The sequence below is a fragment of the Ursus arctos genome, unplaced genomic scaffold, assembly GCF_023065955.2.
Source record: "Ursus arctos isolate Adak ecotype North America unplaced genomic scaffold, UrsArc2.0 scaffold_1, whole genome shotgun sequence".
Lineage (NCBI taxonomy): Eukaryota > Metazoa > Chordata > Mammalia > Carnivora > Ursidae > Ursus > Ursus arctos.
The window spans coordinates 29,082,234-29,154,322 of NW_026622763.1; the positions used below are offsets into that span (position 1 = coordinate 29,082,234).

At 37.0% G+C, this 72,089-nt stretch overlaps 1 pseudogene; it reads left to right on the forward strand.

Moving 5' to 3' along the window:
* Positions 1-11,613: 11,613 nt before the first annotated feature.
* Positions 11,614-38,580, forward strand: LOC113263356 (ganglioside-induced differentiation-associated protein 2-like; annotated as a pseudogene).
* Positions 38,581-72,089: the final 33,509 nt, after the last annotated feature.

The window sequence follows — 72,089 nt, forward strand, 5'->3', positions numbered from 1 at the left end:
TGCAGGGACAAACGGGTTGTTTGCTGAGGGTTTGGCTGGGGCGTTAGGTTAAGACAGCACGGAGAATGAAAACGTCCTCTCACCCTCAGCGATTCCAAGAGCATTGTATAAATCGAGCACACGTTTCGTTCTAGGATGGATGGCTAATAATCCACACACACCACCACCCCCAGTAAAACGGAAGTGCCGCGGATACGCCCCCTGTAACAAATCTCAAGCCGATTTCCCGTGGCAGTTTAATCTTTGTTGTTTTGTTACTGTTGTTTTTGTTGTTTTGTTACAAACTTGAAGAAGGAGCTTCATGAAGACCTTGTTTAACCTCTCCGTTCCCACAGCTACTGTCACCATACAAAAACCTCCTCGGTTTAACCGCTCTGGTCACTTTGTCCGCTTTCTCACCTCTGCTCACTCCAGTCGGGCTTTGGTCCTAACCACGGCCCCATCAAGGCGCAATTATCAGGAAACCGGTGATTGCCACGTTGCTAAACCAGTGGTCTCCTCCGCTGGTATTTGTTACTTAATCTTCGAGCAGCATTGAATACAGACCCGGCCCTTATTTCTTTTCTTGGGTGTAATAATCCCACATTCTCTTGATTTCCTTATCATTCTACCAGCTACTCCTCCTTCAGCCTTCTTTACTGGTTTCTTTTCTTCTGCTTAACAGCTGTAGGTTGGAATGCTCCCCACCTTCCATCCCTGGGTGACTGAGTCCAACGCGAAGGTGTTAAATACCCTTTTGCTGTGCCTGAGATTTACAGATCTAAATTTTTTGCCCCCACCTCCCATCATGATCTTGAGAAAGTTGAGAAGTGGCTTTCATTCTAGCTTTGTCACTAACGTGCTCTGGCACCTGATTTAAGTCAGATCACTTCCCCTAACTTCTACTTTCTTTTTCTGTACAATGAGGTTGTTGAACTATTTGATCTCTAAGGGCTCTTCAAGCTCTAAAATTCTATGACTAGGAGTCTAAGCTTTGTATAAAGCAGGACAATCAGATCTAAGAGTATGAACTGTATCCCCAGTCCTCCTATTAAACAAATTGTTATCTTCCTGTGCAACTGAGAATTGAAATATATTGTATCATACAAATTTCTAATGCAAGTACTTTGTGAAAATTACTAATTTGATAGAACAATTATGCTTGTAATGTAAAATTATTAAGTACAGCCATATTGCTTATAACTGTACATGGAACTTATATTGTTGCAATAAAGTGTGTTTAAATTCCATTACGTAACCTTATTGTATTCTTTAATAGCATTCACAATTTAGATAGGGGAAAAAAAAAAGAAGTAAGCAGTCAAAAAGAGAATGATTGTGGCTACTGTAAATTCTATTGTGATGCTTAAAAAGGATAACTAGTGAGTTTTTCACAACCACCTTTAAATTTTCTTTATGGCTGGCATTACAAAATTGTGTTTATGATAAGCATGGCAACTAGCAGAAGCAGGATTAGGGCTGAGTCACTTCAAAACATATGGAATAAGATAATCCACAGAGAACTTATGCTCTGAGATATGATTTCTGCTTCATAAGTGGGACTTTCATATTTTTGTTTTGCATGGTACTTACAGTCTTCTAGAAATACGTTCTTCAGTTTTAGAAACCATATGAGAACTTATATTTATGCGATGGAGCTAAATATGAGGAAGGAAAAGACTTTTAAAAGTGACATGAACAGATAATCCAGAATAAATGGGTGTATGTGTTTCCTACCGAAAACTGTAACAGTAGGTGAGTTAAGGATGTAGAAGCTGTTCATTTAATATAGGAGAAAATATGTCCAAATGATATGCTAATTGACCAAAGTGTTATTAAACGCACAGATCTAGGGTGCATTGTTCATTTGAGTGGTAACAAACTACGGCTTTAAAGAAAGAAACAAACCAGAGCTTTAAAAAGATGGAATGAATTAAAAAAACCACATAACTCTGCTGAAATATCACAACTTTCTTCTTTGACGATGACCATGTGACCTCAGTTTGATTTTTCTCATCATCGAAATTCTTGTATTCCTTTAAAACACAGAATTCCATAGTCTTCCTATGGCACAAGTAAAGAAAGGGAATACCTCAGTTTCAGCTCATTTTTAGTTTTATGCTTTATATGGAGAAAAACATGTGAAAGACAATTTGATTAGACATTATGTCAAATGTTTATAATAATTACAATCAAGGTTACTGCAGCAAAGAATAATAAACCTGTTGCCTAGTCAATCAATAAAAATGATAATAAATACTCATATGGCTCAAACCACATCTATAATGTAAATCTCTGATACTTGATATTTTTTGGAGACTCATAATTTTAATGAATGCTAACCTAGTCACTTGAACTACATAATACCCACACGTATTTTCCTTTCTTCTGTTGGTCCCTTGCGATGAACCTTCAAAACAACTACAAATGCTCTGCCATGAAAATGTTTTGACAAGTGTGTAAATCTCGGATCCAGCAAAAGGCTTATTTATTGGCGGTGTGAATAAGGTGTAAAAATGAGTCACAAGGAGCTTTCGGTTGTCCGTGTCAGTTCACTTTGATTCAATATGGTCAACTCCCTCGCCAGGATGATTTATTTCCAAATCTCTTTATCCAGAGCAAGCGTATGGAGAACCATAAGCCCTCTGCCCAGGAGCCGGGAGCTATGTCTCTCCATCACACACCTGGTTTTTTTGTGAGGGTGTCCTTAAATTGTAGAGTTGCTCCAGATCCTCCTATCGTCAATGTTATTCCAAAATTCTGAAGAAGTGAATGTTGCCACCCTGTCACTTGGGAAGGCATCTCTTCGTCCTTGTGGGAAATGTGAGAACAGTTATTGCGTAGATTTCCTCTTTTACTAACACGGTACTTTCCTATTGCTGATCCTCCAGTCTAGAAATGTGACTCTGTGATGCTCTGCAGAAAGCCATCGGTCTCACATTGTACCTCAGACTACCTTTTCAGATGAACATTATCAGTTCCCAGTCGCTCATGAGGTTCAGCCACCTTGTCTAATTGGTTGTGTCTAGAATGCGGCACATCCTCTCTCCATCCCAGGTGATGGGGCTGAACTTAACGGCAGCTCTGTTTGGAAAACTCATGTCAGCCTGACAAGCTCATCCTCGTACTCTAAGCCTAAATGGTAGTTTCCCAACTACCTTCTTTCTCTTCTGTGGATCCCAAAACATTAGATACATTCTCTCTTTATGTTATTTAGATGTTGCATTAGGATCCTTTATTTGTATACGGACTTCCCTAACTGAACTGGGAACACAGTGTAAGATGAAGGGTCTTTTTTTTTTTTTTTTTAACCTTAGTGCCTCCATTGCCTGGAATATTGCCTGATTAAGTAGTAGGAGTTGGATATATTTGGCTTGTTATGAGGAAAGTTTGTGTATCTATTGACTAAAATGGGCATTTAGTAAATATTTTGTGCTATGAACTGAATTATGTTCACCAAATTCAATATGTTGAAGCCCTAACTCCCAGTGTGATGGTATTTGGAGGTGGGGCCTTTGGGAGGTAATTAGGTTTAGATGAGGTCTTGAGGGTGGGGTAGAATTGGTACCCTCCTAAGAAGAGACACCAGACAGCTTGCTCTCCTCTCTCTTCTTTACATGAGGACACAATTACATGAGGACACGTTATATGAGGACATGGCAGCAGTCTGCAAGCCATTAGAGAGCTCTCACCAGAGCCTGAAAGTTCTAGCACTCTGGTGGCAAATTCCCAGGCTCCAGAACTGTGAAAAAATAAACTTCTGTTGTTTAAGGCACCCACTCTATGATACTTTGTCATGGCAGCTTGATCATACCAATATATCGCCACATTTTTCTCTTAGAAAACGATCTCCTTATATTTTAATAAGCAAATTTACCTGTCAGGAAATATACAAAATTTCAAGTGGCGGTAAATTTGGAAACTCCACTGTTATTGTTGTTTTGAATTTGTTTGCTTGATTGTTTTGATTGTGTAATTAACACCATTCGCATCTACTTTTAATTTCTCTAATTATTTTTCTCTACTTTCATAGATTTTGTTGCTATAAACCTTCACTTGGGTAGAAAATATAATACAGAAAATAGTTATCCCCAAATTTTGCCAATATGGATTCAGCCATTAATGTTTTTTGGCATCAGTGTTGTATTTTGAGTGGGGGTCAGTTTTTCACAATTGAAGGAAAGGTTATTCCAAGTTTCTCTCTTGTTACTCATAAGGAAGTCAGTGGGGTTTACTGGGTGGTCCAATGTTATTTGCAATTGGAAACAAAATTTTTCCTATCTTCTATGGACTATGAACTTATGCCTGGAAGATGGGAGTTGATTTACCTTTATCATGTTCACTTTGTAGCACTGAAAATGTTATTAGTGGTCATAAAATTACCTAATTCTATCTGTGTAGATTATTTAATTAAATCACCCCCTGAGCCAGAAATTCTGCAGGTTAACTATATGCTGTGTGAGAAAATATTTCTTTTTATTTGGTCTGTATTTATTGCCCTTTAAATCCAATGAGGGTCCCTTTGCTCTCATATTCCACACTGCGGTGAGGAGGAGGGAATGATCAACTGTCATTTGACTCTGAAGGTCTGACTCAGCTCTTCACATGCAACTGGTCTCAGACTCATTTGTTTTGTATTTTAAAATACAGACTCTGTCTTCTCTCCACCTCCAGTTATTTTTAATATTTTCTTTACTTTCCCAATTATTGTTGGTATTATCTTCACTCTTTCCTAGTGATGCTACAGGTTTAAATAAATATATTCCCTAAAACATTGGGAAATAATCATCCAGGAAGGGAGGAATCCCTGGAGCTACGAAATAGACCCCGCACAGGAAGTGGACATGATACCCTGTTAATCACTTCAGCTGTGCCTGGAATGAGTCAGGGTGAACAGGTGGAATTAGTCAGGTGTTAGGATTTCCTGTTTGATTCCCAGATGGGTATTTCTCTAGATTCACTGCTGCATGGGCAGTGGGTTCTGTCAACTAGAGAATTCTTAACTAGAGCATGATAGGATATTTGTTTAAACTTTGTTCTCAAAAGTGATTAAACAGAAGTCAAGAGCACAGGGAAAGAATTACTAATTAGATTAAATAATTGTCCTTAAAAATCATTGAACATTTATATTTTTGACATATTGGTAAGCATTCATACTTGTAGGATTTTAGAGAAGGAAGATAGACTATATTCATTTGATACTATGACCAGTTTTTTAAAATATTATCCATGTTGGCCGACTCAGGATCCTATCCAGAGAATCCATGGATTATCTCAATGGCTTATATAAAAATATTAAAAGGGGGGTGCCTGGGTGGCTCAGTTGGTTAAGCATCTGCCTTCGGCTCAGGTCATGATCCCGGAGTCCTGGGACCGAGCCCTAAGTCAGGCTCCCTGCTCAGCAGGGAGACTGCTTCTCCCTCTGCCCCATGCCCCACTCATGCTCCCTCTCTCCCTCTCTCTTGCTCTCATTCTCATTCTCTCTCTCAAATAAGTAAATAAAATCTTTAAAAAAAATATTAGAAGGAAGAGAAAAATGATCACACTGAAGAAAATTCTGACAAATGAAAGAAACAATAACCTTAGCCTATGCCTGAAAAAAATACTTAATATGGCTTAGTAGCTAAAATCCCGTGCACTGGGGTCAAACTACCTGGGTTAAAAGCCAGGCCGTACATAATGTGTGATATTAGGCAAATTACTTAACCTTTCTGTTTCTCAGTTTTCTAATTTTAAATAATGTTGACTTTAATATTATTCACATTATAAGATATGGGTGTAAAAATATGTTAATATTAATGTTCTTAAAGTTCTATCTTGCATAGGCCAAAACCAATTTCTCATTCAAGTACCAAAAGATATTGCTTTTAAGGATGCAGAGTATGAATCTTTGAAGTATTGTACAAGTTAGCTATTGCTGCTTAATAAATATCTCAAAACATTACTGTCTCAATACAACAACCATTTGTTGTTTCTTACATGCTCTAGGTAGGCTGGAGATTGGTTCATCTCTGCAGGGATCTGCTGGGCTCCATGAGTCCCTCATGTATCTGTGGTCAGCTGTTTAGCAGTTTAGGGGTTGCTTGATATAGAAGTCTGTTAGCATGGATAATTGATCTCTGCCCTGCCTGTTCTCTCATCTTTCACATCTCCTGATGTAGCAGGCTTCCAAGGGAGTACATCGAAATTTACAAGCAGTTTTTTAGGCCTTTGCTTATATAAAGCCTGCTAACGTCTTTTTGACCAAAGTTTAGGGGCCAAGCACAGAACACCCCAAGATGGGCCACTTCGGCATGAACATTATTTTGAGTTAAAAGCAATACAACTTACCATGCTCAGGAAAAGTTCTTTATCTCCCCCTCAACTGCCTGCTTTTATCAAAAAGAGAGCTATTAACAGAAATTCCTCTTTACCTAAGAAACGTATCTACATAACAGGGAAAACGTTGATTTCCTAGCATCTCCTTTCACCTTCTTGCTAATGGTCTTTCTCCCCTTTGAATCCTCAGACCCCCACCCTTCTCCTTAGCACATATAAGCACCATGTTGCCTGTCTCTAGAATTTCTATGACTGTGTGGATTCCTTGTACTCACCCTATTAAATTTGATTTTCTCCTGTTAATCTGTTTTACATCAATTTGATTCTTAGTCCAGATAGAAGGACCTGGAAATGTAGGATAAATTCTTCCTCCCCAACAAAAGCAAATCACGTGTCTATGCCCCGATTCAACGAATAGGCAAATAGACCCCAGATCTTTTCAGAGGAAATGTAAAGGGCATGAATATAGGGATGGGTAAAGTATTCAGGTCATCAGTACTATCAGTCTACCACAGCTATGTACCCAATACCTATGTTTAAGAAGTACAATTCATTGCAATGATTCAATACTGCCCTTCAGTATCCCCCAAATTTAATTGTACTTCCTAGCCATGAACATTCATTCATCAAATCTGTTTGGAACTCTGAGAAACAAGGAAGAAAAGGAAAAACAAAGGAAAAATAATGAGAGATTGGAAAGAGTTGTAAGACAGGGTAGTGTTTTTCTTTTTGTTCAGAAGTAAAAGGGTGAAATTGCCTAGGAGAAAACAATTCCTCTCATATCACTTTTACACACCGTCATAATAATATATATACCAGAAGCACTAAACCCAATAAAAACATAACAGTCACTTAATCATTTACCAAGACTGGCTCTTTGCATTATCCCATCTCATTAAATTTTTCAAAATTGCTTTTAATAGTACCTTTGTGATTTAGAAAAGAGTCTGACTTCTGGTGTCTCAGATGGTCAGAGGGCCACTATACTGTATTTGGTTTACCAATTATACTAACAAGTGGATAAATGGAAGAGTGGATGGATGGTTTTGTGGGATTCTGGAATTGTTATTTAAGTCATTTATATTTGGTTTTACTCTGCTATTATATTTCTGATTTAAAATTCCAGGAGGCTGTGGTTTTGCTGGGTATTATTAGGATGGCTTACATTTAGTTTCAGTCTTTTCCCAGAATCTTTACTCACAGTTTCTTGCTTTATTCTACTTTTATTTTTTTAAGTTTTATATGTCTTCGGTTATTCTGATTTCACTCTCTAATTATACCTTTCCCAGTTGTGCTCAAGCTAAGAGTGTACCATCCTCTCTCCGCGGAATGTGTCAGACCTCCCCGTATTGACTATGAAACATCACCTACTCACACAAAAACAAGGAGGAATCCCTTGGATTCTCTTTGAGCTGCACCTACAAACATATTGAGCAGGATCATTTAGCAGCAGGTTTCAGCCTTTAACTCTCTCATTCTGAAGCAATAGCACCACATTTGGAAGATGAAGGGTTTAATTTCCAAAGACTTGCATGACTCCCAATCTTCTTAGTTTGGGATTTGCATGAAACGCTCCCTGTGACTTTGAATGTAAGTTTCAACAAAACTGAATTGTGCAAGTATAAAACATTTAGAGATGACAATAGACAAAGACATATTTATGGTAGGTTCTTATGAATTCATATGAATAGCTTTATGATAAGAAAGGCAGTGTTAAGGTAAAATTGAATTTTATAAAAAACCTCATTTTGAATAAACCCAAAACTCCTTGTTTGAAATTACATGTATATTTGTTACCTGGTGTCAAGGAAGACCAGTCCGAAAAAACTCAGCAACCACATTTGATTTTTGCATTCTTGGGTCCCCAATATTGAAATTTTGGGAAGCAAGAGTTTAGTTTTGAAACTAGTGTTCCAAATGAAATCTTTTCTGTCCTCATAAGAGTGTACATTTTTATGATACTGCGTTTTTATTGTAATGTGTTACAATTCTGTACTCTATAACATAGTAGTTTGCCCACTGAAAATAAGAGAAAATATTCTCATTCTAGGCTCAGCTAGAATGTGTTTAGAGATTATATTCAAACCTGGCACCCGCTTAGCACTAACAGTTTCCTTTCTTCATCTAAATTCTCCTGGGAGAAACGTAAATGGCAATGGATACAGCAGCAGTTGGAGCTAATGTACTGATGGCTGCGGGAACCGTTACAACAGTGAGCCCCTCAGCTAGAACATTCGATTCAAACACCATTTCTGGAGAAAAATGGGCATTTCATGGAAGACAATTATTAGACAGGAACTGGATTATATTCATGGTAAAACAAAGCAGAAAATATGCTAGTTAACTAGTGGTGTGTCTTTCCTTTAGAAAACTTGACACACTATAATAATGTGTGTGTGGTGTTTATGCTTAGAGTACACACAAGTGATACGTATTATATACATTTATAATCTCCCTGTGACTCCCTTTCCTCATCTGAAAAAAAGGGAAATTTAAAGTGCTTATCCCCCAATAAATAAATACATACATACATACATACATAAAAAGTGCTTATCCCCTAGAGTTATTGTGTAGATTAAATGTGTTATTACCTAAATTTGAGAAACTAACTCTTAAATTGAACAATGTCCACCAGTGTCTGGCATATAGTTAGTGTTCAACAAACATTTGCTATATTTTTTATTGTTAACATCATTATTCTATATATATATAATAAAATTAAGGTTCGATTCATAATTTTATAAATAGTTCAATTGATTCATTGATTGAGCTCTCTTAGGTATTAATTTCACTTAAAAATATTAAAACAAAATTTTATAAAGCAAAACATACCAAAACATAAATAGTTCCACATCTAGAAAAACGTGTACATAAAGGAAGATTCTCCCCCTTCACTCCTGCCATGTATGCATAATAATACCTAATTCATTGGGCTTTGAGTGTTTGGTTTGTTTGGTAATTAATCACTGTATTCTAGAGATACAGAAAACGTGTATTTTGACTCATTTCAAGTATGTTTTCATACCTGATATTGTGTAGGAATCCACATTCTCATTAAGTCCATTAAGAAGTTAATTATAAAATTAGCTATTTCACAATTGTTGCAGTTACCCCATTTTAAAAATAGTGTTTCAGAGGTGCCTGGGTGGCTCAGTATGTTAAGCATCTGACTCTTGATTTCTCCCCAGGTCATGATCTCTCAGGGTCCTGTGATCAAGCACAGCGTGGGACTCTGTGCTCAGCGGGAAGTCTGCTTTTCTCTCTTTCTCCCTCTCTCTCTCCTCTCTCCCTCTGCCCCTTCCCCCACTCTTGCTCTTTCTCTCTAATAAATAAATCTTTTAAATAAATAAATAAATAATAAACAAAGTGTATCAATTGTAATTCAATAAAGAACACCAAAAGTCCTATCGAATATCTGTTGACTACAAGAAACACCAACAGTAAAAGAGAAGGAAGCTCAGCAATTATCGGAAATGATGAGAGAAAAACTAAGACGACCACTATTCCGATAGAAATCAACCAGGAAAGGATTGTGATTTGGCCCCCTGTAGACTGATAATACAAAGGCGGCCGAGTAGAAACTGGGCTAGAATTCTTTGATACACCTGCAAAACACCAATGTTCTTCAGAGTAAACATCTTCTAGTGATATGTATGACAGGCAAAACCACAAAAACACAAATTCTCAAGTTACACTGTAACAGGAACCATTTTATTATCAACTGAAAAATCTGCCCTTTGAGATTTATGCCTATACTTATAGGCTTGCATTTGATGCTTTGCATTTGCCAAATATCTTCTTTAACTAGAATTCTCCCAGAAGTTGACAGAAGCTTAAATGTTTATATCATGAAGAGACCTAATATTATCATACTCAATATATTACGTAGATTTTTGTTAAAACTGCAGCTATAATTTGTTATATTCTTCCCTCTAGTCATCACTCTCATCAGTCCGTTTCAGTTTTTCTGTCCTTCTCTCCCACCTTAAGACACTGTAAGAAGCTTTCTCTATGAGACAATGGCCTCATCTCTTACATATGAGTAGAAGATGAAAAAATATGATTTTGTTTCTTACTGTATTTACTTAGAAGTGTGTACTAGTTACTATGGCTGCATAACAAATCACCCCACAACACTACTCTAAGACAATCACTTACACTCACAGTGAGAATTTGTACAGGTGAAGTAGGATGGCTTGTCTCTCTCTCTGCTCCGTGTTATCTGGTTCCTTAGCAGGAAAATTCAAAAACTGGGTGCTGGGGAAATCATCTGAAGGCTCACTCTCTCGTTCACGTAACTGATTGGAGTTCAGTGCTGGCCAGTGATTCGGGGGCTCATTTCCTATCTACGTAGGCATCTCTTAGGGTGTGTGAATTTGGGCTTCCTCACAACATAGTGATTGGATTCCAAGGATGAGCGTCTGGAGAAAGAAAGTAAGGTGGAGGCCAGATTGCTGTTTGGGACCTAATCTTGGAAGTCACAGAGCATCCTTGAGCTGCATTCTGTTTGTTAGGGCAATCACAAAGTCCTGCTCAATTTCAAGAGGAGAAGAAATAAATAATGTTTTCTGATAGAGAGAGCAAGATTCTAGAAAAAACACGTGGGATTAGAAATAACGCTGTGGACATTTTTCTGGAATACAATCTGCCATTGAGAATTTAAGATTTTTAGGGGAGATTTGCCAGTGAATAATTCTTCATGTGTAAACCAGATTCTTACTTTTTAGGAAGCTAGGTCCCAAGCAAGCCCCGCTTTCCTGATAGGTATACAGACCTTCACAAACATTAATTAAGTACTTATCAAGAATAACACATTGTGCTACATAATTTAGGAAATACAAAGAACTCACTGCTTAGTAAGGGGAAAAGTGAGTGAATTGGTATAAATTAAGTGTTGAATTTAGGTGAGAATGGGAAAGAGGAAGATTAACTGTATCTGGGAACCTGCGGGAAGTTTTATCCTGACTTGACTCCTGCTGCTTAGGTAGGACTGTTGTGGCAGAGAGAAAAAAGAATGTTAGTGCTAAAGAAAAGAACTTAAGGAAAAGTAGCAACGTGAGAAACAAAGGTATCTTCAGGTAACATTCATTGGGCTGAAATTGTAAGTAGAGAGGAAATACCAAAAAGACAACTAGAAGGTTTGAACTAGATCATGGAGGTCTTAACTCTCTAGAGACAAGGAAGTAATTAAAATTAGTTTTGAGAAGGAAAATGACAATTGAAATTATGCTTTGGGAAGGATCCTCTTATAGAACTATGTAGACAGGGGGAGACAGGAAATGATTGTCAGGCAATGGTAAATCTTGTCCAGTAGAAATGAGAGTCTGGAGTAAAATAGATCCGGAGGTCACTAAAAGAGGGTATAGGTGTGAGAAGTTTTTACAAAGTAGAGATGATGGGACAGTATGCATAACTGAATTTATGGACAAACGATTGTACGTGGATTATAATGAAGAGAAAACTCCCTATTTTAAAACCAAGGACACCTGGATTCTGGTAAGGGCAATAATAGTTAACAGAACAGGAAGCAGGAAGAGATTTGGAGAAATAAGATCATTTTTAGGTAAGTTGATTTTATAAGTTTCAGGTATCAATGCATAGTGTCCAGAAGATAAATGGAAATCTGGTGCTTAGAAAAGTCTGAACTAGAGGAAAAGCAGTATGAGTAGCAACCATGGGTATGGACGACGTTAGTAGGAAAAAGGGGAATCTGAGAAGAATCTAGTATTGAATCTTACTGGACTCACTTTGTAACATCAAGGGACATGAAGAGAAGGCAATAAACAAGCAGCTGAGGGGAGACCCAGAAACCACACAGACGGTGAGAGAAAAAGAGCACCTTTTCAACATTTGGGGAGTCGGCAATGTCAGCCTGGCAGAGATCATTCTATACAAGGAGGGAAATGTTCTCCTCAAATTGTATGTGGTTCCATGCCCCATTTTTCTCCCCCTGGAGCAATGGTCTTCCGCTAGGAATGATTTGCCTCTCCTTCCTAGGCCGTCGGGTACTATCTGGAGAGATATTTGATACTTACGACTGGGAGGGTGCTACTGGTACCTAGTGGGTAGAGGCAAGGGAAGCTGCTAAGCGTCCACAGAGCACATCCGCAACAAAAAATGACCTGCCCCGGGATGTTACTATCGTAGCCCCTCCTTCACGGTTTGCTTTCTGTGGTTTCAGTTACCTGTGGTCAACCGCGTGGAAGCAAAGGATCCTTTTTCTGATGTATTGTCAGAATGTCAACAGTATCCTAACGCTGCGTCACAGTGCCTACATCGTTGGCCTCGCTTCGCTTCATCACGCAGGCATTGTATCATCTCACATCATGACAAGAAGTAGAGTACAGTACCATGAGATATTTTGAGAGAGGAGAGCAAACACATTCACACAACGTTTATTACAGTGTATCGTTAGAGTTGTTCTGTTTTATTATTAGTTATTGTGGTTAATCCCTTACTGTGCGTTATTTAAAAAGTAAACTTTATCATAGGTATGAATGTATAGGAAAAACACAGTATCTATAAGCTTTAGTAATATCCATAGTCAGGCATCCCCTGGGTGTCTTCAAACATATCCCCCATGAATAAGGAGAGACTATTACAGGGTTCTAGATCCTGTTGAGCTCAGTTTACCATAAAAGTGAGGTTTCTATCCCTTTTCAATTTTCCAGCTCTCTCCAAATCAGGGAGAGTCCTCAGAATGCCAACATTTTTATGGTACCTCATAATTTTAAAAGTGGGCCCAACACTCATTTTTTCTTCATAGACTAAGTAGTAGCAACAAATCCTGTATGTTTCCAACACTAAATGTCAGGTCTATTTAAGAATCATGAACGGGGTTATATTTACCTTGTCTAATCCAATGTGGATTTTTCAGTGCACAGCTGGAAAGCCGGTCTGCTGTAGGTTTGTATGTTACAGGTTAATGTTCATTTTAAATGCATTAAAAAGTTACTTAAATTAAATACATCTTAAAGCCTATTTGCTAAGGTCCGTGAATGAAATATACAAAACTTAGCAAAATGTTTTTTTTTTTTCAAATCTACTCTCTAAGGCATTTATATTTTTAGAGTAGTCAAAAAAAAAAAAAAAAAAGATGTTTGTGGGAAAAATCCATTGTGGGAGAACCTGACATTCTGATAACAGCAATTTTTCCCCCAAATGCATATCTTAAAAATAATTTCTGACACATGTGGTTCTTCTCTCAACAGTGACCAATTTTTAAAGGGCGTAATATCACTTGTTTCATCTTCACATGAAGCAAACTTCTTAAATTTACTACCTACATGGTCAAATATCTTTCAGAGGATGTTGATTTATTTATGTAAAAAGCAAGATAATACAAAGTGGCACTGGGGAATTATTTCCCTTCTGCCCTGGGCCTTTGAATCATAGGCTACATCATGCTGCTCAGCTGTTGACTCTGGACAGAGTCCAGAACAGCACAGTACTGTGAAAGATGCCAAAAAGATACACCGCCCTATAGCAAATGAAGTAAGAGTTATCTTCTCTGCAAACACAAGAGGATAAGAGATGATTTGTATTGCAGTTGATATGCAGAACATTCATCTTTAATTTTCAGTGTAGGTCAGGGGCACTTTTAGTTCAAAGGATGGCATATTGCTCTCCTAGGAAGGGAAAGGAAGGAAGACACTTAGAAAACACTTATGCCCATCTTGGCTGACTGAATCCTAACATGTTTAAGCACACAATACCAATTTCTTCCTTTTCTTCATGACTTAGTCATCCTCGCAGAAAGAACCAAGGATTATCGCAAAGGAGAAGAACACAGATTCCTTCTACATGGCCATGTGGCGCACCAATAATCCACTGTCTAATGTCCTTTTAGTAGCATCCTGTGCATTGAGACTACACAGGTAATAAAATCGATGTGCTCTTCGTGTTCCGTGGTGAAAGCAGCAGTACGCTGGCACTTCCAGAACTTGTTCATGGTTTCGACAGCTAGTAGAGTTGTTGTTTGCTTTATTAGCTTCCCAGGGCTAGGGAAGTTGCCAGGTATTGCAGCTGTGCACAAGGATGGAGTCTTATTTTACAGGAGAGACATTCCATGGAATTTCATGGAAATTTCATAATGGAGAAATACTTGGCACTTTGGGAAGAAAGTATTTGTTTTTTATTTTCTTGGCAGAGCTCCTTCATGATAATAAAGTACCCAGAAAGCAGTGCCTATGTGGGTTTCAAGTCATTCTAGGTCTCAATACTTTGCAAGGTCATCACAGCCATTTTATTAAGATGTATGCTTCTCCCAAGTTTAGATGATCTGATCAGGAATAGTGAATAAACTGTTAAGCTCACTCTATTTTGAGTCGAATGAAGAGTAAAAAATCCAATGACTGGATTACCAAGTAAATCCAAGGAGCCCACAAACTATGCTTGAGCCATACTGGATTCATTTCTGAAGGATAAATTCTAGCATTTATTTTGGACCTGAAAAATAAATAATTTAATATAAAGTCAAACAAAAAAATAAGGAGAGATTTTGGGGGGTATTTATCCAGAATTAGTTGTATAAATATTCAGTGCAGAATAGAATAATGTTTTAGGAAGCTGTTATGATTGCTAGTGGGTATCGAGCCCAGTGAAGTTTAAGATGAAAAGTTTGTGATGTAAGAAATAACAATTTAGGAGAAATTGTAGGGGCCAAGGAACGGCCACCCCAAAATGGGGTGAACATTTGGCATGAACATTATTCTAAGTTAAGAATGATCCAAACCCAGCGGATTCAGAAAAAGCTCTTTACCTCCCCCTCAATTGCCTGCTTTTATCAGAAAGAAAGCTATTAACAGAGATTCCTCTTTACCTACGGAACTAATCTGCATAATAGAGCAACCTTTGTTTTCTGAACATCTCCTTTTACCTTCCTTAAGGGTCTTTCTCCCCTTTGTATCCTCAGGCCCTCATCCCTCTCCTTAGTTCATCTGAGCTTTGTGTTTTTGCCAGTCTGTCTTTGGAATTTCCATGCCTGTGTGTATTCCTCATATGTACAGTATTACATTTGATTTTCTCCTGTTAAGCTCTCTCATGTCAATTTGATTCTAAGTCCAGCTAGAAGGACCTTGAAGGGCAGAAGAAATTCCTCTTCCCCAACAAAATCTCTCTTGGAATTTTTGAATATGGTTTACTACTTGGGACTTAACATCCTTTTTGACCTTTATAAGCTGTGACATTAGACAAAAAATATGCCTCTGTATCTGAAACATCTTCACATTTTCGCTAAGATTTCATGCTCATGTCATATAAGGGAATAAGTTTATTCAGGCATTTGGCACATAAAATGAATTCAATAAATGGTAGCAAATATTAACTTTTTTCTTTATGGAATGCTGAGAAGAACAACATGGGCAAAGCTAATGCTGAATAAATCTTTTCCTACCCATGTTCATTACTAAATTAAATCCTACTCTGACTTCCATACCCATACTCCTCACTATTCCACACTGCCAAGTAAATTTTTAAAAAAATAGATTTGCTTTTGGGGGGATAAAATTGGTTACTCATAAATTGAGATATAAATTGTACATCCATCTGAAAACATAACATAGCCATAGTGTTGTTTTTCTTAACGCTAAGACACCTGTAAACTAATAGATACTTGCTGTGATATTGTGATTTATAATAAGACATATATATTGGTATTTGTCCCTAGTTACAGCACACAATTCCTAAAACCCTTGGAATTTCCTGAGTAATGAGAGCAACAAAGGTGCTTTTTATTATGCAAATGCGGTGAGTTTTGCACCTAAGGATGGACTTTGGTTGCCAGGATAACCTTGTGATATTTTTTAAGATTTTATTTATCTATTTAGAGAGAAGCCCTCTAGGTTCAATCAGTCGTCAATGGCCAATGATTTCATCAATAATATCTCTATAATGAGTTCTCCATAAAAAAACAAAAGATGAGATTTGGAGAGAGGAGGTGGAACCAGAACGATTCCACTTGACACCATGCTACCCCCAAACACCAGGGGGACAAAAGCTTCTTTGTTTGGGAACTTGCCCTATGTTATCTCTTCATCTGGCCTTTGATTTACATCCTTTAATATATTTTGTGATAAACCAATAATCTAGTGAGTAAACAGTTTCCTGAGTTCTGTGAGCAGCTCAGCAAATTGATCAAACTCAATGTGGGGCCATGGAAACCTCTGATCTATACTCGGTTGGTCAGAGCACAGGTAATAACCTGGGCTGGCAACTGGCATCTGAAGTGGAGAGGGGTCTTGTGGGACTGAGTCCTTAACGTGTGGAATCTGATGCTGTCTCTGGGGAGATAGTGTCCGAATCAAGGTGAATTTTAGAGCATCGGGTTGATGTCATAGCATTGCTTGGTAGTGTAGGAAAACCACACACACGCACACACGCACGCACACACACACTTGTGCGCACACACTAGAAAGTGGTACCAGAATATCATACTTGCAATACTTGCTAATGTTATTTAGGGCAACTTCAGAGGATCATTTTCAATATACTATTTTGCTGAAATTCTTGAAGTTGGAGTTAAAAAAAAAACTCAAGGTACCCGTGAGGAAGGTAGAGATGGAAAAGATGAAGAAAAACAAAGGGCAAAAATTTGAAGCAAACCAATGACAGACAGTAAACAAAGAAATCTCTATCTTTTTTGTATGTCCTTACTAAAAAATCCTGTTAACTACAGCTAATTTCAAAATTCTTTTTTTTAAAGATTTCTTTTATTTGAGAGAGAGAGAGAGAGAGAGAGAGAGAGAAAGCAGGGGGAGGAGCAGAGGGAGAGGGAGAGGGAAAGAATCCTAAGCAGACTCCCCACTGAGCCTGGAGCCCAATGTGGGACTCCATCTCAAGACCCTGAGATCATGACCTAAGCTGAAATCAAAAGTTGGATGCGTACCTGATGCTTAATGGATGTTTAACCCAAGTGCCCCTCAAGATCCTTATTTAAGAGCTATCCAGCAGGAGGAGATCTGGGAAAAATATAGTTGTAGCTTGTAGATTCCTGAAGACCACATTAAAGTCAGCAATTCTTCTCTGTCCTACCAGAAAACAGCATTCCCTAGTGGTCAAAGAGATAAGATCCAAAATTCTGTTGTAAAGCGGTTATTTAAAACGTAAAGATCATGTTCTCCTTCAGTGTAACTGCTATTCAGTATTGAAGTCTACTTTCTTCTCTATATTATACTCAACACTGAAGATAAAAAGATACATTACACAGAATTCTTACTCAAAGAATTCATGGTCTTTTCAGGGAGATGAAAACATCATCAGTTGGAGAAAATTGTATATACCGGGATCCCTGGGGTGAGGAGGAAGGCAGTCCAGCCTTTCAGGGCTACTTCCTTCCAAAGAGGTCAGAGTGGTAGAATAAAGTGCCCTTTTCCTGTGCTATCTGTGTGTCCAGAGCTGGGCAGGGCATGTAATAGAAAGGTCATCTGTGGAAGAAGTTGAGGCTGAGTATCTCAGTATGATGTTGAAAAAGGCAAAAATAGAGTCATATAAGCTATTCCTCTTTGGAGCCCCTTTATATCTCAGAAACATTACTAAACTTATAAAAAGGCAAATATACTTGGATCTCTACTGCAAGTCATGGATTTGTGGGCTAAACTTTGAACCAAGCCTTGACCAAGGACAGAATGATGCAGTCTATAGAGGCCTGTGGAATAGAGATGGACCTCCAATAGGGTAACACGACTCCATTGGCATACAATGTGCTCATAGCACTGACAGAAGAAACTAGAAATGTTAGTGGAGTTCAATAAAGACCAGGTAAGTGGGAAGGGGAAAGAAATCAAGGAAGGCTTCAGGGAGGAGGTACTACCTGAGAGGAATCTTAAAGATAAAACAGGAGTTTTTAAGGATAGATCAGGCATTCTAAGCAGAGAAGTAGGAAGGGGGAAAGAAATGGCCTGTGGTTATTAAGGTAGGTATGATGTATTTCCAACAGAGACAGCTGTGGAGATAAAAGTCAGATCATAAGAGATCTTATGTCTATTGTTAGGGAACTTGAATTTTATCTCTCAATCTGTAGGAAACACTGAAATCTTTTAAACAAGCGATTGATATGTTTTTAGAGTGGGGATGGGCTTGCAGTTCAGCCTACAAAACTTGTGTAAGCCATAGTATGCCTGAAGCCTAGGACTGGTGATGGTACATCAATCAAGGGCAGCAAACAGACATCACGATTTCAACAAATCTCATCATCCCCCAGAGGCCTTAATAAGTTCCTGTCATCAGAGCCATTCCAGCAGCTGTGTTGTGTAAACAATGTGTCTATGGCAAAATGTTTTGGAGTTCAATAGCAGTTTTCCCCACTCTGCAGTAGGGTAGGGGTATTTAAATGTACTGTTGTCCTTTCCCCAACATATTTTTGGTGGTGGAAATGGGAATAATTCCAGAAGCTTAAGACATGGCTACACCTAGTCAAGGGCTAATGGATTCAGAAAGTTCCAAATAAGGGTCTTGGAAGTGAGTTGTGAGAAAGCAGGCTTTTCTGCCAGTGGCTCCCCTGTCCATTCCCCAAAATGCTGAGTGTGATCGTCAAAAGATGAACTCTGTTCTCTCCTGCCTACTACTGTTGCCTGAAGCATCTTCACTGTTTTTTTTCCTAGGGTTACCTTTGTGCACATGTATATTTATATTTATTTCTATACGTTCCCTAGGAAAGTTGGGGAATTGATGAAGAGTTAAAAGCACATTATTTTTCTTTTTTTGTCATTTTCTATTTTCTCTCTTTTTACTTACAATTGGTTTTCTTAAAATTACAACATTATGGGGTGCCTGGGTGGCGCAGTAGTTAAGCGTCTGCCTTCGGCTCAGGGCGTGATCCCAGCGCTCTGGGATGGAGCCCCACGTCAGGCTCCTCCACTAGGAGCCTGCTTCTTCCTCTCCCACTCCCCCTGCTTGTGTTCCCTCTCTCGCTGGCTGTCTCTGCCAAATAAATAAATAAAAAATCTTTAAAAAAAACAATTACAACATTATATTCCAAAAGCTAACTAAAGTGTGTGTGTTGGGGGGACAGAGGATGGAGTTTTAGTTTTCTGGTGGATAGCAGGGCAGGGCCCCTGGAAAGAAATGGGGCTTGAGCAAAGGCAGTGGCTGACAAAGATGACTGGCTGGAGAGTGACGGGATGAGTGAGAAGCAGCGGACGTATTGACATGCCTCTCATTCAAACTTCCTTTCAGGCTCCTTGTCAGGACGCTTTTCCAAATATTGTGTCTATTTTGTTTTTGTATTCCTAGTTCTAGCACAGAGTTTATGGCATAGTTGCACTCAATAAATAAAAAAATGAGTGAAAAAACTTTCCTTTCACTATGATCTGAATGTTTGTGTCATCTCAAAATTCGTATGTTAAAGTACGAACCTCTAAGATGATGGCGTGCCTGTGAGAATGGCTTAGGTCGTGAGGATGGAGCCCCCACAAATGGGATCAGCGTTCTTTAAAAGAGACCCCAGATATCCTTCCCCTCATGTGAAAGCACTTGGTTATTATTGTTGTGCTGGGCTTTCAATTGAGGATGAATGGCAGAAATATGGAGCCAAATATAAGAGATTGGAAGAGAGATGTTGGTTATTTATTTCCCCACCGGATGTCTGGGACATCTGGCTGTCCATGGTTCCATCTCTCCTTGGAGTCCAGTAATACTCCCCCTTCCCTTCTCTCCTTCAGGCCTAGGATTAGCAGTGGCTTCCCCTTGTTCAAATGTAGCCAGCACCTCAAGCACCTTAGCTGGTTGCCTTCGTCCTGGTCTTTCTATTAAACTGCTCTCAGTTAAACTATTTTGAATATACTGTGTGTTTCTTTTTGGCATCCTGCTTGATAGAACAGGGGATTCTAAACCATGAGGAAAAAGAAGGGATATGTGACAGATCTTCAAAAAAGGACCTCAAATATAGGTAGAAAACCCTTCAAAAGGCCCACAGAAAAAAATCACCGTGATTGAATATAATGAACTACTTTCCTAATGAATATGACCAGCACATATCTTTAAGTCAGTCCATTTATACAAAATGAGTAGACTATCTTCCCAGCTGTCTGACATTATGCCCCTATTTTTAATTCCATGACCCAAGGAAGAGTAAAGGGAGTGCACCAGGTCTGGGGTGAGGGTGGGCGAGTTAGTACTTTCCAGCAGCTCCGCACAGCCGCTACCTGCAACACTAACTCTGAAAGCTTAGTTACGAAGCACAGGACCTGAGGAAACACAATCAATGCACACAAATCCCAGATGAAAGTGAGTGCTTCCTGATGGTTAGCAAACTTAAAGAGATAAAAGGAAGAATAGAAAAGAAAAACTCTAATAGCTCAAAATTGGCTTAATGCAAAATATTAACAGACCGCAAAATACATACTCTGATAGAATTGAGGCACTCTTTTTAAGCTTTTTGCACTTGGCTGCCAGTCAGCGCCCAGTCCACCCTGAGATATTTTGTGACCATTAACATCGGAAGCAAATTCAAGTCTTGATGTTCCCTTAAACCACTGAGGCTGAGGCACGGGGTCTGAGCTCAAAACTTGGAAATCAGAAAGATTTTCCATTCATTCTGGATATAAACAAAGCAGTTTAACTTGGTGAAAGTTGTATATTCCTAACTTAATATTCATTTCTCACATACTCAGACTCTAGAAAACACTGCTATTTTTATTTAGAACCAGACATATAGAGATTACCATTACTAATATCTGTAAAAACACAAACTGAAGAATGATCTAACCCCATGCATTTAAGGTACATCTCACCTTGTGACTAATCACATACACAAAGTGCGGTATTATTTTATGTAAATTTTGATTGTGATAATTTGACACAGTAAATTAATAAAATATTAATGGATTATCAATTCTGATAAAAAATTTGAAACAATGCAATTTTTATTTTATGTTTATTCCCATGAGAAAAATAATTTTGAATTATATGAGTTTCAAATTATGTGAAGTCTTCAAGAATGCATTCTGTGCATAAAATATGACTGCACCTGTCTTCCTTTGCAGGACAATTTATATTATCTTCTGTTATTAGTAGTGATAGGCAAGATGAATACATTTAAAAGGCATTTATCAACAAATTTCAGAGTACAAGGCACCACAAGAAATATAGAAGCTGCCCACATTCCAGTCACAGATTACAAGGGTTCAAATTCACTTAGTAAATTCACCTAAGTCATATTGAATGGCTGGAATAAATTAGATTGATAATTTTAAGGAAGCATCTTCAAAAACCTAAAGATTTTGTCCTGATTTGTAAAGATTTTGTTCAGGTCAAGTAAGACTAATTTGCTCAGATGTCTGAAGTGTAAGACTACTGAGACAAGACTGTTAGACTTGGGTGCAGTTGGGTGGGACTGTCAGCTGCCTCAAGGTCAACAGTTTGTTCTCAGATCACAGCCTGTACCATGAATGTGCCTCTGCGTCTAGGTCACTGAGTGTTTGGGTAGCGGGTCAATCACCAATTTGAGCAAGTTCTTAACTTACAGTTTATTCCAGAATAGTATTTGTCAATTTTTGTCTTTAGAAATTAATTCTCATTTTCCCAAAGAAATACTGCTACAAATTTTGAGAAACCTTCACAGTGGTCCACAGAGGTCTATTTAACCTATAATAGGCCCAATATTAATTGCACTGTGATTCACATTCGTAAGGGCTCACTTTTGCACATGGGTGAACACTAAGAATGAGAAAAGTACCTTACTATTCTCCAGTTTGCATCATCACCTATGTAGTACATGTAAAAAGATGTGAAATTTGGAGTTTCTGCTGAGAATCCAAGACTCCATAAGACGCTGTATTACAAAGGAGATTTTAGACCACAGGCAGAATTTCAAAATAAAAAACCTGTAGCTGACTCAGAAACTGTCACATCTAGTAAGGAGTAAAAGGGGGTCAAGAGAACAGATATTAGGGAAAATGTGTAGAGCATTTCTTTAGAGAATAGCTGATGTGATTTGAGCTCCATTCCATATCTACCCTCTGGGTATGTTGGTGGGGTGGTTCCTGCATCTCTGGATGCCCAGTAAAAGAGCCTTCAGTAAGACCACCAAGAGAGAAAGGACTATAACCCTACAGGGAGACTCCCAGATCAGTTCCTGATTTATTCTTAGGAAAGTAAAGCTTCCTGTGGCGTAGAGGAGAATCAGTGAAGGAACCGTACTCCCATTCAAAAAGCAGGCAAAGTACATGAATCTCCAGGGAACTGATGGGAATCCCCATTGGGAATGTTGGCTTGAGGTTATTTAAAAAATCATACTGTCTGATGGGGTAAGATACCAGGGAAAACAGACCCAGACAAAAAGATGTTGTGAATTATATTGCTGGCATGCAGAAACTTGGCAGAGCTCAAGAGCTGCCAGTTTAAGGGAAGGCGTTGTCCAAATTGAGGAAGCTGAATTTAGAGGCACACAGAAGGGAGTCTCTGAAGAATCGAGAAAGTGCACACAAGGGAACTAGCTCTAAACATCTTCGAGCCTGTAGAGTCCAAGCCATCTTTAAATGGCTGTTGTTAATAAGAACATCTATCCACCCCTGACCTCTTTTCTTCCCAATAGTAAATTTTGCAATAGAGCTCCAAGTTCCTATGATCCCTATGTTGCATATACTCATGGTCCTACTTTTTGTCTTCATTCCTAAGTCAAAGACACACTACGGTGACCCCATGTCTCTCGGATCCCCTAGTCATCTTCCGCCTGCAGCTGCTTACTTCTCTGGGCATAGGCACCAATTCCTCAGACATAAGCATGTATGATTCACATACATAAGAACTCCGTGAGTAGGGAAAATCATAGACCTGCTGTTGGAAAGGCCTAAAGAGGCAATGGGAAGGGGAACAGGATTGACCACTGCAGTTGACCAGAAACCATGAATTTGAACCTGGCCATTAGATTTTCAGCACCTCATAATAAAGTGGAGCACCTGTTATGGGTCAGACATTCTACTGGCATACTGTCACTAATTTAAATGCTATCTCTGCCATATAGGTTTTATTTTCCCTATTTTCAGATAAGAAAACTGAATTTAGAAAATACAAAATAACTTAGAAGAGTCTCCCAGCAAGTAACAACAAATACCCATACTCAAGATTTTTTTAACCATTCGCTTCTCTGAATCTGAGAACTGAGGTGTCTGATGTGTGTTTATCTGCATGCATATGAGTGCAACTGTGTGTTACTGTGTCTGTGACTGTGTCTGCCATATATTGCTATCTGCGGATCTAGTTATTCATCTATCTATATTTATACTAGCATAGTCTGGGTTTACGAGGTGAGAGAAACATCAAGAGTAAAAATGAAAAATTGAAAGCACATTGAATCAAGCCAAACTAGGGCTTAAAAAAAAAAAACAAGAATTACTGGAAAATGGAATAGGGATGTACTGTTATTCTGAGAAGTAATATTTCTGACATAGAGGCCAGAGTGTGATGTCTTTAAAACAAACACAGGTTTCCAGAATGGGCATACCCAGTTACTTTTTTCTTTTTTTGGCTTTTTTTTTTTTCAAATAAACTTTTAATTTTAGAATAGATTAAGATCTACAGAAAAGTTTGAAAGAGAGCACAACATGTGCATAAACCCCATACCCAGTTTCCTCAGTTACTAACATCTTTGATTAGCATGGTACATTTGTCACGATTAATGAACCAATATTGATACATGATTATAGACTAAAACCCATACTGAATTCAGATTTCTTAGTTTTTGCCTAATGCCTTTTTCCTAATTCAGGACCTCAGCCAGGATGCCCTATTCTATTTTGTCGTCATGTTTCCTTAGGCTCCTCTTCGTTGGGACACTTTTTCAGACTGCTGCTGGTTTCTGTTTGTTTGTTCATTTACTGTTCTTCATTTTTTTTTTTTAGTTTTATTGAGAAATAACTGACATATATCACTGTAAGTTTAAGGTATATAGCATAACGATTTGATTAACATATATTCTGAAAGGGTTAGCACAATAGGTTTAGTTAAAATCCATGATCTCAATACAATAAAAAGAGAGAAGAATTGCTTCTTGTGATGAGAGCCTCTAGGATTCCCTCTAATAGCTTTCCTGCATCTCCTACAGCCGTGTTAGTCACGGTTGCTGTGTTGTACATTGCACTTCTCGTATTTATTTATCTTGTAAGTGGAAGTTTGTACCTTTGAGGAATACAGGTTAGGTCTTTTTAGAATGGCCTCCAATTCATACTTGTTCTATGTTTTTGTTTGTTTTTTGTTTGTTTTTTTCATAAGTAGACTGGGGTTATAGGTTTGGGGGACTCAAGTTACTTTTTAAAGTAAAATGTATTCGTGATGGAAGGAAGAGACAAATTATATCGGTTTGAAGCTGGAAAACCTGAAGGCTTCTTCCTTCTCTACCACCATTATTTGTACTACCCAGGGAAAAAGTCCCTGACAGTGTCAGGTCCCTAAATGGAATTGTAACTCATATGATTTCCTTTTTTTATTTTTATTTTATTTTAAAGTAAAACTTAATTTCTATTTTAAACCTCTAAATTGCCAAAGTTTGAGCAGAGTCATTTTTCTCTGAAGACACATGCTGAAAAATACACTATCCCATCGCTTCTTATTGCCATTAGTCCAACATTACTGCTGATCTCTCCCTATTTTTGCCTGTCAGGCTCTTCAATCCTGCATTTCCTTCCATTACTTCAGAACCACTTTTGGGGGTACGGGCAGATATCTGCTACTAGTGTCCATCATCGGGATGGTCATCTCTACCCGGCTCTGTCCTAGACGTCATAACAACTGTTCCGTCCCTAGGAGTCTGCGGCCTTCTGAAGGCTCTACCTAGAGGGAACTTTACAGGGTCCTCTCAGTCTCTTCATGGTCTTGTCACCTTGCTGTGGGCTCTGCCCAGAAAATGGCACATAAGACACTTTTTGGGGGGTTCACAACTATCACCAGTGGTGCATTACTTCCCATTCTATCACGCTTTCCTCCAAAGCTGGGGAAATGGATTTTTCTTCTCCTCGGAAAATCTCTCCCTCTCTTTTCTTATAGTTTCTATTTCAAGAATACTCTTTCATGGTGATATCTGCCTACAAATCACAAAGGATACATTTTATTTATTTATTTATTTATTTACTTACTTACTTACTTACTTAATATATGGAGAGAGAGAGAGAGAGAGAGTGAGCTCAAGTCGGCAGAGTGGCAGGAGAGGGAGACGAGAAGCAGGCTCCCCGCTGAGCAGAGATTTCCCCATGCGGGCTCAATCCCGGGACCCTGGGATCATAACCTGAGAGGAAGGCAGATACTTAACCGACTGAGCCATCCAGGCACCCCACAAAGGATACATTTTTAAATTGGATTTATGTCTTCGAAGCCAGGAAGTTTATCACTTTTCTAAAGCAAAAATCCTGGCCAATTATCTGCATGTATTTATTTAAAGGCAGAGATAGGAAGAACTAGGAGGAAAAAAACCTAGGGGAAAAAAATCTGAAAAATCATTTGACTGCCTATTCATATATATGTTGTAAAGACAAAAGAAATAAGTTGTACAAATCACTTGTATTAAGTATTCTTTTAAGGTAAATTGTAAATTACACATTGTATAGCTTGCAAAAATCAGTGGTTTTAATGATTCAAACCTTCACAAGAACTTCTACAGACTGGATAGAGGCATTATAATGTCAAAGTCCAATCCAGGTAAAAAAATAAATGCAAAGCAAAATGTCATCTTTAATTACCTTCTTAGTAAGTTGGTGTCAGAAGGCAGGTCCAAGGCAACGTAATAGATTTCTGTACCAGGGGCGCCTGGGTGGCTTAGTCGTTAAGCGTCTGCCTTCAGCTCAGGGCGTGATCCCAGGGTCCTGGGATGGAGCCCCGCATCAGGCTTCTCTGCTGGGAGCCTGCTTCTTCCTCTCCCACTCCCCCTGCTTGTGTTCCCTCTCAGCTGACTCTCTCTCTCTGTCAAATAAATACATAAATAAAATCTTAAAAATAAACAAACAAACAAACAAGTACCAATCCTCAAATTCATCTCTTTCTCACAAGTGACTTGAGGGGTGTATTTTGGCTAGATAATATTAGGTTATACCAGCTGTCAACTGTGAGACAAGACCATGCACATCTATAAAGCAAACACATTTGGGGGAGGGGGGGAAAGCCCTCCAGCTGGAATGGTACAAATGGCTTCCTAGACTATGAAACCATGTCAATGAGGAAAATGTTATGATACACAGAAGGAAAGGAAGTGAAACCAGGGCCATGAGAAATAATGATATGGTTTGAGATCTAGAAGAGTACAGATATTGTAAAACATACCAGGGCATAGGGTGAATGAGAAACACTGGGTTGACAGGCCTTTCAATCACCCATGTCTGTTTTTTCATTTAATCAATGCGTCTAGTGTTTATCCCCAAGCAGGTAGGACCCTTTGCCTGGTCTAAACTTTCCCAGTCAGAAACTGGTTTTAGAAGTGGATAAAGGAATATAGGACAGAAAGAAAACAAAAACTCCAAATAATCTACAGGTGATGGCATTTCTAAGGGACCAAGATATTCTGAGAAGTGTCAACTTTCATATGAGACAGCAGAGATCTGAAGCGAAGAGTGCTTCATGGAACAAGCGATAAAGCAAAGACTCTGAATCTTAGGTTGGGGTCCCCAGAAACAACCTTTGCAATCATCGGATAAGGTATTTTGGAGAATACACTCAGGAACAAGAGCTACAAACAGTGAAGGAAACAGCAATTTGCAGGGGAGACATTGAATAGCAGGGTTATTAAACAAGAAGTCTCAGTTGATGCCCCAGGGAGTCCTGCAGCTGGGGTGGCCCTTCACATTTTATCCCAAATGGAGGCAAAGGTAGAGGCCTTTTGTATCCCTCAAGGAATAGTCCTTGGATGGGGCTGGTCCCACGGAGCAGACATAACTTTGGGGAAATCAGTTCCTTCTCTGGAAAGGGTCTTTACCTCTGTGAAGTCTTTAGCAGCAAACACTCTGGCCATCTGAAGAAATGAGTGCTTTGTTCCTCAAAGGGGAATCTGGGTGTTTCACCACAAAGTCCATTTACTATCATCTAACCACTGCTCATGGAAAGTTCTCCTCTCAGAACAACTCCTTGATTCTGTTTGATCTTGTGTCTGAAAAAATCTACAAGAAGATTATTTGAAAGAATAACAGCATCCCGTATCTCTATCATTACTACACCTGTTCTCAGGCTGCAATTAGTCATTTTCATCTTGCCCCTGCACTACCTACCCTGGGTTGTCCTCATGCTCGGCTGACATCTGTGCTGCTCTAAGTAGCTTATGTGCTTAGGTGACACTGAACATAATCTCACTGTGCCTTCCCAGACCATGGCTGCTGCACTTGCGCATATACTGTCAAAAATTGCCTCGGGAAAAAAATTGCCTATGGAAAAAAATGCCTAGGAAGTACAGAGAGACACTTCAGGGGATCATCCAGGTAATAATCCTATTCTTCCTTACCCTATTTTACGTCAAAACTTCTTCCTCCTGTAAATGATTAGAATCAATTGATCTGATTAGAGTCAGGTGATCCCTCTTCTGGCCTTTTCTCCTCTTGGCATGAGGAGCTGAAAATGACTGAGCAGCAGTCACAGATTAAATTTAAATGTTCAGTGGGATTCTTGTTGTGTTTTCCGGCCAAACCATGTCTCTCTGGGAATTAGAACCCTAGACTTGAGCTGTCCAATATCATAGCCAGCAGCAAACATGTGGCTATACAAATTTACATTGCTAATAATTAAAATTAAATTAAATAGAAAATCGAGTTCCTCAGTCATACTAGCCACATTTAAAATGCTCAATGGCTACATGTGTTCTAGGCAGTTTGGATATTGAACATAACCATCTTTGCAAAAATTTTCTATTGGATATTGCTGCTTGAGTTTCTCAGAACCTAAATTTGCAGTGACAAAATGCAAAGGTTCCCTAAGTGGGACCCTGGGGAGGATGGTAAATTGACCACTCTCCTACTTCCATCACTTGTTTCTTGAACCCATGTACTTTAGCTATTGAGGAAAATTTAGGCCATATAACATTTAGAAGTGTCCCATGATCAGGGGGCAACATGTTCAAGTCAGCGTTCAACTATATACCTTCAAAAGGCTGATTTTTTATTTTATTAAGATAGCAGATTCTGGGTGGTATGGAATATGTTACAGCTGTAGTCATATGCCCACTGCTCCTTGATGTAAAGCGGACTCCTTAGTACAAAGCAATTTTATTCAGTCTCCTCTATCATTGGGACTAAACTCTGTCTAAACCTTTGGCTAGTAGTGTTTTTTTGCTTTTGTTTTTGTTTTTTTAGAGACCAAGTTTTGAGCCCATGCATTGCCTCTATGCCTACCACCATGGCTACTCTGTCTATGAGCCCATTTTTCTTCTCAGTGATAGAGGCTGGCTAAGTCCTTGTGCTTATGTGGTTAATTTTTGGGTTTTTTTTTTTTTTCACTTGAATGCCTTCTGGTGAACATTAATATGTAATACAAAATTTTTTACCTTTGTATTCACTTTCCTGTATCCATCCACATGCCTCTTTTTTAGATCTTGTCTCTAATCTTCCAATATTTTTCCTTCTAGAACCTTAACTCACCAGCCAAAACATTCATCACTGCTGATGATCCTACATGTATGCTTATCTCAAGCACATTGTTGCAGAGCTTCTCTTCTGTGGGAAAACAGTGCCACAGCAACTCATTTCCAGCTTATATTGACATATTAAGCCAACATTTCCTGCAGGACTCTTCCATGCTCTGTCAGTCAGTCAAAAGGGTTGTCTGTCATGTGGTCATACATGTGAGCTGAGTGAAAAGCACTGGAGCAACAGTGGAGCTTGATATGGGGGTCTGGGCCACCTGCTCATACAACTTCTTTGTGCCTTCTGGCCCTCCTTATGCCAGATCCTGGCTATAACATTTATTATCTTATGATGGATTGCTGTTGGACCCACCAAGCCTTATCAATTTTTGGTCTGAGAATCCAGCTCATAATGTATAGCTCTGACCACATGGTCATGTAATGTCTTATGATCAGATGCTCCATTGCGGCCCAGACTTATTAGAGGCTAGACGCTGGTTTCCCAATGGTGCATAGTTCTCCATTACAGACGGCACATTTCTTCTCAAAAACCCTGGGTCTTTAAATTGTGGTTTTCATATTGGGACTTGCTATAAACACTAAGTGGTAATTTTCTCATCACAGGTACCTCCAGGGTCTGCCAGACTATATGGCCTACACATGGGCTTGCACTATATGTTAACTTGTAGAGGAAATTTTCCATGTTCCCCACCCAATTCAGATGCGACTACCCTCCATATCTTCAGGTAAAAGGTGTAAAGAGTACTTATAGCTGTGGATTGTGCTGTTGCCAGATTCCAAAAAAAGTCTACCAGGCAATGTGTTTCCTTCTTGGTGCTGGAAGGCACAAGATACAGTCATTGGTCCTTTACTTTGGAGGATATGAGCAGGCATACCCCAGTGAATTGAATTTCTGAAGGTTAATCTTCGTAAGGCTTATGTCTCACTCTCTATGGTACATGTGTCACACCAAGGCCTCCAATATGTTTGCTGCTTCTTGTTATCCAGTTTGATTAACCTGATACCACTGATACAATAGACTAAGTATAGAGTTAGCTTAGCCCTGAAGCAAAGCTGAAATGTACACTGCTGCTTGTCCCACATAAATGTACTTCTTTTGATCCTCCTTCCTCATAGTAATGGAGACGAATGCGTGAGCCAGATCAGTGGTCATACATTTTGTACAGTAGCTGAGTCAACTGGTTCTAGCAAAGATACCATATTCAGTGCAGCAGTTTCAAATGGGACACTACTTGGTTGTTTACTTTCTTCTGCTAGTATTTTTTTTAAGGAATAGACTCGAGTTAAATAGCAATGTGATGTGGACTACCACTCCTATATTAAGTCCTTAAAGGAGCTATTAATCTCTAATTGTGCCTAAGACGAAACACTGCTTTGTTTTAATATGTTTGTTGAAGGTGGGTAGCGTTTTCAGAGGCTTCTGCTGTGCCTTCCCCTCTGTGATAGCTCTTACCCCACAGGTCGAGCAGGTATATCAATTTTAATTGTATATTTGCAGCTCAGGGAAATGATTACTGAGTGGATCTATGAACAAAGTAGGCCCATTGCAAGCTGGACCTAGATTTATTACCTATTGCAAGTTGGACAGGGGTTTATTACCTGGCCATTTATGTCTCTATTCTAACATGGAAAGCATAGTGATACTCTAGGTCCTTGAGTATTTTTGTCAACTTAGATTCCGTGTCTAATAGTGCTTCTAACGTTTGAGTAGTCCCCTTTCCAAACAAGCAATTATTTAAGCAAATGGTCATGAATCCTTTGGAGAGGGATGGAAAAATCATTGCTGTATAGACTTGCCATATATAGCAGAGTCTTTCCTCACTGGGGATTTGATCTCTCCTTTAGTCAATCATTAACTAGTGAGTTTTTGGTTTTATAAGATAAATCCATGTTAGCATTCCCACTTCTCTGAGTCTTTCAACTTCTTATTCACTGTTTGCCGTGGCAGCCAGTATTTGCACTTCATTTTGGGTGGACCATTGCTTTATTCAACCTTCTAAGAGACATTCTAGTATCATATTAATGTCATCTCTCTGAGTCCTTGCCAGGATGTCAAATGCCATATCATGGAAGAATGCCCTTATATGGATAAACTCTTTCTTATCCATCCCCCTTAATCCATCATTTCTAATACCCTGTCCTATATACTCTCCATGCTGTCTTCAGTGTCCTCATATTGGCTAGAACCTACAGCTCCCAGCATTTTCCTGGATGGTATATTATTATTGGTGTATTTGTCAGGAAGAGAGGTGGTGGTAGACCCTGAAAAAAGTTTGTGTTGGAATACAAAACAGAGTTCTTTGTATTTTCTTCACCAAGAGAGGAAAGCTAGATTTTAATAAGGATAGTGAGCTCTAGATCCAGAATGTTCAGGAAGATCTGGCATTTTAAAATTCTTGAGTGCACCAATCCCAGATGTAATTATTCCAAGTCTTTGCATCCCACGCCTTCCAAATCAGTGTTCTAATCTTGGTGTGGGATTGAGAGTTTTACCTTCTCTAGAGTTCCATTTTTAGTACGTGCTGGGACTGATTCTTCATTTCTTCTACCTTCTGCCTGCCAGGCATGACTATATCTTTATATGCTACCAAGGCACTTCTTTGACATTTATACTTTGTTTTACATTGTCAGTAATCATCTTCAGCCTATTATTTTATTTATCTAATACACTTAACAAAACTCTTCCAACTTGAAAGCCTTTACGATTGATCCTCTGTTTCTCTCAAACACTTGAGGTATTGCACTGACCATTGCCTTCCCTTCTGTTGTCATTTAATACCTGTTCACAAACAAAGGAAACTTTAATAATTGACCTTATTACACATCAGGAACTATCAATGCTCCACTTACAACTAGTGATGAAATTCTCAGTGCCAGTAAACCAAAGGATGATAAGTTTCCAAATCCCATTCCAGGATATTATTATCTTAGGTCAATTTTTTCTGGAAACATACTATGACATTGAGACATTTAAGCAGGAATTTTAGTGGGGATGATCCCAGGACACCTGTAAGGAACTGAGGGTGCCAATATTCAGCAAAGAGAAAAGGTGAACTGTGCTACGTTACAATAGCAGTGTTAGTCAATGCCAATACCATGTGGAGTCCTAAATCTGGAAAAAGGCTTCAAAATTGTCCCAAATTAATGCAAAATGGTTGGGGTTTTGTAGCCTTTCATATGCTATTCACTCCAGACAGACTGCCTCTGCAAAGGCAATTCCCATAGAGAGAGGCAGCTATGAACTGTCAGTAGCCAACACTCTTAGAAGCTGGGAATGACTGTTTCCATTTGAAAGGGGGATATGAATGCCACATCACACCATCCACTCCAGAGATACCACTCAAAGCATTAAATTCTGATGGGAAGCTTTATAGACTGGCTATGGCTAGGAGATTGATTATTGGTAGATGAATCAGTGGAAGGTTCCAATCTCATACAATGAAGGAGGCATAGAGGTCACCAGGACAATAAAGGAAGATTTGTGAATGAATGAATGAACGAATGCCTGGGAAAAATGGTACCATCTTGAAAACAGAAGGTGTATTGAGTGAAAGAATGGTGAATGGTGACAAATTCCACAACATATCTAGAGCAAGCCTGGCCTTGAAACTTACATTTCATTAAAGTGAAACATGAAGCCACTAGGGACTTTTTATTTCAATGGTGGAAATTCCTGACACACTTCCATAGTTCCATTTCTGTAGAATGTTTTTTTTTTTTTTTTTTTTTTTTTTCTGATACCTTCAGCACGTCTGGCAAGCATAAATTTTGGTCATTTCATTGATTTTTCTTTAGAATGAAAGGAGATCATGGAAAAATAATATAATTTATTTAAAAATAATTATGTTTAATTTGCATTTGTATTTAATTTGCATTTGTTTCTCAACCTCAGTACTATTGACATTTTGGGTCAATGATTCTTCATTGTGAAAGCTGTCCAGTGCATTGTGGAATGTTTAACAACATCCTGGCTTCTACCCACTAGATTCCAGTGACACTCCCCTTCCCCCAAGTTGTGACAACCAAAAAATGTCCCTAGATATTGCCAAATGCCCTTGGTTGAGACCCACTAATTTAAAATCATGTTCAGGAGAGGTTTGGGTTCAAAATGCTTGTACAGAGAATAATTTATTTCTAAAGGAAGCCAATCTTGTGTACATGACATTTAGGAACATAATTTATTTAATTGTCAAGTAAATACTGAAGGAATGAAGAGTTAAGAGAGATCATATTGAAAAGGGAAAGGCCAGATGATGTTTTTTAATAAGAGAAATTAATCACAATATTTAGTTTTTGTTCAGTAGGTAACATGATAGCATATTTTTCTTGTTTTCTGTTTTGTTCATGAAGGACAAAAAAAGAAAAAAAAAGATAAATTTTAATCCTAAGAAAGAAGATGAAAATTGCTGAGAGGAAAACCTAAAGTCTTGAGAATAGCAAAAATTTGGCTTTTTAAAAAGCCTTGGAATACCTTTGTGAGGTTAACTACATGATTGGGTTTTTATTATTGGATAATATCCAGTAACATATGTTCTGAAATTAAATACATATGGCAGGCACTGTGTTAAGCAAATACAAGGATGAATAAGCCATGGCTCCTACCCTTAAGAATCTTACAGTTGAGAGCAGTAATTCTCAACTTGGCCATACATAAGCATCACTGGGAGAGTTTTGAACATTACTAGTGCTCGGATATGACCCCAGACCAATTAACTCAGAATCTTGGGTTAGAGGGAGTTGAGGCATCAGTATTTTTAAAGCTTCCCAATTGCTTCCAGTTAGCAGCTAAGGTTAAAAGACAAATTTATGAACAAATAAAATTCAGCATAATTGTTATATAATTGAAGTATATATCCAGTTATATTGAGGCACAGAGAAATAAACATCCAAATGTTAATTTATGGAAGTGTCATGAATTTGAGTGTTATCCCTATTGCAAAAGAGACAGAAGTTGAAATACATAACTCATATTAAGATAAACAAAAGATGAATAAACTTTAAGACCATTTTAAAGCATAGCCTTTGTCAAATGAGGAAAATATGAATAAATGCAAGAAATAGCTTTTGATACCAAACTTCCCTAGAGTCCATAGAGTCACATATACTATACCAGGAGATTGTTTTTTCCAGAAGATTTTTATCTTTATATCAAAAATTCCAGATGAATCATTAAATAACCAAAAAGAAAATAAAAGTCAAAGAGAGTGATATGTAATTATAATTACTACATACTGTAGTCATTCAAATATTGGTCTGGGATTACATATTAATTAAATCCTTATAGAATCATGCAAATGTTAGATATTCCAATGTGTAGTAGTTTCTAACTTAATGTCCAAAGTGGATAATCATACCTGCTCTCAATTTTTTTCTAGCCAGATTAATTAGGGTGTGCTCTATGATGTAGAAATCTAGCTTGCCCAGTGAGAAATTTTCAGTTAATCCAGCAGATTCCATACTACCAATCGGGAAATACTTGAGTCAGTTTCGAATAGATTCTGTGATCTACTCCTTTTTTTCCCCTCTCTTTTGAATAAAGTATAATTTTGATACAGAGTAAATACTGTGCTATGACACACAGTTTGCACAAAGAGCAGGAATTGTTAATAATCGTTAATGTTGTTGATGTACAACATTTGTTTCCATACATTTATTACAGTTCGATCCTGGGCTCCTGCAATCTTCCTGTTGAAAGTGTAGTTTAGAAAATGTATATTCGAAAAAGTTTGGCTGAGACACTTGCTAGCTAAACATTTCTCTTCTAATATCTAAGCTTCATGAAAAATCAATTTAGAACCAGAAATCCATATACCTGGACATCGTTAACCTATTTCCCTAGAATAAAACATCCAAGTGAAATGATTACATGAAATACGTCCTTGCATCTTCTGCAAAAGCACTTTTGAGGGAATCTCCCATCATGTCGTTCAATATGACTCACATAAAGGTTATTAATAATTTACTTTTAGAATTCAGTTTTGAGAAAAATTATGTTTCGATTGTTACATTTATTTTAATATAAAGGACAATATTATAAGTGTCAAATTATTCATCCACTTTCATTACAATACCATAACCATCTATAACACTCTATATGACATTTGGGGCTTTCTTTTTAATTTTTTTAAAATTTTTATCTCTAGAAAACTTTGAGCTAAATTTCATGTTCAGTTACAGTAACTGTATTAGCCTAAGTTCTTGGAATATTTGATTTCTCCAAAATCTTGTCATTTTATATTTTCTTTTTTTTAATTTCACGATTGCATATTATGTGCACTTTATTTTAAATTGTATCAAAAATTTATCACAGTACACAGAGTAGAAAACATGTTAAAAGAAAGTATTTTTAAGAGGTATTATGAGAAGTTCAATAACTATATGCATTACTTGGATTTACTCAGGTTCAACTTCTTTGTCTTTCAAAATATAATATTTAAAAGTAATTCCATTTTCACTAAAGAATGCATTGCTAAGTGGTAAAGAATGTCATTGATTTTGTTTATATTATCCATGAAATGTATGTCTGTTTGGAGCATAAACTTAAAATCTAAGATCACAGAATCTGTCTTTTCTAATGACAAAACACCCAGAAGTAAGTCCCCAGCCATATTTGCTTATTTGGGGGATAGGTTTACTTATTTGAACATCCAAAATGATGACAGATATCATAGATAGAGACTATAAAATGATAGTAAAATAACTGGGATTCTATTTTCTCAATATTAACACGTTTTATTAACACATTTTATTAGTAACACTTGTAAGTTAACTTTCCGAAGTGTATTCATTTAATGACACTTGCTTTAAGAGGCTAATGAGATAATGTGCATATACTTCCAAAACGTAAATATTATCTAGTTCCATTTCAATAATAATATGTTCTAAAATATCTAGTAAACATTATTTCCCACCTGTGAAAACATCAGTTCTAGCAACACAGGATTGCAGTTTATGCTTTTTTAAAAATCAATTTTATGTCATATTCTTTCCCAACACATTTTTGTTTTCATCATTTACGTGTCTTATGAAATTACAGAAAGTGGCACCTGTGTAGTAATAGAATGGATGCCAACAGAGTGTTTAAGTCACTACTTTATCTGCATTTTTAAAATAGCTGTTTCTCTTGGATAAACAATTCAAACTGATGACATAATATAAATATATGAACACATGTACTGATGTACGGTTACATCATGTCACACTCTGCATGCCAAAATAATGAGTAGTTATAATGCAAGCAGCCTAATTTTCATGGATCTAAATTTCATCACTGGTTCTTTCCAAGGAAATTCAGATTTATAAAAATGGCATCTTGAAAAGAATTTTAATCTTGCACCATGTTCCATATGTGAGGAAGCGTACCAGTTAATGTATTTTCACATGTAATATAGAGATAGATTAGAAATGTCTATTAACCTCTGGCCCAGTTCAGGAAATTTCTTTAGAAATGCACTGTCCAATAGGGTAACCACTAATGCCATATGGTTCAAATTACATTTTAATTAAATTAAATTAAAAACTCAGTTCCTCAGTTGCACTAGCCACATTTCAAGTGTTAAATAGTCTCTTGTGGCTAGTGGCTACCCTACTGGACCAGAAAGAACTCTCTATCATTGCAGAAATTTCTGCATGGTACATGGACAACCTAGAACCTCATCTCACCAACTTCTTTCCAATTGGAGAAACCTACTCTATATACTTAATGGAAAAATTGCACAAATGGAAAATGTCTCCACCCTCATGTTGATATGAATTCATTCTAATATCATAAAAATTTTCATTTCATATAATCTAAAGCTTTGTCATTAGGGAATAAGACATACCGTATAACTTGGATTTAAATTTTAGAACTACAGTGGGAAAAAATTAGGAAATCTCCTGCAAGATACCTAGAAAATTGATAAATCGTTCTCTGGGAAGTTATGATCATGTTCCTCTTCTTAAATTTTGTAATCATTGATAATTATGTATAGCTTTATTTTTATAAAAAGTTTTTATGGATTTTTTACAGCTTTATGTTTTTACCCACAAATGTGGGTATAAATTTTATAGACTATAATTTTATAGACATAAAATTATACTTCCTAAATTAATGCAATCCTTGATTTCTCTTTTTACATGGTAATGTTGATACACTACTGTACTTGAAGAAAGTAATATGTGATATATTAATATTTCTGGATAACACAAAGGTAAGAGAAAACATTTTTATTTCAACCATTGCTGACAAATTTCTTAAAATAACTAGACTATTTTTCTTTCTTAATACATCTAGTAACCTGAAAATAATACATCGTTTTTGATAATTTCCACTCTTGCAATACTTCAGTGTTCACAATATGAAATATATTTTGATAGGTAACACTGTTGCCATTCACAGGTGTAAGGCATAGGAGTGGATATTGAGCCATTTCATCTAATTCCTTTTATAATAACTTCCTGAATCATTATCCACCCAATGCTTGAAATTGTCCAGTAATGTAGAATCCTGAGACTAATTTATACGGGCTTCATTCCATCAACCCATTCATTTACAGATTCTGGGGGAATGAATGCAAACTCATCATAGTCTTTGCCCTCAAAAAACTAATAGTTTAGTGGAGTGTTTCTGGGAAGTGAGCAGGCAATTATAATAAAGTATGAGAAGTACAGCCATATGATTATGTATAGATGTTAAGCAAGAATTACAAAAAGTAATTAAAATAATTATTGAGCTTTTATTATGTGAGAGACACTTTGACATGCTTGGTCACTTTCCATAAGGAGATTCACCTGCCTTGCTTGCCACCAGATGAGACCACCGGAATGCTCGAAAGTCTCCAGTCCATACTGAATTGTGGAGGAAGTTGGAAAAAAACAAAAACACGCTGAAGTTTCCATTCCCCAGATCCCATAGGTGCACCTTTCCAGCTTGTGGATGTAGATAGGTATAGAAAGCTGGCCACTTGTGTAGAGATGAATTAAGTGCTTCTAATACTGCAACTGAAACATTTCAGAAAGATGCCATTAAATCACTTTTTTTTTTTCTAATAATAGGGATGTCAGTGAAAAAGTGCTACTTTGGCAAGGAGACGGGGCATTACCAATCTATACAACCATTGTGAACACCACCAATGAACGTCTCACAGGTAAGAATCCTTTGTCAGAAACTGTTTTCCTACCTGTGGGGTCTGATTTGAAAGAGGAACTCCAAAAACTTCAAGGTTGCTGAACAGGTGATGCAAATTGACAAGAGGATTTAATATAGCCACCCATTTCATCATTTACACGGCAGGACCTAAGTATAAGAGCTGCTATCAAACAGCAGCTGAGGGGTTCCCTGCACAGCTGCTACAGAAATGGACTTGAGCCGGCAAAGGAGAGGTCGATGTCTTCTGTTGGATTCTGTGTCATCAGTTCTGCAAAACAAGTTATCCTTAGAGAATGCAACATGCATAGCTCTTTACACTGTACGTAAATTCCTAGAGATTCGTGAAGAGACCACTGAAAAAGGAATATCTGCTGTCTCTAAACTTGAAGAGGCTGCTTACCAAGAGCTGCTACCTCCATAGCTCTTAAGGTCATTAAAGGAGGAGAGTCGACCATGGCCGGACCTACCTGCGGATATTGGAAATGCAGAAAGGGGCTCTGTGGAATGGCAGGTTAGAATAAGTGCAAAACCTGGTGAGCCAGAGGGCAGGTGGCTTGAAGAAGACTTGAAGAAGGTGAATCATGAGAAAATTGGTGGAACAGCATAGCAGGCAAGGAGAATGGTGACATGAAAGCCCTAAGGCAGGAAAAGCACACCTAACATGTTAGAGGAATATGAGGACCAGATAAGTCAAAGTGGTAATAGAACCCAGATCACTAAAGGCCTGGTAAGCGTTGTAAGTACATCAGCTTTACCCTGACCAAGAATGAGAGACATTTAGGGGCTTTTGAGCAGGGATGTTATGATTGGACTTCCATGTTTAGAGAGTTAATACTGACTGGTTCAGGGAGATTAGATCGTAAGGGAACAAAAATGAACTGCAAAATTTGTTAAGAAACTATGGCAGGAATTCTGGCTAGAGATGGTGGCGGTTATGCCTGAGGTGGTGGTGGGAACTGGAAGTGGAAATGGTGAGAAGTGGCCAGAAGCTGGATTTATTTTAAACTTCAAGCTAATAGGATTTCCTGAGGGATTGGATATTAAGTGTGAGGACAATACAATTTTTGATCTGCCAGCAAGGAAGGTGGAGTTGTAATTAAGTGAAATATGAAAGGTGAGCATAGAGCAGACTTTAGGAGAGATTGGAAGTTTTGTTTGAGACATTTACTGAACATCCAAACAGAGAGGGATATATGCGTCTGGACTTTGGAAAGATGTCTGGACTAGAGACATAATGTGATGGTCATCAGAGCAGAGATAATATTTAAATCCATGAACTAGCCAAGGGGGTGGGTGCAATGGAGAAGAGAAGAGAGCTGAGGACCTAGCTTTAGGGATGTCAACATTAGGAGATTAGGAGAAGAAAAGAAAACCATAAGCACAAAGAGATTGAATGACCAGTGAGTGGTAGGAGAAAATAAGAGAGCATAGTGCCCTAAAAGGCAAGTGAGACGATATTGATCAAATACATGTACTCAGTTATGTCAAATACTGCTGACAATTCCAATCAGATGGGAAATAAGAAAGCTTAGATCTTGGTAGAGAAGATGCGTAAGAGAGAAGAATCAAAGGAATGCTTGGACAACATGCTTGTGCAACCTAACGCATGATGTCCCAATTCAATGGGATAAAGAATTTAGGGGGAGAAGGACTGAGGGAAAGATAAGGTGCCAAGCATTTGGCAGAACCCCAGGTCACAAACACACACCTGGGGCAGTCTAGTCTTTCCAGTGCCCAAGGGAGTTGCCAGGTGTGGACCAAGTTCCAGACTGGCAGAAGTGAGGGCCGGAACAGCGGCCATAGCAGCAGAGATGGTGACAGGTGTTGTGGCTCCTTGAGAGAGGAGGGCTTTGAATGGGGCAGCACCAAGCCCGCAAGTCTGTGCCTGCAGCAACTCACAGATAGCAAAGACCTGGCCTGAGCCCCCGTGCAGGCCAAGTCAGCTGTCAAGCATTAAATGTTGTCTGTGCATTATCAGAAAATAAAAATGTCCACATAAACATTGCAGTAAAGGATGAAAGAGAGGAAATAGAATTTTTCGGTTTACAATCTGCTGCCATATTTCAAAGCACATAACCACAGATATAATAGAAATTAAATTTAGAATGGCCACACTTGACAGAAAAGAACAATATGTTCACACGAAACTTTGGATGAATCAATTATTAATGAAGAAGGCAATTTTAAAACTATTTGTTGTCTTGTAATTGAAGTTATAACTATAAAATACATGGACAGGTATTTTGAAATTTTGAATTATATACAAGTCATGAAGCCATTTTTGTACCTTGTACAATAACCAGTAGTTATAGGAAATGTCAGTGAAACCATTAAAATGCTATTATATAAATTTACATTTAAAATATTAATTATATTAGATTTATAGTATTAGATATAACAGACATCTGAAACTGATTTATATGAAGTGTTAACTGTCTCTAAAAAAACTGTTTCTCAAGAATTATCAGCCCCAGATATACTAAAATTTATATTTCAAAATAATTTATCAGAAATGTTTCCCAATGTTTCCAAGACCTATAAAATACTATGAAGAGTTCTATTTACAGTTGCAGCAGCAGAAAGATCCTTCTCAAAATTAAAAATTATCAAAAATTATTAGCAAACTTACATTTGCCAAGATTGACTAACGTCACCTTTAATTATGTTGATTGAAAATGAGTTGATGGCCAAATATACAAAATTTCTGAAAAGTAAGCTAGAAAAATCTTATCACCAATCAAGATATCACATTAATAAAGTATTATTATTTATTGTATTATATAAAATTATATCAAAATATTATTTTTTTGCAATTTTGTTTTGCAAGTTTATTGTTACTTATGTATCCATTGTTAATAAGTATATAATAAAATATTTTTAAAAGAAAAAGCCTATCTTAGTACTTTTCACTGTACTTTTTTCCTGATTCTTAAGCAAGGGGCTCCATTTTTATTTGACACAGGTCCCCACATATTATGTAGCCAGGTCTGTTAAGAAGTTGATTTGCTGGGGAAAAAAAAAAAGAGGTTGGTTTCCTGGGGTATTATGCTATTTCAGTAATAGAAGGTTTTTGAAAAAGAGAAACAGAGGAAAAATAGTTAAAGAATGGAATGGTTTGGGAACGGGAATAAGGAAGAGGTTACATAAAGTGTGTGGGAGTGTTCATATTAGGCAGCTCCCAGGGATATTCAGAGTGTTAGACTAGATTGGACAAGTTGAAAAATTGCCAGTAGGATTAGTCCCAGCGGACCCCTAGTTGACCGGAGTTGGGAAGAAGGGAAAGGGGCTGAGGAATCAGACCTATCTCACCTGTATTATCTAAACGCTGGTGAGTTGCAATTTCCCTTTATGATGCTTTTCAACTAGCTGCTCTCCTCTGAAGAATCATCAACTTCATTTGTGCATTAATAAGAAGCTACCCCTTCTGGAGTGTTAACATGCCGTTGCGCATGAGCTGCAGCTCTACACCACGTTCACTCCTTGTGACGTGCTTGCAGGCTCATGTTTGAAGTCAACCTTTCAATTCTCTGTCTTGGTTTTGCTATTAAACAAGGCACATCTGTCCTTCTCTTTACCTTTGGGTCTCTGAAAGGCTAATGGCCTATCCTCTCAGGGTGTTTCCTCAAGAGTGTTTGTAAGAACATCATATTCTAAATGTTAACATACACCATTCCAATTGGGTGAAAAACAAAATCCTGATTCTGCAGATTGGTAAAACGTTATTCAACTAGTGTGTGTGTGTGTGTGTGTGTGACATTGGCTGTAATGGTTTGCTGGAGCTGCCATAACAAAATTTCACAAACTGGATGGCTTAAACAACAGAACTTTATTTTCCTATAGTTCTGGAAGCTAGACGTCCAAGATCAAGGTGTTGGCAGTTTGGCCCCTCCCTCTGGCTTGCAGATGACTGCCCATTTGGTGCCCCTTCAACCTGGTCATGTCTCTCTGTGCATATCTGCCCATGGTTTCTATGTGTGTCCAAATTTCCTCTTCTCATAAACACACAAATTGGATCAGATTATAGCCATCCTCATGGCCTCGTTTTGATGTAATCACATTTGTAAGGGCACTGTCTTTAAATAGGGTCATATTATAAGGTTCTGGAGTTTAGAGATACAATGTATGAATTTGGGGAGGGGGACACAATTGAGCCCATAACACTGATGAACAAGTAATGTTATTTATATAGAGCAAGGGTGACCAACCAAAATGCTTATAGATATTAGAAAAAAAACACCCGGGTAAAGAGGGCTAGGTAGAGGAAAACAGCAACATATAAGGGGGTAGCTCTTACAGAAGAAAAGAGATTTCTCTGACAAGATATTGGCTCTTTTGATTGCGTTCAAGAGAAGCCAAAAATCTGGATGATTATGTTAGCACAGTATGTATATGTTAGGAACGTACACACACACACACACACACACACACACACACACACGCACTACAAGCCAAATAAAAGCTCTGATAGACATGAACTAACCCGGAGGGTTAGTTTTATGTGCCATCTCTGATATGGACAGTAAGTGCAGAGTTCTGTACATATATGTGTTTCTGAAAAGTAGCAAGACACTCAGCAACGGGTAATTAAATCACTTTTTATTTTCATAAACAATCCAGGAGTTTAAATTATTTTCATGCCAATGCCATAATTTCTAAGAAAATTTAGAGAAAGAAGAGACATATGGAGACCAGTTAAATCAGGTAATACAAACAAAAATTAAAGAACTGTTTGGTAGAACTAATATGACTCTCAAATTTAAATCTATAGTTCCTTCCCCTCTCTGTGAAGATGTCCTTAATATGGTAATGAATGTCAAAGGGTGGGGAGAGAGGCAGCAATCATATTCAATATGAGATAAGAGGACTCTATCTTTTCTGCATATAAAGCTTTAGTCCTGCATTTTATTTCAAGTTTGGTGAACAGCAATCAGTTCCCATTTGTGATTAGTCTCTGTCTTTGCACTGAAGAGAGGGTTGAGACAGAGTTTTAAAGGTTATTCTACACCAGACAAAAGGAATACATGAAAAATAAAAGGCTTTTCAAATGATCTAAAGTGCACTTGAATCTGCCACTTTGATATCATTAGCAAATTGTGATTGATTAAGTATCACAGTTAAATCTCTTCCAAGCTTTTTTGGAATAAAAGGGGGTATAGCAAGTGTGGATATTCCCAGTATGTGGCATTATTTTCTAAATGTACAAGTGATATTTTTTCAGGTTGCATAATCCTATCTCTTACTCCTGAAATTATAATGTTAGATAGAATCCTGAGAGTAGTTGTTCCTGAATCATTGTTCAAGCAGATGATTTGCTCAACATCTCAGACTGGGGATTAATAGGAAGAGTTGTGGGATGATGCGAACATTCCACTCCGTTGATAATGCAGAATATGAGTCAAGCATAATCTATTTGATTGTTTTTATAAATAACTCTTTTAGTTAGAAACCTTCACTTGTCCTAAGGTTGATTCATCCCTCAGTCTAAGCAAATCTGTCTCTGGGATGTGGGGGGAGCAGAAAAAGATGCTTTTTTCTTGAATATTGATTTTAAAAATATCCTCACTAAAGGTCATCAAAGTTTTCTTAAATATAATAATAATTACATACCTATGAAACCAAAGTGGCTTGATATACAAGGTACCCTTTAATCCATGCCTTTCTTCTGACAATTTGTTGATGAGGAGAGTACCGAGGGATACCACACAAAATTACAGACTGCCACAGGAATATGGAATTCACTGATCTCTTTTTAAAATATGTGAAAGTGGAAGCAGTAGGTTATACTACTAAAAATATGAAAGGAAGATTTTGAAACTAAAACCTAGCTAGACCGCTGCCAATAACTAGCTGTTTCACAATGGCCTTCTATCCCACTTCTCAAAGACTAAATTTCCTTCTCTGCTCTACTCTCTTAGTATCATTTTATTGACTAGAGGGCCCAGAATAAGATTTTTCACTCCGCTACTTCTGTGATCCATTCAAAGCTATCATTAGAACTGTTCAAAAATATTCTATTTGTTTCTCCATGCAGGCATTTGGTAAGATCTCACATTCCCATGTCTTTTGAAGTTGGGTAGATTTTCTCTAGTTAATGAAATAGGAGTTAACAATGACAACAGTCATTTCAAAACAAGGTTTTGAGAACCAATGAAGGATTTCTCTGTACTGTTGCAATCATGGAAGGTCATGTCCAAACAGAGCATTTGTCATCTGGGTACCTGAGTAAACAGAATGAGTCTGGATTCCCTGATGATCCACAATGGACATTAAGCATGAAGCAACAAGTAAACTTCCAATACGAAAACCACTACAACATTGGGATTATTATTGCAATCCAGCCTCACCTGTCCTGATTGCTACAATATGTTCATCCCAAAAGTAGTTTGTTACACGAAATAATCCATCCATGTATATAGCCTACAATTACAGCATTGCCAGAACTTTAAAACTATTTTAAAATAAATTTTAATTAAATTTTTTAAAAATATTTTAATTATTTATTTGAGAGAGAGAGTAAGAGAGAGAGAGCATGAGCAGGGCGAGGGACAGAAGGAGAAGCAGACTCCCCACTGAGTGGGGAGCCTGATGCAGGGCTCAATTCTGGGTCTCCAGGATCATGACCTGAGTCAAAGGCAGAAGCTTTAACCTCCTGAGCCACCTGGGTGCCCCTAATTAAAATTATTAATAATAATTTATATTTAATCTTAATATAGTAACTCTTTGGCTTATTTTTTACCCATATGCAGCCAAATTCCTGGCTTATGAGTATTCTTTATCCATTTGCGGTGACTACAGATATGTCGAGTCTTTTCACTTGGGTTTCAATGTGATGGTAATTCACCTTCCTGGTAGTTATGCTATAATCACCATTGACTCTCAGTCTCCATAGACTACTCTTTATTCTTGGAAGCCTTTCATTAATCTCTTCTTTCTGAAATTAGCTTATTTTCAAAAATGGGCACAACTCTATGCAGTTTAGTAAAGGAGAAGGATCTTGTTTTACTTAGAGTACCTGGGAAGGTCATTTTCCATCAATCATTCAGAGACATCCCCTCTCCCACCTTTCCTGTGACTTTTTGCCCCACACTATGACTCCTCTCTTTGAGTTCCAAGTGTCCTCCCCATTATATCTCCAACATGCTGAAAGTTCACTATACCCATCTGTGTACTAAAGAGTGCCAGTCAGACTACACAGCAAATTTGATATCTATATAGTCATTCATTTATTTAAGACATTTTCATCAAGTGCCCAGTAAATATGTGGTACTCTCTCAGATACGGGAGATTCAAGTGGGATTTGAGTATGGATCTTGAAGGAGTTGTTTTCTGGTCAGGGACCCCACCAGTAAACAGATAATTGCCAGACAGTTTAATGGGAGACTAAGTTGCTATGAGAGCACATAACAGAGTATCCACACCCAGTTTTGCCTGGAGAAGTCTTACTAGTTATAATGTGTAATCTGAGAATGCATCAAAATTTGTGAAGGGTTGCAAGAGAGGATGAAGGCCAGTAAGAAGGGGTCCAGGCAGAGGAAGCATGTAACAAAGCTCCAAATTGAAATATCATTGGTTTTTTTTCCCAAAAATCCACATAAATTGGTGGGCCTGAGGAAAAATTCTTGATGAAGAGCTAATGGCAGACTAGCAACATTCTGAGAATCATATTTGAAAGTAGACAACATAGGTCTTATAATGAAAAATGATTATGCTATGTCCAAGAATATGTGTTCATCTTAAGGGCATTTCTCATCCAATGGAGCAATTTTTATATGGCAGTGATGAGATCTATGTTTTGCCAGTTGACTTTGACCACAGTGTGGAGACTCTCATAGATGCTAAAGTGTCAGTCAAGTATTTATTGTATACAAATAGATGAGAGATGAGGGCAGTCTGAACTAGGTAGTAATAAGATAGAAGAAAGAAGTGGATGATTTGAGAAAAAGTGGGAGTTTAAAAAAAAAAGATTTAGTAATTACTATGCAGAGTGGAAGGGAATGAGGGGAGCTGTAAGGAAGAGAGTGAGGTTAGAAGGTGGGGCATTTGGGCAGACAGCAATCCTCTGGGCTATGTATTGGAATCAGAAGACAGGAGAACCGAATTATGTACAAAGATGTCTATTTCAGACAAAATGAGTTTAGCAGGACTATGAGATGGTCTTCCAAGTAAAAATGCTCTAAGCTCAATGATATAAACTGCATTGAAATCTCTCAAAAGACTGGTCAATTGTACCTTTCCTATTTTACCTCCTAAATCCCCTTTCCAGAATATCTCACATTCTTCTTATTCTTTTAAGTACTCCAAATCATGACATGATAGTGTTTCAGTAACATGAAATACCTATCTCAAATTGCATTTGTTTTAAAATTTCAACACCTTTAAACTTATAAGGCTTTGTAAGTCACCTTCAGATATTACCATCCACAAAATTTTGATTGAGGCAGGTGTTTTAGTTTACATTTTACAGATGAAAAAAATTGATGCTGACTGTTGTGACCTGCTGTATTTTATCATGAGTAAGCAGAGGCGTCCTGACTCAAATCTACATCCTCTAATTTCTAATTACTTATATCCTCCTCGGTTTTATTTTGTTTTTAATGTGGAATATAAATAAAATAATGTTTAGAAATATTTCTGGCTCTTTTCTCTGCACATTATCTTAATAGTCATTCACAAGTGGTTTTGATATAGTTTTCAAGTCATAGTAGGCAGTTTTTCTGTAAATATTTTAATCGGTTATTGTGTACGTACACTAATGTGCGTAAATATTAAGTGTATAGCTCCATAAATGTTTACATAGTGAAGAATTCAGAAGTCTCAGTCATGTCTAGTCTCAAGAAGTAAACATCCAAACTTAAGCCAATATTCTGACTTTTGTTGTAGAGATCATGCTTGTTCCTTTCATTTTTGTTTTAACACTTTAAACAAATGTAATCATATGGTGTGTACTTCGTAGTATCTGGCTTCTTTGCTCAAAATTATGTCTGTATGTTGCCTGTGGCAGTAGTACTTTTTTTTCCTAAATTTTTCCTTTTTGTCTCTATGATATTTCATATACAAATCCACTGTTGGTTGCTTGCTTACTCTTCTGTTAATGGGCATTTGAATTGTTTTCTTCTTTTATGTGTAATGAACAAAGCTGCTGTGAATATTTTCCTGCCTGTTTTGTGGTACCTGCATATGGATGTGTGTAGCTAGGGATGGAATTGCTGAGTCACAGATTTACGCGTATGCCTACATCTGTAGGTACAGCCAGGTATTTTTACAAACTGAAAGGATTAATACAGTTCTGTAGTCTCTATCGTCAAGTGTAATGTATGAGAATTCCAGCTGCATCACATTTCTGCCATCATTTGATATCTTCAGTCTTTTTTTTCATTTTAGCCATTCTAGTGAATGTGTAGTATATTTCATTTTTGGTTTTAATTTTAATTTCTTTGATGAGTAATGAAATCAGGCAACTTTTTATATGCTTATTAACCAGTTGGACAATTTCTTTAATAAAACAGTATTCAAATCTTTTGAAAATTTTTTGATTGGGTTGTCTTTTTTTTTTTTTTTAAGATTTACTTACTTATTTTGGAGAGAACGCATGTGAGTAGGGGGAGGGGCAGAGGGAGAGAGAGAATTCTCAAGCTGACTCCCCAAGGAGCACAAGCCCCAGTGCTGGGCTCCAGTGAGCCCCATGTGGGGCTCAATCCCAGGACCCTAGATCATGAGTGGAGCCAAAATCAAGAGCTGGCTATTTAACCAGTTGAGTCACCCAGGGGCCCTGGTTTGTCTTTTTCTGCAGTATAGATAAGAGTCCATTGTTGTATATATGCATTGGAAATTTCTTCTCCTACTTTGTGGCCTGTCTTTTCACACTGTTAATATTGTCTTATGATAAACAGAATTTTTAAATTTTAATATAGTCCAAATTATAAATCTTTCTTTAATGGTCAGTACTTTTCTGTTCTGCTTAAGAAATCTTTGCCTGTTTCAAATTCATAAAGGCCATCTTCTATGTGTCTTTAATGTATTACCTTTCAAATTTAGATTATGATTCATCTGGAATTTGTCTTTGAATGTGCTGTGAAATATTGGCTAAAGCTCCTTTGTTTTTTTTTCTATTTGAGCACACAATTGGCCAACACTATATATTGAACTTTTTTTCTCCTCCCTGAATTGCAGTACTACCTTCAACATGTAACAAGTGACTGTACATAACTCCTGTATTTTGTTTCATTTGCATATTTTTGACCTATATGTTTCAAATTATCCAGATTCATTATGTCTTATTATGTGTTCCATATAATTTCTCTAATTTTATTCTTTTCTTCAAGGTAGTTTATGCTATTCTTGATCTATTAAATTTTGAATCAGCTTAAAATCATCATTTTTAGAACTGTGCCAATAAACAACGATTACATAATCAAGAAGTATTGCACTGGTAGCTACCCCTTTTAGTTTATTTTGACCATGCTTTTAAAGATTTAGGGAAATTACCAAAACTACCACAAATAGTACATTGCCGTTATCTTGACACGTCAAAATATTCAGTTTCTGATTCTTTTTTTTCCTTATATACATAATATGTAGGCTGTTTTATTATTTATGGTATGAAATTACTTATGACACTGAAATATTGTTTCCAATTACTGTCTTGCATACTCAGCATCAGACCTACTCTTATCTCTCCAACTCTTATTTCTCATATTCCTTTGTTTCTACCATTTTTATATATTCTGTTGGGATATTTTTTATCTACTTTCTGAAAAAAAATAGCCTTTTAAAAGTTCAAATACACTGTGTTATATCCCAGCTAGATAAGATAAAGTAGACTTATTTTATCTTCGTCTCCACTAAGTACAACTATAAATGCTGGAACTAATGCAACAGGCAAGCAAAGGAAAACCTTGAAAGGTGGAAAGAAGAAGGAAAACTGGCTAGAAATTCTAGGACTGTAGGAGCACAAAGCGGCAAGACATCTTATAACCCACCACCCAAAAGAAAAAAAATGACCCATTCATCTTATTTCTTAACTACCAAGCTAACAATAAAAGTGGCATAGGTAGGCTCATTTCTGCTCTGGATTGTCCTGCTAACAATTCTAAGCTAGACAGGAGCACCATCAAGGTGGATTGATCAGGAACCCTGTGGATAGTAAGAGGTCAACCAAAGTGTTCTCTTTCTCTCTTGAATCTGAAACTCCCCTTCCCCATCAAGAGATACCATGTGGCTGGGTGGCACAAGCAAGATATATCCTACCACAAGTTATCTGCTATAGGAAATCACTTTGTCTCTGCAGGCCACAGAATCTCTTCTGCCGTCAAGAGACACATGACAGCCAAGACTATGGAATTTCCTTCCTCTCACTTAGGCTGCATGAACTTAGGGACTAGTGGGGTCTCAGTCACAACAGATAAACTAGGTTGACCAAAATACCATCACAAACACTTTGTAAAATAAATTTCAGTTTGAACCACAGTCACAAATAGAGAACAGGATCTCTATGCTAAACCTAAAGAGATGACTGCCTAGCAAAATAAAATATTTAAGCAGGTCTCATGGTATTCTAAAGTAATAGCCAAAATGTCCAAAATACAATAAGAAAATAACGCATCATACCAGGGACCAGGAAAATCATAACTTAAATGAGAAAAGACAATCAACTGATGCCAAATCCAGGGTGAACCAAATGTTTTAATTGTCTGACAAGGACTTTAAAGCAACCGTCTTAAAAATGTGTCAGCAAACAATATCAAACTCTCTTACAACAAAGAAAAAATAGAAAATCTCAAGAAAAATTTGAGTCACAAAAAAGAACAAAATCAAAATTAAATAACTTTAAAATACAGTAATCAAAATAAAAATCTTGCTTATGTGTTCAATAGTAGAATGTAAATAGCAGAAAATAGAATCAATGAGAAATCAATAGAATTTACAATTTGATCAAAAGAAAGAAAATAGACCCTCTAAAAAAGTAACTCAGTCTCAGAGATTTGTGACACAATAACATGAGATTCAACATTTGAATCATTGGAATTCTGGAAGGATGGAAGAAAGAGCATAGGACTGATGGAATATTTGAAGAAAGAAGGCTTAAAATGACCCAGATTTGGTGGGAGACATAAACATACGGATTCAAAAGCCTAGGAAACTTCCAAATAAGATAAATTTATAGAAATCTACAGCAAGACATCATAATTAAACTTCTGAAAATTAAAGACACAGAACAAAAATGAAAGCAGCTTCAGAAAAATACCACATTATCTATGGGGGAATGCCTTTTCAAAATTACAGCAAGTTTCTCACCTGAAAATGCAAAGCCCAAGATGAAGTGGTACATTGCACAAATACTGAAAGAAAGGAACTGTCAACTGTAAATTCTCTGCCCAGAGAAACTCTCCTTTAGAAAGGGAAAATAAAGACATTCTCAGACAAAGCAAACTAAAAAATTTGTAACTAGCCTTAAAGAATGGCTGAAAGATGTTCTTCAAACATAAAAAAAAAATGGTAAAAGAAGGAATCTTGCAGCATCAGGAAGGACAAACAACAGAACGAGCCAACATATGGGTTCGTAAGACAAACTGTTTTTCTCTTCATGAGTTTTATAAATCATATTTGATGATGAAATAAAAATTATAACACTATGTAATACTCAAAATGATCATATTTAAAAGTGGGGAAGATAAAGAGACATAAATGAAACTAAGATTTAGACAAATCACTCAAAGCTATAAAATGTTGATGCTACTAGAGTGTGATAAGTCATATATGTATCTAGAGCATCCACAAATAAAACTAGACAAAGAGATTTACGCACAAAGTAAATCAAGATGGAATCCTTAAAAATCTTCAAAATTCCACAGGGAGCCAAAAAAAGAGAGAGAAACAGAGAAACCAGAAAACATAGAATTGAATGGCAGACTTATGCTCTCACATATCAGTAATTACCTTAAATATAAATAGTCTAAGCACACCAATTAAAAGACAGAGATCAGCAGAGTCAATAAGAAAATATGACTGAATTATTTGCTATTTAAGAGAAACTCATTTCAAATGTAACAGCATGTGTAGCTGAAAATAAAAGGATAGAAAAAAATATCCGGGGCGCCTGGGTGGCACAGCGGTTAAGCGTCTGCCTTCGGCTCAGGGCGTGATCCCGGCGTTATGGGATCGAGCCCCACATCAGGCACCTCTGCTAGGAGCCTGCTTCTTCCTCTCCCACTCCCCCTGCTTGCGTTCCCTCTCTCGCTGGCTGTCTCTCTGTTACATAAATAAATAAAATAAAATAAAATAAAATAAAATAAAATAAAATAAAATAAAATAAAATAAAAAACAGAAAAAATATCCATGCAAATACTAACTTAAAAAAAAAAAAACAGGAGTGGCTCTACTTCTATCATGTAAATAGACTTCAGAGCAAAGAAAATTAACTAGTGAGAAAGAAGGGCATTAAAAATGATAAAACGATCTACCAAGAGGACCTAATGATTTAAATGTATATGCAAGTCGCAATATACTGAACCAAAATCTGATAAACCTAAAGAGAGAAATATACAAATTCCTAATTATAATTGGGGACTTAAAAATTCCCCTCTCAGCGACTGCTAGAACTGCTACCCAGAAAATCAGGAAGGATATAGTTGATCTGAGCAATACAATCAATGAGCAGCATCTAATTTCTATCTATCTATCTATCTATCTATCTATCTATCTATCTATCATCTATCTATCTATCATCTATATCACTCCAGCCAACAACAGTAGAACATACATTCTTTCAAGTATCCTTGTCCTAGATTATAAAACAAGCCTCAACATATTTAAAATAATTGAACTCATACACAGTATGCTCTCTGAATATAATAGAATCATACAAGAATTCAATAGAAGAAAGGAAAAAGAGTTGACACTTGGTATAATAGCCAAAACTTGGGGACGGGCAGATGTCCTTCAGAACAGATGAACGGCTAAACAAACAGTGTATATCCATATCATGGAATAAATATCACTCAACAATAACGAGAAACAAACTTTTGATACACACAACAGCTTGGATGACTCTAATGAATTTTGCTAAGTGAAAGTATCCAATACCAAAGGCTACATATGGTATGATCCAATAATATAATGTTTTTGAAATGATATATTTTTTTAAATAGAGGACAGATTAGTGATTGTCAATGGTCAGGATGGTATGAGAGGGAGAGAAAGAAGTGAGCATTATCATAAAAGAACAACATGAGAGATGAATGTGGTTATGGAACTCTTCAGTACCTTGACCATGGTGGTGAATACTTGAACTTTATATAAATATAATGAAATTGTATGGAACTAAGCCACACACACACACACACACACACACACACACAAATGAGTACAAGTACAGTAAAACTGGAGATATCTGAAAATTTCAGTGGATTGTTTCAATGTCAATATCCTACCTGTGATATGGTACTGTAGTTATAGAAGTCATTACCACTGGAAAGCTAGGTAAATGGTACACAGGATCACCTGCATTATTTCTCAAAACTGCATGTGAATCTACAATTATCCCAAAATAAAAAGTTTAAATACTACATGCTGTACTTTAATTTATTAGCAATCCCTTAATATAAACATCAAGAATATTATCCACTTTTGACATAGTTCAAATTACACATTAAATGTTTTAAAGTATACTTTTAATTGAATTAAGCATAAAACCTTTTAAAAGAACAAACTAATGTGAAAGTTGAACAATAAATGCTAACAGAGATTTGTGACAAATCTTCTCATTTTTCCATATGGTATGATTTTCTTCTGATAACTCCTTTACCCACATACAAAATATTCTTTTAACATTGCAGAAACAAATCTTCAACTTCTTCAAAAAAAAAACTTGCTTTACTATAATGTAACTTTTAAATATAACTACTGTACAAAATTTTGTCTTCTTGCTTATTCAATTCCCATGCACAGGAAGGCACTTTTTTAAACCTATTGTAAATGAGAGTAATAATGCTGCCAATGCCTATGTTTTTGAATTTTAAGGCACTGATTGGAGATGACTACTCTATTTCAAAATTAAACTATTATCTGCTTATGACTTAGTAATAAGTACCTCATTGCAAATTTTAACTATATATAAATTTTGTGTATATGCAATTAACAAGTATACGGAATTTGTTTAAAGTTATCTATCTCTCTTTTTTCAAGTTTATAAACAGGCAGAATGGGTTTGTCAGATTGAGGTAAAAACAAAGCAGTGTGGTATTGTTGTAATATTGAAATTTTGTTTTAAAATTCTTTGCTAGTAGAATGAAGGTGCAAGAATTGGCAGCTCCAGCTCTTGTAGTATGTTATCACCATACTGTCAGAAAGAGTGCGTGCATGCCAACTCTGACGAAACTGGGTGTGTTATAAATCAAGCATGAGCCATGGGTTTCTTATGCCAACAACGCATTTCAACTCTTACCTTATTATCGCGTTTCTTGGACGCTGCAGGATAATATCTTTTAAGCTTTTTACTGCTTGTGTGTGAAATCTCAAATAATCTAGCCAAATGCAGCGAAAGTTCAGGCTGTTCCATGTCATTGGCTTACTGAATACTGATCTTTGGAAGTTCGAATGTACAAATCCTTATCTATCAATGGGGTCAATTAGATCTCACCTATCACCTTGACAAAGCGTTTTTTCATTGCGTAGACTGTTTTTAAGAGATTCACTAAAACATGCCCTGTCACATAACGATCTCTTTCTTTCAAACATCCTCTGTAAGCCCTGAGTTCCCATGAGCTATTTTGCATGGAATGTGTAAGAATTATATTGAAACAAAATATATCTCAATTTCGGAAGTTATGTTTTCTTTAAAGAAATCGAACAGAAAGCAAACTTAATGATATTAGAAGAAAAAAAAAAACCACCAAGGTATATTTACAATACAAGTTTGTTACAAGATCCTGGCCTAAGTGAAAAAGCACAGTAAGAATTTCTGTAGGGAGGAGCTAGGTCAATCATCTCATGACAAGTAGATAGTGTATGACAAGACGAACACACGTCAAAGACATACTTTATTTACCTTTCACTACAATGTCGTCCTATGGGAGGTCTAAATACTCCAGGAGAGGGATAGGATCTTTTTCATGTTAACTAATCCAGACAAAAGTGAATAGAGATTTGCTTTCTTCAGCATTTATTGATATTAATTGCTTTATTGAACTAGCTGTGGGAACAGGGATTTCCCAATGCCGGCATAAAGGATCATTATTTATAAGCTAACTGATCCCACAAATTCTACACTTAGCTCAACATTTCCGTTGGAAATACTGAAAGAATCTTTTAAAAAATGTTGTTATATTTCAGCCTTCATACTGTATGCTAAATTACATAAGCTAAATGATAAAACATTTTCCGGGAAAGGGGAATTTTAAAGTCTCACATACTAGGCTTCAGATCAAGTTCTGAAGCTATTATTATTACGTTTTTCTTCCATTTATTTTTAATTCTTCCCCTTTGGCTCTGTCTTACAGGTGTCCCTAGTTACAACCATCAGTAAAAACAAAACACATGTGTAGGCTATAAATCTGTATTTGTGCTAATTCATAGGAGAAAAATATCTTCAGTTCTTCCTTCCAATTTCCTTTCCTTTTACCACTTAGAAGCTCTCTATAGGGCTCTGAGCTTATGATTACAGAAACTAAATTCTGTCCCACGTGATAGGTTAACAGGAAAGTTTCTGCATGTCATTTCTCATTGCAACTAAAGTAGTCAAGGTGGAAACCCCAGGTTAATTTAGAACATAAAAGCATTTATAAAGGGAACCAGTATTTGGTAAAAGGAGGGAGCTGCCAATTTAGCCTTTTTGTAGGAACTACGCAAAGTTCAGTCAATCAGACCAGTATCAAGTATTAGCTCTAACTTTTCACATCGGGAAGTCCTAGCCTGAATGTCAAATTGTTAATAAGTTTCCCAGACACCAAAAGGGAGGCTTTTATAATTTTGTTCAGATATTCATATGATAAATGCGCCAGAGGCAATGCTCAAACCAAGGTAGAATTGGTTATTTGCTTGTAAAGTCTAATTTGAGTGTTTAATAGATCAGCTGTTTTAAATCACATCACGTTGAAATGTGATACGCAAATTGTCAGCTTAGTGTTTTTCTTCCTTCTTCACTTTTATTTTGATAAAATAATGATTGAGTCTCACCACGGTTCTCTAGTCTTGAAATAACAATACCAACAGCTAGAAATAAGCATCAGGCTGTTGTGTGTTATAATTTGATAAATCACTATTTTGTGTTTGTATTTTATTTTCAAATCATTTCTTTCTCCAGTGATAGAGGAATACAGTCTTTTGTGAAGGGAAAGTATTTTTATGAATACAAGTATGTATCTGAATAGTCATCTAAAAATCAGAGACATGAATTTATATAGTGCTTGCAGGGTGTCTTAGATTTGATTACGAAGTTCTTCCATGAGTGGGTCTTCCCAAGTCTATCACAGAATCAATGGACTGGACTCATTAGGTCATCATCTCTTACTAACAGTATAGAGTTCTCAAAAGCTTTATTAGGTGCAATTGTAAGTGGCTCAGACAAGAGGTTTCAATCATTTCTTTTAGAGATGATTCCACAGCTTCAGAAATTTCATTGTCAAGAAATGATTCCCGATACCTAGTTGGGTGTGTCATTTTTCTCTTAGGACACTTGCAATCAATCCTGCCCCTTACCTCCTACCAACCGCACAGTCTTTGCCTGTATTGTTCTTCTTATTCTTTTTTTTTTTTTTTTTTAGTTTCCATACTCTTTCACCCAGTAAATTTTGCCCACATGATCTAATACCCACATAAGAGAAAGAAAAAAAAAAAAGTCTAAATTGGACCAGTCTGCATGAAGAGGGATTAGAATGAGTTGAAGTAAACCGTGGAAAGAGAATATTTAGCTTGGCTTAAATCACAGCTATAATCACTTAAACATGAACAATAACCCATTTGGAAAATATCAGAAACTGTTTTATATCACAGACATATCATTAGGCCCCCATAACATTCCAGGAACCTGCCCTTTTCAACCTCAGCCTAACCCCAAAGAGACTGTCTATTTCAATAATAGCATTCTCAAAAGAGATTTTTAACATTATTTTACTTTTTAACTCACAAAGATAAGACAGTATGGTAAAGGTATTGTCTTGAGCTCCTTCTCTTTCTAAAATGGAGGCTTTAAGAAACTGTTGCAAGCCAATAGGGAGGCTCTCCACAGTGCGTAGGAAAAGCTCCTTGCAAGCCAGGAGCCCCACAGTGGGCCTTTTTTCAGCCTATAAACAATACAGCTATGAGTTTCAGTGGGTTAAGCATCAGGCTGGAAATTTGTAATAACATGAGTTCTGATTCCAGAGCTATAATTTACTGGCTTGTTGAGTGACAATGGGCACATAACTTCACTGACATTTCTTTTCTAAAGTTTGCTCTTAAAATTTGTATTAGTTACATATTTGATCATAGTAAAATATATCATCCTAAGAAAAAAACAAATCTATAAAGAAAAAAATACTAATTTAAAACAAAAAGGCTAAGGAGTTGCTCTATAAACATAAAAAATGTATGCTTTAATTAAATGCAATAAGCCACTCATGGCACCTTAAAAAAAAAAAAAGAGCTGGCAGATTCTTAAGTTATAAAATATTTAAATATATTGTTTAACTTAAATATTTAAAAGTGTGCATTGCTGTAAAATTAATTAAAAAATCAAGATATCAGAATATAGTTCAGAAAAAATTAAAACAAAAGCATTAGACTACGACTAAGTTGACATCAAGATTCAATGGTTTCTTGCATTGATTCTTACTAAAACATGCTAAAACAGTTAAAATTTTCTACATAACAAGTCTTTGCCTTTTCCAATGCTAAGATTATTTCCCTTTTGCTTAAAATGTTAAATTAAAACATTAAAAAGAACCATTTTAGAAGAATATGCAATCTGTGATTACATAGAATTTTTTAAAATTTCTAAATAATGGAGAAATTTACAAATGAGAATCAATAGATTTTATAACATCAAATGGAATTTTTAAATGGCAAAGCAATATATTAAGGTGTGAAAGTAAACAAAAACTAAGGAAAATTTTATACTTCATCTAATAGACATGTGGTGTTAATCTTAAATTTATGAAGAACTTGTTGAGGTCAATACAAAAGACCATTAGCCAATAAAATATTGAGCAAAATATGTGAACAGGCAATTTACAGAGGAAGAAATAGAGCTAACCAAAGTAGTATTAAAAAATGTATTCTCATCAGCAATGCAATTAGTTTAAATCAAATATACTTTTTTAGCCAAAAAATATATTTTTCTGGGATAGGCCACTTGTAAGCTACTGGAAGGCATATTAGTTTTCATAACTTTATGGAAAAGTAGAAATAGTTGGAAATGTTTATTAAACATTTAAAATTTGTTATGAATAAATTTTTGTATCTTTTTTTGCATTATTTCTACTTCCAAAAATTTATCTTAAAAAAAATTGTCAAAAACTCAAAGATTCAAGCATGAACTTGTTTATTGCAGGATTATTTATAGTAGTAAACCACTGGAAAACCAAATGCTCTTCTATAAACAGGGTGATTGGTTGAATTTAGGCCCATGCACAGTGTTCCATAATAGAATAGTATGAACTCAACTGAAAATATGATAAAATGGAAAAGATAAAATGGAAAAGAAATATTATGTAGAACAGTTAAGTTAGAAAATAGCCTGATGTGTGTGTGTGTGTGTGTGTGTGTGTGTGTGTGTGTACACCTAAAAAATAAATCACAGCATCAGTAGTGGTTTTCCCAAGAGTAGGATTATGGTCTATTCTTTTTTTCTTCAAAATGCCTATAATTAGAATCCAATACTTTATAATCGGAGAAGAAAAACATGTTTTAGACATGGTTTTTAAGGAGTCCTTGAATTCATGGTCACATCATATCAAAGTGAATAGAAATAAAGCATATCTACACACAGAGACACAGAGTACACTCTTAAATGGTTCTAATTAATAAAATGTCTTTTCCTCACACAAGTGAAGTTTTGGTTTGTTTTGTTTCTTGTCAACATCATGTTTTCCAGTTTAAACAAATATATCTCTGTTTAAGAAGAAAGAAGGAAAAATGTTAACTGGTCATGGTTTGTAATGGCTAATCCATGCTTAGATTCCTAGATGATTCTGGGGGGGGAAATGCCTTCCTTCGCAAACCTCAGAATAATACCATTGATGGTTACCTCCCTGCCAGTGGGGATGTTTAATTAGGGGACCTTCTAATTATTCTCTGAGTCTGTGATGGCCTTGAATGCAATATTCTTTAAGATCGCCACCTTTTTCTCTGAGGAGCAAAAGAAAAGAAAATGGAGAAGGAAAGAAAACGTAGCTGATTTCAAAGGGGCAAGTGATGAGAACTGAGTCAACACAGACAGATACGGAGGAAGAGACATTTTTTTGATCAACCTTAGTTTATTGTTTCTCCACCCAAGGAACGGAGTATAAACTAAACCATGTGTGAAAAGGCAACTGGGCCCCAAAGCAGCAGCAACTGCTTCACTTCAGATGACTTAACTGGTCTTTGCAAAATGTTCAACTTGGTTCCTGACCAAGAAAAAAGACTCTTTTTCTCCTACTCCCACACGACGTGCTGCACAAACACCCAGTTCTATGACTTTATTGTTTCCTGCACAGTGACTTTTCATGCCTGCCTACCTTATTCACTGTCTCGTGATTCCACCCCCAGGCCTCCTCCACTTCCTTTGTAGATGCCAGTTCCTGTGCCATGGGTTCAGGGACAGACCTCCCTCACCCTGCCTAGAGAGGACAGACCTAGGACTTACCGCTGCGCTGCAATAAGTATGTCCTTAATGTAAGATTAAAGAACAGTGAACGGATATCATTTTTTCAAGTAACAAGAGTGAAGTGAGTTCCGTAATCATTTAATGAGGATTTTCAAAGAAAACTTCCAAGTAGGGCTTTGGATACTCGCAGAATTGGGCTGAGGCTATCCTATGGGAAAAGTCAAATTTGACTTTGTGGCCATTTACGTTCATTTTCCATCAAGTCTGTCCCCCTCTGTAGCAATATCTCGTGTTCTATCACCACAGGATCTCCTTACCCTGAGGTTAGATAGTCCTGAGAATATATTAGCTGACAAAATTTAATAATGTCTCTGGGTATTTATTATATTTAAAGAAAGTCTTCTTGACACCAACATGGATTGAAGATGGAAAATAATGAAGTTAAAATGTTGGAATGATAAGCAGTACTTCCGGACAAGCTCATTGCTAATAATTTTGCTCAACTAACCATCACGTGTTTATTTAGGACCTAATACACTCTTCCTCCTGCCCTGGTTTCCAAGAGAACATGGTCACCCCTGACTTTCCAGGCTTTTGTAAATTGAGTTTCTCCACCCACCTCAAAATAGAGAACTCAGTGTAGGGCTGTAACACATCTTAATGCATGATGGTTGACTGAATGAATATGTGCATATGTGTGTGTGTCTGTATATATGTAGCTATATACATGTGTAAACGCATATGTAAATAAGGTGTGTGTGTGTGTGTGTGTGTGTATACATAAAATGAACAGACATCTCATGGAGATAATTGATTTTTTTATCCCATGATTACTTTGTCGAAGGGTTATTACATAGTATATATAAACAATTATATTAAAATAAAAACTGATGGTCTGAAAAATATTTCATCAATGATTTCATGTGTGCTTTTGCAAAAGTAAGCTGATCTCAACTTCTCTTTTCTATCTCTAACATCTTTTTAAAAAGTAGGAAAAGGCACAAAACCATGAAAAGACACTGATACTGAGTGTGTTTCATGAACTACATTTAAGTCAAATTCAAGGTGACAATATTAAGGGAAATCATGCTTTCTTATTTCAGGCGGACACTCTAGTATGCCTGGTCTGGCCCTGGGCCATTGAATGCCTTTCAGAGGAAAGTGACCTAGGGCAGAGCACAGCCTCCAGATACAGATCTTTTTCCTCTTTGAATGCATTGAGCAGGGAATATGCTCAGGAAGTGATTCTTTCTGCATCTAATCTCCTGCTTTGATATAGAGAAAAAGTGGAGCCGGGGGTTTTTAATCATGGGATTTCTATCTAGGTCTGCTACTAACAAGCTATTTGACAAACACCTCAATTCCTTTGGTTTAAATCTTTCTTTTAAATTATTTTTATATACTCCTGAATCTGTCAGTGTCCCAAAATGAAACATATGCCATATTCAAAATTTGGTGTTTCCAGAAGGGTTTCTTTATAGATAAACCATTTACAAAGGTTCAGTGTAGGAGAAGCAGGAAAGATTGTCCAGGCCAGTGGTAGTACCAGGCTTATGCTGATGGCAATTAAAGAAACCCGTGAGGAAGAGTCCTGTGGGGTCAGCAACCAATCCTAATGACTATTCTGAATACCAAGAATTTTCCACTTCGATAAACTATTTTCTCTTAGTAGAAAACTGATTAAATCACTCCCGATGTCTCAAATCCATTTTAGAAAGTAGCTCTCTCTCTACCATTGAATGAGGATGAATATAAACTGGAATCAGAACAGGATGTCACTGCAAATATTCTGGTTAAAATTACGACAACAGGTAACTATTTGCTTTTCTTCTCGTTCTGGAATGTGTCACACTGGGTCCCAGAACACACAGTATGATACTGCGTTAGTTCCAACTTACTGCTTAAATCTCTTTTGATACCTCAGGCAAAATAACTTTGGAGTGAGCTTCATTGTAAATCAAGGAACTATGAATTAATAAACTACATAAATTTCATAATTTTAAAAATTGTGTTAACACTTATTTGGTATAAATATGGGGGGATCGTTCTTATATCATGGAAGATATCATAACTAGAATACAATCATTGTTGCATTTCCTTTGTTCAAGAGGTTTACAAGTGGGAATGGATACAGTAACATAATGGGTTATTCTCGCCTTTTTAGAAAAGTTGGGCATTTCTCATGGTAATAGTTGACTAAATTGTTTTAAAAAGCTTATAATATATTTTAAACACTCCCAGACTCATTTTCACAGGAAACCTTGTAGAACAACTAAAAACTCACTGGTGCTCACAAGCTTAATTTGTTTCCATTCTGCTGCCAATAACTACTTTTCCAAAATTTTGGTGCTTAATCTTATCTGGGATTTTTTAGCTTTCGGCTTCAAAAGAGCTGCAACACCAGTTTTTACGTGCAAAGCTTTTCAGGACACTTTAGTCACAAGTCCTGACTGAAGCATAATATGTAAAGACACTGCCATTGGCTGCCTAGACAGGAGAACCAAGGAACTAAATGGTCTTTAAGATTCAGTCCTTCCTAAAATTGCAGCACCTTCCTGATTTTTTTTCCCCCTCTGTTTGGCCATCTGTCCGTCCCCCCACCCTTTTTTAAAAAATTTCTTTACTACGGTATAAACAGAATCTCCAAATAGGATGAAGATAGGAAAATGGGGACCTTGAGTGACCAAAGTTCATGCTCTAGATGAGATATTCTGTTGAGACTGTGTGTGGTATAGAAAAGGACCCCTTAATGCTTGCTTTCTCTACTCTAAGAAAAGAATAAGCAGCCCAGTAAACTAGGAATCTCCTAAATCAGTGCTTCCCAAACCTCGACAGGAATACAATCCCCATGGGACCCTGTGAAACAGCGGATTCTGACTCCGTAGGTCTAGGGGAAGGCGAGGCCTGGGGTTCTGCATTTCCAACAAGCTTCCAGGTGATGCTGCCAGTCCAAGGAGCAGACTTAGGAGCAACATGGTTCTAAACTATTCTCCTCCTATCTTTATATCTAAATTTAAAGAGATCTTGGCTTTCTAAATGTGAATCACGTTTCCTTATATTCTTCCAGTTCCTGATTTCTAAAAATAAAATTGGACCAAGAACTGGAAGGGGTATTTTAGATTCCCGAAAGTTAGATTAAATGAAGATCAGGAAAACTCCTTACAAATGTAGTTCAGAAGGCCCCTAATCCCAGATCACTTCCCAAACCATCCCATCCCAAACCCAAGTCGGCTCCTTCACAGAATGCTCTCTACTGTTTGCCTCTCTTCTCCCCCTTACTAACTGTACCTCTTTTCTACAATCTGCCAAAATACTGCATGCCCTCATTTCTCGATCTCTTCCCGGCTTATGTATATCCCACAGAGGTGCCCTTTCACATATGTAGACACAATGGGTGAATTGTACGTTAAATAGGAAAGAATCTTTATCATTCACAGTAACAGGAAATCCCCGACTCAGGGCAATATGTATGTGATATCTGAATACACAATCAGACCCTTTGAATAGCATTACATTGTAGGAGCAACAAACACAGCAAAGAGTCCACAAAAGCGGTCTTTTTCCAAGTATTCACAATGCAAATGAGCCATGATGAAGGAGAAAATCTGGTTAAAATCACCCACTAACTGGATACGCATATCCACCTTTTATCTTCTATTTCAATTTTCCAATTTAATGGCTGGCATCTGTTAGAAAAGAAAATATAATGGTCAATGCGGTGGAATTAAATCCGTACCCCCCAAATTTATTAGAGGCTTTCTCCTCCACCCCCCAAAATCTGATACACTGATTAAAATGCCTAGCTTTGCTTTTAAACAGAGTCTGGGACTACAACTTAGGAAAGATTATCTCTGAAGTCCCTATATTGCTCTAGGAATTTCTGAAGATCTGAAAATGATCTCTATTTTGGGGTTATTTACTAATGAAAACAGCATTGTAGTGCTTGGAGAAAATAATACCACCACCTACTGGTATACATCGTACATAAAATTGAAAAAGCTTCTAAATCATTTCAACAGCACCAAATAGGAGTATGGAGAAAGGAAACAATTTTAATGGCATTTAGCTTCAACTTTAATTTCAAATTTAATCAAATAATTGTTTATCCTTTTGAGAATATAGCATTTACTTTTATTGTCTGAATATGTAAACTAAAGGAAAGAAAGGGCCAAAAACAAGGCGTAGACTATTTAAACAAAGAAATAAGGTGTATCTATATTGTTGAAATGACAAATGCCTCTGCCTTTCACCTGTTGCTAAGTTCATTTTCGTTTTTACTGGAAATTTATTTTATTAAACTCAGAAGGAAAAGGGAAGTTTGTGTCAGTGTGGTAATTCAAAAAGCCATTTGAACACATAGCCATGCAAAACTCTTTACAATCAACAAAAAATATTTGAAGCAGAATATAAAGATATATACAAATCCCCTTACAATTTCAGCTGTGATTTTGATAAAGAAAAACAGCTAAAAGATTATATGTACACGAAGCTTTTTGAAATTCTTATTCCACAGTTAACTGTCATTATCTTTTAGATTAGCATTAAATTATTTGCTCTTCTTTACAATTTCCCTTGGGAAAGAATTAAATCCTCATGTTATTTTTTCAGTGGTTATTTTGAACTTTATCCTCAGACAATCTAGTCTTCAGTACTACAAATTTCCTACCACTGAAGAAACTACTTCTTGCATAGAATCTATTTTCTTGTTCAATGGTTTAATATTTTGCATCAATGAGCTAGATTCACAAAAAGGATATGGGATTAAAAGCATGGGTCTTCTTCCCAAAACTTTACTGTGACACCCTTATTTGTTACAGTCACAGAATGGACAACTTACCACTTTAATGATATTTATAATGACATCTGTATGTAAACAGAGAGAGAGAACGATAAATTTAGATAGATAAATCTAATGATGATAAAGTTATATATTATCAATATATTAAAGAAAGCTTTTTTTGTAGGATAAACAGAAATTTTAAAGAAAAGAGAAAAAACTCAATATTTAATTGGAGTTATATATTCAAAGTAGATAGTATCTTTGGGTTTTTTTGTTTTGTTTTTTTTTGCCCATGGATATGAAAATGTTTGTAGACAATATGGTAACTCATTCCCTATCATCTTATTTAAATTATAATCAGCTCCCTACCAGCTTAGTGATTATTCAGTGTCCTTTTGAAAAAAAATGTTATTGTTCCCCCAAATACTGGTTGCGGTACATTGATAATTAGGATTTATTGTGATATATTGAATTACTGGCTTTGTTGGATTATTCCTTTGACAGACGCGTTTTTGCTTACTTGCCTACTCTTTCACTTTTTAATATCTGACACAACTTTTCCTCCACTTATTTAATAAAGAAAGAGTCACTGAATCCCTACAATGTGCCCAGCATTGTGTTGGAACAACTGATTCAGTGGTGGATATGGAACAGCTGATTCAGTGGTGGATGTGTGAGACAGACAAGCTCTTTGTCCTTTGGTACTTAAAATAGAGTGATGGAGAAATGCAATAAACAAGTAAAGCCACAAAGAAAATAAAAGGACATGACTGTATGGTCAGTGGGATTATAAGAGAACAAGTAGGTAAGCATCTTAGAATGTGGCCAGGAAAGGTCTCAGCAGTATGATCACTGAGCTAAAAGACAGACTGGAGCCCAACCACACAGAGTTTAATTTTATGTGATTGTTGAAGATTACTTGTTTGAGGTTATTATACTAGCTATTGAAGGATGTTAAAATATGCATATCTCTCTTCTATTTTATGTAATATACTCATGATGAAACTATTATATTTCCACAACTTATTTCAAAGAAGGTTGAGTGAGTATTTTCAACAAGAGTTGAGTTAGTATTTTCATACACAAAAAATTGAAAAATAGTGTTATAGCTAAATTGTATTCCCTACAATTCATGTGTCCAAACCCTAACCCTAGTACTTTCAGAATGTGACTGTATTTTTAACTAGTAGATTAACAAGTCCTGGAGATCTAGTAATATAGCATCATGCTTATAGGTAAACATATTATAAACTTCAAAGTTGCTGAGAAACTAGATCTTAATTGTTCTTACCACACACACACAAAGAAATGATAATTATGTAGCAGTGATAGAGGTGTTAGGTAATGCTATGATGGTAATCGTATTGCAATATATAAATGTATCAAATCAACATAAAGTAAACCTTAAACCTATACAATGTTGTATGTCAATCATATGTCATTAAATTTTTAAAAAAATATTTTAAAAATAACATGCATGTATTTGGATATATAGCCTTTAAACAGATGATCAAGCCAAAATGAGGTTATACAGAGAGGCCCTAATCCAATATGACTGGTGTCCTTATATGAAGAAGAGATTAGGCCACAGATACATAGAGGAAAGACCATGTGAAGAACTGAAGAAAGATGGCCATCTACAAGGAAAGGAGAAAAGACTTAGAAGAAATCAGCTCTGCTACCACCTTGATCTTGGACTTCTACCCTCCAGAACTGTGATGAAAATTTCTGTTAAGTCCCCAGTCAATGGTACTTTTCCAGGCAGCACTAGCAAACTATACAGATTGGATTTGCAAAGCATCGATGGTGGAAAAAAAGGGCTTAGTTAAAAGGAGGGTATGGCCTATGTAGAAAGGATGGTGTGAAGAAAGTCACAGAAAGAAAAAAAAGTAATATATCAAAAAAAAATTATGACCAGTGAGGTTGGGGTGGAAGTGCAAAGTGAACGGAACGGAATAGGGGAGATAAATTTTTAAAACCAGATTGGCATTATATGAAAGAAGATCTTAACTGCCAAGCAAAGAAAGTGGTTTTAACCTTTTTTTTCTGAACATGAAGAAACCTATTATTTTCCCCCAAATTAAATCTTACAGAGTTCCCTGATATAAAAACAGATAAAAGCAGAGCTACTATGGGGGAGGTGGGTGCCAAGAACCTTGCCCCTCTTAATGTCTCTTGTCAGCATCACAGCATGTCCAAGGAACCTCGGAGACCAACACAATATTTTGAAAACCATTGGAATGAAGAGTTGAACTTTATTTTTGAAGAGTTGAACTTTACTAGTATATAGTGTGAACTACTAAGGTAGGTTGTGATAGGTTGTAATAGTATATGCAAGTCCTTTCTCCCACCTTATCCTGTAAAGGGATCATACGCTTTCATCCACAACGAGGTGATGTGTTGCACTCTGTCAAAGGGAGGGGTACACATCCCTACCACAGCACGTAATGTCCAGAGTGAGGTCTGGTTTCCCTCTTCCTCAGTGCCCACAATATGTCCTTGTAGATTTAAGTGGCTACCCACCCCCTTCTTATTTGTGCTCACTTGAGAATTGCTTGCCTTGGATACAAAACAGAAAATGTAAATTTCGTTTGTTTGTTTTAGAACACCCAAGCAAATGGAGTGGTGTCCCAGGGTAGAGTGCTGATATTAAAAATGAAAAAGAGTAGAAGGATATCTTTGGAGGCTTAGAATCAGTGTGTAGAACTGGTTGTGTCTACGGGATGATGAAAGGTAAAAGTTAAAAGGTTTCCCTGTGCTTCCATATTTACCGGCAATAATATAGGAGAGCAGCTAGGAAAGAGATGCAGAAGATAATGTTAGTTTGGGGACATCCTGAATGTCAGAGACTGGGACACTTTGTTGGAGATGTCTACTAATCACTTGCAAAGGAAGGACGTCTATGCCCAAAAAGCGAATAATCAGCGCGCATTTGCCACAGTCTGTTTGGTACTACATGAAACACAAAAATAGAACCACAAAACTTACTTCTTTGAATGTTTCTCTTTTTATAGGTTTGATTGTTTTTGCAAAAGCTGTCTTATTCCTTTGCCTGAACTAAGTGATTATTATCGTATTCTTATGAATTTATGAGAGGGGCTGACTAATGATTGAAATGTACATTGAACACCCCTGAAACAACAATACACTATATACTAACTAAATTGAGTTTAAATTTAAAAAATTTTAAAAAAAGAAAAGTGCATTGAACTATTTTAAGGAAAAAAGAAAAAAGACTCTGGACTTTCTAAAGTTTTTTGATGATTCCTTGTTTAACTCATAATCTCCAAAAAGTGGAGAACTGTTCAAGCATTGATGGCCAACAAGATCAGAGAGTCCGAATCAAGGCCTTAGACAATGTCTGACTTGGAACAATGCAACTTCCTCTTACATTCTCAACCAGATGTAAAATGGAAACCTAGAATACTGAAATGAGTGAAATGCTTTTTGGGTTTATTAACCGAATGTTGAGACATGTCAACTAAAAATAATGACTCGGGCTTTGGAATAGTTAATCTGTAGCCCTTTTGCTGGCCATAATTAGATAGCAGGGTTGGTTGATGTGGCAATTTAAGAAATACATTCATTTGTTAAAATGGTTCTGAGCTAACATCATTTCAGATTGTCCCGCTTTAAGCATTCTACACAGAGGCCTATCACAGCTTTGTCTTCATAATAATCATTAAATTCAGTTCAAATACTAGTCATGGGAATTGTTATTTGACATTTATTTATTTTGCAATTTATCTCAAACTGATTTTACTAGGGGAAAAATGCACTAAGGAAGTCGATCTGCTGTCTCAGCACTTATTTGTTTACAGAAAATTTAAGTGTAGGTGACCCTGTTCTGGTCGGAAACTTTACGATTAGAGCTCTTTCTGCCTCAGTGAAGAGTACATGTACTTTTCTTTTTTCTTTCAGCAATCACCAGAATTTTAAGGGAAACAAATAAAGGCAACAAGCACCTATTAAAGGTCCAGACAGGGGACACACTTGGATTTTTAAAATATCCAATAATTTTAAAATAGAAACTGATTCCTGTGAGATAACTTTTGATAGGCTAGCATGGCACATTTTTTTTCCAAATTTGGAAAATAGCAGGTAGAGATTAAATAGAGATAGGCAAATAGCAGTTCTTATGTTTATCATAAATAAAAAATGCATTGATTTTGGTGCATATATTCAAAATAATAAAAATGTTCTTGGAAAAAAGATTGTTCTTGGATATGCTTATTTTTTAAAAAAAAATGGAAATCTGACATTGTATGTCAACTATACTTCAAAAAAGCAGAACCCTACAGGTTTGTATATACACATTTATATGTATTCTCTGAGAAAAAAAACACAAGATTTCCTCACCATTTTGGTGTCTTCTCCAAAATGGTGTTGTTTCCTGTGACCGTTTTCTCCACAATCCCGTTTTATTGTACTTCAATCTTTATGGAACCAAAGTTAGAGTATTGAAAAGTACCTAAATGAAGGATGCAATTATTAGAGATTTCCTTCTTTATGAGACAAAAATCTATCTATATTTATCCCTTTCTTTTACTCAGTTTTCAGAGGATTCTTTAGAAATAACCTTTTTGTACAGAAATATATATTTATTATTTTGTTAGTTTATTTAGATTTCATCATATTAACTTTCCATAACAATTTCTAATGCATAGGTTTTGATCCACCTCAAAACACAAACCAAAACAAAATCACAAAATAAATAGAAAAGTACTGATGACCAATGAAGTCGTTAGGGTGTGAGCACCTATGTCACAGACATGTACACTCAAAAGCTATTAATGAATAAAGAGAAAATTATCAAAATAATTTAAATTTAATCAACACACTTGAAACATAGAAATGGATTAATTTAACAACATCAAATTTTCTTTTTCTAGCTTTTTACTTTTTCAGCAGTTTTGCTCCCTTTTAAGAAGGCATGCAGACTTAGCTGGTGTGAAGATGCAGGACTTAGAGAGCAGACCTTCAGCAAGTGGATTGGCCAAATCTGGTTTAGAAAAATGTTTTGTTTGACCTGCACAAGCTTATATTTATTTTAAATTTGAACATGATGCCAACATTGAACAATTAAGGTATTCGTTATTTAAAATCCGTGAATGTGACAACCACCTGCTAGACCTGCCCACTGTCCATCCACGTGAGCCGGGCACCGCCACCCAGGCTGCCAGAGCCCCATTTCCTGCGGTCCCCACACGTGCCTGCTCCCGCAAGATTTTGGTTTCTGCCTCCTGAGATAGCCTACCATCCACACGATCGTTCCTTCTCCCAGCAAAAGCTAGAATCCTAATATTTTCTTCCTTCCTTCCCGGCAAGCCTCCCACCCACTCCCAAATGATAATCGTATAATGTGGAAAGTACAACAAGCAAAAGTGCGAAACAATCCGTCTTGAGATAAACTGGCCACGGTCCCTCCCACCCACTCAGAGCACATCTTCCTTATGCTTGAGAGCTCAGCTTGAAATGAAAATCAGTGAAAAGACCAACTATCTTCATGTCTTTTTTAACCTAGGTGTCTACGAGATCTTTCAAAGATACGCTTTCCGAAGCGGTGATAGCGTCTCAGTTTGCGCAAACCTGCCGGCTAAGCTATGGATGGTGCCGTTTAGCAATGGCCAAATTGCCAGTTACGACCCTCTAAAAATGCAGGGTTTATCATAGAAACTCTGACAGTCCCCGGAATATCATGTCTCTTTGGGGCATTGTTTTAACAAATGCATTTGAAAGAAAAATGTTCTCGGTTAACTACAGTTCCCAGAATACCTTGTAGAACATTCTGCCTCTATTGATCATAAACTGGCAGAGACACTATGCCTCCTCTGGCAGAACTCAGGGGAAAGTGAGAAAGTGCATTATACCATGTGACAAAGTTTAAATTATGAAAACACTAGTGTGCAGTTTCATCAGTATTTGCATTCCCTTAGCACAAGATAGATCTAAAATCTATTTTTATCCAGAGGATCTTATTAAACTGAGATTGTTACTATATGTAGTTGTTTCAAGCAGTAGTGCCTGATGGTACTTTTTATAAACAATAGAGAATAAATCCAAACAAGCTAAAAAATGTTGATTGCAAAATACCGTAGTTCCAGAAAAACTACCTCTGCATGGACTGCATATTTTGGATGCAATTTATGGTGCAGTTTCTCTTCATTAACCAGAGAATTTTCAAAGCATCAGCTTGCATATTATTAACATGTACTTAAAATAGCAATATAGGAAGCTTCAGAATTAAAATAAAAGGTTAAGCGTAAAATCTAAGGTGCTTTCGGTGTGTCTGTATACATGCAATTCCTTAGAAATTCAGCTTTTTAATTAAAGTGAACTAGACCTTACCTAGACCAGCTAGATTAATAAGCATCTCATTCTACTATAACTATTCTCCTTAATAAAAGCAGATGGAATCCATTTTGCAAGAAAAAATATAGTATTAACCATCACTGCTTCTTTTATATAGCTAAACACATATAATTATCCTACAGCATTTTTCATGCAGAGGACCGGCGACAAAAAGGCAATTATAAGCGTTTGAACTCAATGGGACTCTTTCTTCAATTACTCTACATTCTAGATGTGTATTTTGTGAGGTGTTAGATTGTTTTTGTTTATTTTTTGCACTTGTATGCATTCTCAAGTATTTTACAGCTTGAGATTCTTAAAGAAAAATCTGTATCATCAATTGCGTTTACAAACACATATAGCATTTGCAACCATTGAAACGCTAAATGTGAAAACAATTAGTAAATGAGTTTCAGAAAATTTCAAAATTACTATCCATGTATCCTGTCTTATCATTCATACTGAGATCCTTGAGGGAACTTTTGGAAGTTAGTAGAAGAGGATGTATTCTAATCTATTACTTAAACGTACAGGTTCCGTATGGAGTAATAATGAAAGTCTCTAGCCCTCAGAACTGGGTTTGAATCTGGCTGGTAATTCCTCAGTTATGTAACGCTGAGCAAGTCAATGAATTTGCCCGAGCTTCAGTTTTCTCATCTGAAAAAAAGCGATAACAACGTCCACTTGGCAGAACAGAACAAAGCACATATTCCAGGGCTCAGCACACAGTAGGCACTCTGAAAAGGTTGAAATAGTTACTATTTCATCTCCAAATCTAAACTAATACCTAACAGCAGTCCAAGTTGGCCTGAATTTGGATAAGATGTTATTTTAAAATAAGAATTAAGATTGACGTGGGCGGAGGGGTGGGGGGTTGGGCGCCCGGGGGGCTCAGTCAATTAAGAGACCTAAGTCTTGGTTTCCATTCAGGTCATGATCTCAGGGTCAAGAGATGGAGCTGCCTCGCGCTCCAGCTCAGCGGGAAGTCTGCTGGAGTTTCTCTCTCCCTCTCCCTCTGCCCCAGCTCTTGCATGCTCTCTCTCTCTCTCTCAAATAAATAATAAATAAATAAAATAAATAAGAATTAAGATAGACATTTTCAATTTAGACCGTTACCAGGATTATTTCCAAACCCCCTGCGTTGCCACCCCCAGGTCTCTCTTACTAAGCCTCCAGCTTCACGGGGGCGGGGCGGAGAGCTAATGCTGCCTGGCCCATGCGCTCTCACATCTCCAGGATCCCCCTGTTACATGCGTTTCCCGGTTTCATCACTACCGTGGATTCCTCCTCACCCTTCAATGATACCTTCTTTGAGGCGATAAGATGGAAATCATCACTCAGAGCTTCTCTCCTTTACGCAGCCTCGAACTCTTGGTGCGTGTGTTGATAGTTGCTCCTCCACTATGAGCTACTGGAGCGGGACCACTGCGTTTCCCTAGCGCTGCTGTTACTGGCCAAGTGGCTAGACAGAAGCCGCCAAATTTTTGAAAAATATACTGTGAAAAAGAAAGAAGAGTTTTATTAACTAAATGGAAGTTAAGAAAACGTTGCCCAAAGCAAGTGATGTGGTATAAAACCAACTTTGAGGGGGGAAGAGGTGCGGTCTGTGTTCATCTTCCCCGTCCCCGGTGTTCCCATCGGAAAGCCCGGGTGCGTGCTGCTGTCCATCCCGCCAAGGCCGGTGGCAGGGAGCGCCACCATAGCTACGGCGGCCTGGGCTGGGGGCTCTGCTTCTCTCCTGCCTGGAGTGGAGGCCTCATGCGATCGTCCCCACTCCTGCACAGCCCCAGGTAATTCAAGCTCAAGGACGCAATTCCAGCCATCTAAACAATGTTTGAAGATAATACGACTGTTAATAAAATGTCAGTGGAGATGAGAACACAGCATTTGATATTCACTTCTTTTTCCGTTTGTTGCTGACGAACAAATATTTTGTCTCAGTAGTTCCAAAATGTTAACCGATGTTGCTTTGCTATTTTCTTGCCAATACCTATTCATCCAATGCCATTTGGCCTTGCCACTCCACTGACATACAGGCTAAAAATACTGCGGAAAATCAGTCACCATGTGCTCACTGGAGATTTTGGTGACTGAATTTTATTTTGGGTGGTGGGAGATGAAGTTATAAATCAGGATGTTTTTAGAGCAGCTAAAATCCTCTGTAATGCTTCTAGAATTTCCAAGTGAAAAATAAACTCCAAGG